The 71,339-nt window shown below is 43.5% G+C and overlaps 3 protein-coding genes across 6 annotated transcripts in view; all 3 read right to left on the reverse strand.

Annotated features, from left to right (window-relative positions):
* Positions 1-526: 526 nt before the first annotated feature.
* On the reverse strand, positions 527-9,836 carry LOC103904273 (kazal-type serine protease inhibitor domain-containing protein 1). Its single transcript, XM_009285686.1, has 4 exons — positions 9,059-9,836; positions 3,238-3,398; positions 1,867-2,011; positions 527-877 (listed from the first exon to the last, which is right to left on the reverse strand). The coding sequence occupies exons 1-4, from the start codon at positions 9,513-9,515 to the stop codon at positions 747-749; spliced, it is 894 nt and encodes a 297-aa protein (XP_009283961.1). The 5' UTR covers positions 9,516-9,836; the 3' UTR covers positions 527-746.
* Positions 9,837-23,972: 14,136 nt separating this feature from the next.
* GABRP (gamma-aminobutyric acid type A receptor pi subunit) lies at positions 23,973-36,983 on the reverse strand. Of its 3 annotated transcripts, none has more exons than XM_019473842.1 (9): positions 36,928-36,983; positions 35,430-35,539; positions 33,162-33,229; positions 30,919-31,136; positions 29,945-30,027; positions 27,481-27,618; positions 26,014-26,166; positions 25,272-25,465; positions 23,973-24,287 (listed from the first exon to the last, which is right to left on the reverse strand). In XM_019473842.1, the coding sequence occupies exons 1-9, from the start codon at positions 36,981-36,983 to the stop codon at positions 23,973-23,975; spliced, it is 1,335 nt and encodes a 444-aa protein (XP_019329387.1). The 3 variants fall into 3 exon arrangements, with proteins under 3 accessions (XP_019329387.1, XP_009283962.1, XP_009283964.1); XM_009285687.1 differs by having other exon boundaries at positions 35,430-35,542; XM_009285689.1 differs by lacking the exon at positions 36,928-36,983 and having other exon boundaries at positions 25,284-25,465; positions 35,430-35,487.
* Positions 36,984-67,762: 30,779 nt separating this feature from the next.
* KCNIP1 (potassium voltage-gated channel interacting protein 1) overlaps positions 67,763-71,339 on the reverse strand; it is a 27,773-nt gene continuing 24,196 nt past the window's right edge. Inside the window, exons 6-8 of one of the 2 annotated variants that reach the window (XM_009285690.2) lie at positions 71,009-71,113; positions 70,366-70,428; positions 67,763-68,049 (exon numbers count right to left, since the gene is read on the reverse strand). In XM_009285690.2, the coding sequence (XP_009283965.1) occupies positions 68,002-68,049; positions 70,366-70,428; positions 71,009-71,113 (216 nt within the window). In that variant the 3' untranslated portion in view covers positions 67,763-68,001. The remainder of the gene's footprint in view (positions 68,050-70,365; positions 70,429-71,008; positions 71,114-71,339) is intronic. The other variant, XM_009285691.1, reaches the window with a different exon arrangement.

A 71,339-nucleotide genomic window follows, 5' to 3' on the forward strand; every position in this document is an offset into this window, starting at 1 on the left:
GCTGGTGGGAAGAAGCCGACAGTTAGGATTAGCGCAAGAACTGTTACAAAAAGAAGTCAAAAGGTGAGCTCATCTGTTTGAATCCACAAGAAATCTTTCCTGGGTATTTCTGAGTATTGCTAGTAAAACAGCACTTACTTGCTTTAGACTGTGATTGCTTCATGTATCTATTAAAAGTAAACAAAATAACCCCCCCAAAGACAGATAATTCGCCCTTGATGAGACTAACCATGGAAAATTTCAAATGAGAAGGAAAATCTTGCTGAAACTTATGAGAAAACAGGAACTGAGGAGATTAAAGACTGTTTTGCAACCTTCATACTTAGGCTTGTTGCCATGTGAACAATCTCTTGAAATTTCTTCGTACATTATAGAAAAAAGGAAATTGATACAAGGTAAAAATTTTGTTTAACTATGGACATTTTTGCTAGACAAATTAGAATGTTTGAAAGAAATTATAATTTACATTTTAAAAATTAATATAAAATGCGATCCCTTCAGTATACTTAGTAGACAGGTGCATGTTTAAGAATTTTATTTAACAGTCTAAATGTATGGTTTTACAACTGTTCTTATTTCTGGTAAGTAGCATGATACACTTCAGCCAGAGTTGAATTTCAGGAAGGTGGATACACAAGTGAATGTGTTATCAGAGGAGCCATTTACAGCACAGAGACTACTAGTAAATGTAACAGAGTGTGAAAGGTATTGGACAACAAAAGTATAAAAATCATTATTCAGTTGTTTCAATTTTCATAGTCCCCAGATTCATATTCTTCCTCATCTTCATCATCAGAATGGTCATAATAGTCCCCATATTCAATGCTGTAGCTTGCACTTCGACTGCCAGCAGTAAATGCAAATTCAGGAGATGAGCCTGCAAGACGTAATTGAATCCAGATTAAATTAGTTGTAGATAGGAACAAAGAGGAAAGTATGGGTTTGGATCTGTACGGCAAGGCCAGTGTTTCTGAATCCTTGTTAAGTCATCTATTAAAAGGAGAGGGTTTTTGTCTGATGACTTGACCTCGTACCATCAAAGCTCATGGTATATGAGCAAATTTCTGTATCATTCACATTTTAAGATGTTGAAAATACATTTAATTCCCAATACTAGTAAACTATGAGTTCAGTCTTCTGCGGATCCTATGCACCTGATAATATGACCAGCACCAATAAAGCTTTGAAAACCACTTGCTGAAACAAGGTCAGTGACAAACTAGACAGTGACAAACTCCCCTAGACCAGGAGGCAAATACAAGACAATGCGTCTTTATCCTGCGTTTGCCAGGAAACCCAGTTCTCCCCAGAGGAAGAAGGATGTTATTCTGCAGGACTGGGCCCAATGCAAAACAATAGTAAAGCTATTTCTTAGATCTTTCCAAACACTCTCATTACGGGGCAACAACTGTTTCCTTCCTAACTTTTTGAAAAATAAACAGCTAAGCAGAACTGCCATGCTTCAAAGACTCCCTCAGCTACAGCAGCTGTTGTTCTGGGTGCAGAGCTCCTGCTAACATCAAAGGACTTCTGTAGGATAAAGATAGTGCAATAATACATCTCGGCTGTGTGGCTATAATCCACAGCTTTCTGTTTTCGGGAAGCTGGTATAATATGCAGTAAAATATTACAATATTAACATGAGTATTTTTTTTCCAGAATTCATAAGCACTTCCGACTGTTAAATACCTAGGACTGAAACTCCTGTTAGGGGATAAAGTAAAAGAAAAGCACGCAGAAAAGTTAAAATAAGGACATCTTTAGGTAATTTCTTATGTCCTTCATTTGCATGCTGACAAACCCGCCCTTTGCAGCCTGCTTGTATGCATTTTTATATTCTTCACATCCAAATAAAAAAAAAAATACCATCAATGACTTTCAATCTTGCAGAGGCGTATGTTGCACCATACTTATTTTTGGTATGGCAGATGTAAACGCCTTCATCTGATTTTTTGAGGCCTTGAATCTGCAGCCAGCCTGTCACACCATACTTCTGAGGCCCACCTCTTGCCTTTGAGAAGAGAAAGAGATGAAATTAAGTAGCTAGGAGACACCATGATATTTCTCAAAATAGTTGTGGCTGGATTAAACATCGTTCCAATCTTTGCTTTTTGTTTATTGCCATCATGCTTTGATTCTCTTTGATTCTGCTGCCTTATATTTTAACACCCTATTGTCTCTGTGCCTCCGAGTTCATGCTTTCCCTGCTCTGCTCTACTCTTTAAACCTCGCTGCCCTTCACAGTGCTCTGATTCCTAGTCCTTTTGATGCTTCTGCTTCCCAGCACTCCTCTTGTCTCTTGTCCCAGCACCACTTCTCACCACCTGTTCTCAAGCTCATAAATTTCTTCAGGATGAGAGTGGCAGGTGGGTCTGGGTGAGTTCAGGGCCAAGGGGCCCAACCACACTGGCACTCAGCATCCAGGTTTTAAGGGATTGGCATGAGATACCATGAGCTTTCACACTTTTGTGACAGTTGATTTCAACTTACTCCAGCTAAAGCCTCTTAAAGGGGTGAGCTTTCTTTTCCAAACAAACAGCACAATACTGTTAACAAATGTTAACAGGAATGCTGTTATGCTGACTTTATTAATGAAATAGGTTAACAGGGTTCAGTTTAGCCTCTGAGGTGACCAGCATTTGGATGTTGCTTCTCGCACCATTTTTTCTGAGCAACTTCAATTTCACTAATCATCCCACTTGTGTTTATGCTGTCTCTGGAAACGTTTCTAAATTACTTACACTCTTAGTACTTCAGTACTCTTAGTACTTTAATTAGCTTTTTCTGTGCTTTTTCTGTCTACCTTTTTGTTCAGGTTGTGCCCCATGGCCATTGGATTTTCTCACTTTTGGGTTGTGTATCAAGAAAGCTAGATTTTCCATGCATTTCCTTGCATAGTCTGTGTTCATATTCTTTGTCCATTGGAGAAGGCATGCGGATGCAAACGCTCCCATTTATATGTTCATTTAGTTTTTCCAGAATCATACCTACATAAGGAGAATCTTCCATCTTTTCTTTCCCTGAAGCGGGCTGGATGGTACCCTGCCTGTTATTTCTTCTGCTTGGACTGCCAAAGCAATGATCCTTTCACTGACTGAAATCAGAATTCTTTACGTAGTCAGAGGGCCCCTATTGGAAATCTTTTTATTGCAACAGTATTGTATCTTGTAGGAGGAATTCACTGATTAATCCCCCTACTCATCCCAAACCGTATGACGTGGAAAACTCAGGTTTTACCTGTACTGAGATGTGGGCGTCATCTCCTGGCAGAAACATTTTATTCCCCTTTTTTTTCCATTCCAGGTGTGGCACAGGATAGGCTGACACCTCACAGCCAAAAATGACATCATTGCCTGTGAAATTCTGGGCGTCCTGAGGTGGCACAGAAATAACAGGAGCTGCAAAGAACCGACAGAATGGTGCTTTAGGAGACAGTGAGCAAAAGACAATGCAAACACAAAAGCATATAACTTTAATTCCTATTTTACATGATAAAATCAGTTTGCCTTTTGCCATCTCACACATTATGAAGAGCCACATGATTCCAAGCAGCTTTTAAAGTTCAGGACACCTTGTGTCCCATTAGAGGGTGAACAGGCTTTTTAAAAACACTTATTTCAAGGACCCGTCTGTCCTTCCTCTTGCACATGGTCGTGAAACTTAAGCTGAAATTAAAAGTTTGTGTCTCATGAGCTGTCATCGTGGGCTAGACTCAAGGCCCACCAGTCTAGCAGCCAGTACTCGACTAGACCTTCAGAGGAAAGTACAAGAAATTCTGTAGCAGACAATCACAGAGTAACTTGATGGTACATGATAGTTCTTCTTAATTTCTGTTTCATTTTGGTTAGCTTAAAAGCTAAAATACTGAGATTGCTAGCTCGTCAAAATTTGTTTTCTGAGTACATCAATGCCTTGAACTTCCTAAAATCTCGTCTGCCTCTGTTACCCATGAAACTCAGTGCAGCAACTTACAGAATAACAGCATTAATATGTTTCACATTTATCCTCAATTGCTATCAATGTCGTCTGATGTTCTTGTTATGAGACAAGTAATAAAAGTGATTGAAATCCAATTATTTTTATAAGGTTTTATGTTATGTTTATTATAATTATTAGATTTCCACTTACTTGTTTCCTATTGTTCTCTTACCCTCATCCCCCTCCACTGTTTATTTATTGCTTCTGAATTATCCTCTCCCACTTTTTTCCAAAGAAAAAACTGATGTTAACCACGAGAGGGAGCCAGTCCAGGGATTTGAAGACACTGAAAAAATAAACTATCACCTGATGCATTCATACATGATTTAAATACATATCTCTCTATAACCATGTATGAACATACTAAATGTTAACAGGAGATGATGATATTCAGCAGCAGAGAGCAAAATAACATATTTACTGTTATCACAGCTTTCCTATTTTGGAGATCTCTGCTTTTTTTCCAGATCTATTTGTCCTCAGCAAGAAATGTTTTTCCTTCTAAAGTCTGTTTTCTTTCTATTTCCATACCAGTGTTTAAAAATGAATGCATTTTCTGGGCCATTAGACTTGTATTTAATTATTGCTTTTATTTTTGTGCAGGTCCCAGATGCTTGGAAATAGAAACTTATAGTAAATAATTAATATATTTTTGCTTGCACTATTTGAATCAATATGTAGGTACAGCATTTATGCTTCAGCATTTGAAATTGTAACAGCCTGTTCCAGGTTTTCAAGCAAAGTTTCTAATACATTTGTCAGTTTTTCAGGATTGCTATCTGTGCAGAAAATATGAAATGCATACTGACTAAAATTAATTGCAAACAAATTATACAGCAAAGTATCAATTTCCCCATTTATGAATGCCTCATTGAACAATCCTGGTACTCTTCAAAAGTAAGATTTTCAAACTAGGATACTGAAACCCTTAAATGCTTGTTCTTTCATGAGACCTGTACATTCAGAATCTGTATATTATTTAAAAAATCTTGTATTCAAATCAGCATTAACTGAATATCTTGGATGAGAAATTTTTTGCCTATGAACTTATCACATAGGGTCTGATGTTAAAACATACTTTGAAATATTAAAGCTCAGTGCAACCACACTCCTTTTAATGATCCATCCACTGTAGTTAAGCTTAAAGTGTAAAAAAGAAACCAAATGTCTATGTTGACTCACATGAGTTCTTTAAATTATTCCTGTACAAAGACAGCATGAAAAACTTTTTAAATAGGCAGATGTTGACTGGTGAGTACTTTTGTTCTGGTGCTAACACAGGTGTCCTATGGATACACTGACAACACTGAAGTATTGCCAAGAACTGAGTCCTGCTTATGTGACTGTCCACAACCGGGGCTCAGCCATGCGAGGCTGAGGTCTCCGGCTTTGCCACGCCGTGTAAACACATCCTTAGCCTAGAGGACATAAGGGTCTGAATTACAAATCTACGTTATAGCTGTTCACGTATGAGAAGTTTGTCTAGCACTGTCTACCATACACCAAGATGAATTCCACACTGGAAATACCCCTTCCTCCATTAACTAAGGAGAATCCAGATGATTGCTCAGATGGAAATGTCTGGATACGGTCTGAGTCCCACCCAGCTGAGTACTTTTACAGAGGTAGTTAAGGCTTTGCCGGACCAGGGCTGACCAGGACTGGCACCATGTGAGATCACACTCATAGCAAGTAGAAAGAACCACAGTTTTGATCTAACCAAACTGCCTTTTCTGAATCTGAACACACAATAAATACTTGCATTATCTACTCAAACTTGAAGTGCCTTCAGAAATAAAATAATACGCGTCTCACAACACCATTTTGCTGTATTTTACAGAAGAAAATTGAAGTAATGATGTAACATTTTAACAGAAATTTACAAACTTCATTTCTGAGTGTTTCAGATTTTGTGTTCAGCCAAATTCTCCCATGCCTATCTGTGTGTACTTTTTTTGCATAACTGTGTCTTTGGAAGCAGATCTTTACTGTTACGCTAACCTGTCATTTTGATTCCTGGAGTAGATAATTTTTTTCTTGATAGCTATAGAAAGCATTCTGCTGGCTCAATGTCTGGAGGTGAATGCGCAGTAGTTGCTCCTTTCCTTTTACAGTCCCAGTCGTTAATTATCCTCGTGTGTTACAGAAGACATAAACTAGAAGCCAGGAAAAGTCAAAATACTGCTTCACCTTTCACAATCAACATTAACCCAATATCACTCCAGACTAATGAATTAGATACATGATTTTTTGTCCCCCTTAGCTCCTATTAATTTTTGCTAACCTATGTCTGATTTGATAAAAATGGCAGAAAATTTTGTGGATTGTTTATTTGTTTTTTACTCCAAAATTTACATTTAAAATAAATTATGTGACAGAGCTAAATATACAGAGAATCACTGCTAGATTGTTCTGTTACTTTGTGAAATCATCAGCAAGAGAGGTTTGAATGTGAATGGGGATGGATTAAGTGTGGAGAATCTGTATATAATCAATGTACCTAGTAACCTTGGTAAATTATTAGATAAACTGATCAAAACTAGCTGTCAGGAAAAGAAGGGCTTTTTCAGTGTTTCTTTAGGGAGCTAGGCCTTTTTCTTCCCCTTTTTCTGGTGACAGACGAAAGATAAAAGGCTATACTCTTCTGATGAAAGGAGTTTATTGTTATTTATTTATTCATTGGTTGCTGTATACAATTAATCCATTTGGCATCAATAGGAAACAGCAGATGCTTTGAAGGAGAAATAACAAAACAAAGTACTTTGAGTTGAGTGAAGGTTGTATTTATAGCTTGGTACCAAAACCCCACAGTGTTCAGTGTTTGTTTCTCATGCAAATTGGAGTCAGCAGAAAGCAAGTGCCGCAGCAAGGTTGCTACTCTTAGAGCCAAATTCCCTGTTGCCTTTTGTCATCAGCTGCAGCCATGAAAATCCAGTCTAAATCACGGTGCACTTTCACATGCCCACTGTGTGGCTTCAGATAGCTGTTGCGGCAAAGAGGGGGCTTACTGGTAGACTCTTAAGGGGGACCGAGGCACGGTGCCCCCATGGTAGCACCTCTGTGCCCTGCTGCTTGCTGAAAGGCCCAGGCTCCTTCCAGGGTCTAAAACACAATCTGCAAACCCAGCTGCTTAGAGAGGTTGAGGAGAGGGGCACTTGTGCTCCCCCTCCCCGGCAAGCCCAGCACCCACCTCAGGCTCAAGTGCTCTGCTGCAGCTGGGCTCATACGCCAGCTGGGCACTTTCCTCTGCAAGAGCCAAGGAGACAGGCCCCCATTTTTCTTAACTAAACTCTGCACAGCACTGACATGGCTATGAACTTTCCTCCAGGCTTCTGTGCAATTCAGTAAGCTGAGCGATCCTAGGAAATTTCTCTGCATTCCTGGAGAGAGGGTCCAGGCTTTCCGGGGACCCAGGGAAGCAGTGGGAAAGCGCTGGGGGTGATGCCTGCATGCAGAGCAGCCGAGCTCATTCCTCCTGCTTGATGAGCGGCGTTATGTGCCTCAGGGGTGACTGCAAGGCCTGGTGGATGACAACACTAGCAATTAAAAGTGATAGTACTTCCAAATTAAAGCTTTTTGAATGTGGCCAGTTCTGTTTAATTAATTAGAGCAGCTAATTGCTTTAAGCCTGTACGCCTGAACAGCTGCCTCAGCTGCAAAGTTAACATCAGTTGCTACTTGAGTGGCACTTCTAACTGAAATCTTCCTGAAGGGGTTATGCCGCAAGAACTAGTGCTATTTTAATCCCAAACAAGAACACCTACCCAAGGGCTAACAGGCTTTCAATCATACCATGGACTGGTACATATTGAGCTTTCTGAATGCCTCTTTACTGACAAGCCTCATTTCCCAGCTTAATACCCTAATGGCAAATAAGGGATTCTTTAATGGATGTTTCTCTTGCAACTGGAGAAAGAGGAAAGAAGTCTGGTATTAGCTGTTCATCACTGTTCCTTTTAAGTATTCAATATCCAGTGTTCATTCAATATAAAAGCACAGCATAGAGTCTAAATTGGAGGCAACAAATTGCTAGCAAGGAGTGGGTAGAATGTACCCGAGTTACTCTCATATGTGGACCTTTGCCAGAGATGCAATTTTGGATTCCCAGAACTGTGACCCATTTGGGACCCAGAGACCTCTTCGACTTAGTTCATGTGAGAAAATATTTCATTAACTTTAACAACAAAAAAAAAATTTCTCGTTCAGAAAACAAAAGCCTGTTCATTTTTTCATTCATTTTTCCTTTTCATTTTATATTCATGTGACTGAGGTGAAAGGTGCCCAGGAATAAAGACTTGTCATAATGTGAAGAATGCGAACAGCATATGAGCAGGAGGCAGGATTCTCCCGTACAACCCGGCTAAGAATCCTTCCACTAACAATCATTGCAGAGAACTGTTCATGCACTGTAATGTTTTTAGGGAAATTATTTCAGTTTGTTTTTGTTCTAATTTTAGATTTCCATTTCATGGGTTACCTGGGTTTTATGATGATTCTGAAATTTGATTATTTTGGACTTTTTTGTGAAAAGAACAGACCTGTTAATTAAGCCCTATCTTCTTCAATTGCCTCTACTTCACTGATTACCATATATACACACAGGTGGATACATGCATGCATACACACATATATACATACATATATATGTGTGTGTCTGTATACATGAATGAGATCTGCCTTGCTATCACCACTTTAATATCAAGTCAGTCTTCAAATAATACTTGTCCAGTCCTCCCAGACTATCCTATCTGTTTACCCACTCCCAACTACACATACCATTTTTGTAGAAAATACCTCATACTCTGCTTATTCAGAGCAGAGCTAGTATGTAGATCTATGGCTTATTAGCCATCATGTGATTTAAATCCACTAGTCTTATATAGAGGCTTATAACATACAAGATTTAAGTACCAGCTGCTAAACCACATGTTTAACACAAAGTAGTATTATAACAAAATAATGATAATTATAACAACAATGCAGTATTAGTTCAATAAAGTTAGACTAGAGCACCTAGTAACACATCTAAAAATAAGAATCAGATCTTTTTTCAGTTTGAAAGTGCCTCTGTACATATTACCTGATTCACATGGTCCTTTATGTTTCATGCTGATATTTCTTTTCGTAGCATAAGCCTTGTTGAATTGACAGATGTTCTCGTAGGTTTTCCCTTCAGGTCCGCAGATGCTCTCCTGAGACTTGCACACACACTGGGGTTCAGGGACTTCCCCAAACCTTGCTTCATCAGCATCCAGCCTGCACTCAAGGTTGTCCCCACATTGCCCGTAAAAATGATTGCCCTGGTCCAAGTCGCAGATCTGACCTTCCACGTTTCCACATTCAGGACAGCAGCCGCAACGGTCCAATACAGTCCCGGCTGGACAGTCTTTAGGCTCAGAGCAAAGTGCCAAATCACATTTTCCACAACTACCTCCTTCCCTTAACAGCCTCCACCAACCTTGGTGGTACAAGGCAGGGAAACTCTGAGAAACCTGCACCAGTACTACCAGCACTGCTGTAACCATCGGGTGCTTCATCTTGAGAATGTAACGAACAAGCAGAAAAGGTCCTTGGAGTAAAGCCAGGGGCGGGGGAGAAAGGAGTGAGCTAGTGAGAGAAAAACATCACAATCCTTTTCTTGTTTTAGAATATAAATTCTACTGCAAACATAGGCTTTAAGAAGAAATTAGCATCAGATTCCTAATCTGGAACTGATAATAAAAATGCGTACAAACCCACCAGCTTTTCTCTAATGCAATTTGGAATGCGAGTATTGCTTGCACAGAAACCAAACTGCCCCTTCTGACAGCTGAGTTGAAGCTCTCTGAAAAGCTGTTTACTCAGTGTCTCCTTGAGCCAAATTTGCAAAGCGTTGCTCAACTGAAACAACATTATATTGCAGCTATTGTAGAAAGGGGAACAGGGTAAATTAATGTAAAATGAAGAAATTAACTGCTATGAGTTTTATCCCCCCCCCATTAGTTGAAAAAAGACAGTCACAAAAAGATAAATGTGGGTACAAAGTAGCACCCAAGATACCAGTACCCTAGAGCTGAGCCAGTGCTCTAGAGACTGGAGCAAGGTTTAACACCAAATTTTGTCCATTGATGATCACAGCTAGGGGATTCTGAATTAACAATTTACTTACAGGCTCTTTACAAGCAAGGGACAATCCAAGACAGCTGGAATTGATTTTGAACTCTTGGATTTAAGATGAGAGGTGCCTAGACCCATTAAAGAACCCATTGTTCTCTGTACATTTAGCTTCTTTTCAGTGTTTATGGGTGTCTGTGGTTTGCAACCCAAAATAATGTGGTCCACATTTGGCTCTAAGAACAAAGTGCAAAAGGTTTAGGACATAGACAAACATGAGCAGGCTGCCACAGCATCTTGAGACACGCCAGAAGGAGGTTTTGCTGAAGTATTAGATGCATCACTTAATCTTTTCATAGCACTTTTCTGTCTTCATTTCTTAAGATGTACTTGCACTGTGAGTTATGAAGGTGGATGAAAGAGGTAACTGACTTCTTTTCCCACTTTTTCTGTGCGTAAATTTCTGCCAGTTCAGGGAGATGGGTTTGCAGGGTAATTTCTTGCCAGGTGTTGCACTTTTCTTTGTACATCTCAGGATTTCAGCATGCTCGGTTTCATCCTACCTCACACCAGAAGACTCCTCTCCCTTGCAGTGCTGAGGAGATGTCTATAGACCATAGGCTGCTGTTACCACTGTCCAAACCACGTGCAGCTCGGCGGAGATGCATCTGTTGGAGGTAGAAGTGAAGCGTAAGGGACTTGCAGACCCTGCAAGTATGGCTCAATAGCATGGGTGAAGGATCACCACTCCCTACAAATGAAACATCTTTGTGTGTTTGTTAGCTTAAAATAACTCTACATGCATCACATTTTCAAGACATACATATAAGACACTGTTAACAAGATGAAATAAAAGAGAAATCATGCTGGTGCCTACTTGTCCTGAAATCATCCACAAGCAGTGCTTAGCTGCTTACATAAGCTCAGCGAAGGATGCATTTTGTTGTACCAGCCTTACGTCCTCTGGTCACATCCACAAAGGCAAATCTTTTGGGGACGCATGTTCACTTTCCATCCCAAACACCTCCATGGCTTTTCCCAAGTTCAGCTTCATAACTTCTGCACCAACTGAGATTCTCTCTTCCTTTGAGTGAAGTAGCAGGCTGCTTCAAAATCACTTCCTTCTCCCAAACCACATGTAGTGCAATTTCCCTCTGGCCTACATTGGTGGAGCACTTCTTAAAGCCAGCCTGGAGAGACCTACAGGGCACTGCTTATTTCTGTGTCATGGCTGGGCTAATTCATATTCTGTAATGCGTGTTTTTGCTTTGAACACAGAATGGGACTGTAAAGGAGTAAATTATGTGTGTAATTGATGCTTTTAACATTGAGAGTCAGGAAAAAAGTAACCACTGAATTTAATGGGAAATTGATTTCTTGTCCCACCTTCTTATTCTGTTTAATGTGTTTTATTTCACACTTCCTCATCAAATTCTAATTGGACATTTAGTTTTGCATTATAGGGTCTACTCATCACTGTCTATTTTATTATTTGCGCCTACAGCTGTAGGGGATGAGTATCTAGAGGACAAGGATTTGCTAGGCTCATATAAAGTCAAAAAATGTTTATAGTGGTGAAACCATAACATGCAAAATGGAGCCAAAGCAGGGAGGGGCTGCAGGCCAGCACTGCCCCTGTTAAGGCTGAGCTTTGCCTGTCATCTTCCGGGAAACGTGTGAATTGAGGGCTGTAAAACAGGAATATACAAGGAAGTACCTCCTGTGTCCTGGCACTGAGGAAACCCATCATAAATATCCTAGAAAAAAATTCTGGCATTTATCTGACTAATGTAATCTGAGTTCTTGGTGGGTTCAGCCTGTAAATTAAGAACTGGGTATGCCTGTGGTCTCGTTTGAACTGCTGCCACTTGGCAGGTGATCTACAGCTGAAGGTTATTTGGCCACTGATTCCTGAGCTCACCTGGAACAAATTGAGGCAGGAAGAGGTTAAAGCACTATGGTATGACATGGAGAAATGGCCTGGTAGCTGTCTAAAGTGTCTTTCATTAGCAAGCCAGCTGTGACAAGCTGAGAAGAGCGTTGCTGTAACTCTCCACACTGGGTGGATGTGTAGCAGGGTCAGAGCAAGGGGGATAAAGGGGGAGCAAGGAAAGAGAGCGGGATGTGCTTCTGGGTTTGAAGTGGCACATCTAAAGGCATAGTCCCATCTGGTTCAGTAATACAATATGCATTATTTCAGTATGTCTCTAATCCCTGAAGCTTGCTTCGGTGGGTTTGGCGGAAAAAAGTGTTAATTTTCATCACAAACCTTGAATTATCTTAAGCCTAAACACCTCCCAGAACAAAACACGAGCAGCAGTGGATTATGTCACTGGTGGAGCTGCAAGACAGGCTGCAAAGTACGCTGCTTTTCAGACACCATCCCCCAAATGCTGCCTGGAGAGCTGACAAGCACTGCAGACGAGGCCTCCATGACCTCTCCAATGAGGGAGGAGGTAAGCAGCTGCAGTGCATGAGGGGAGCTTTCTACCATCAGCTGTGAAATGATCTTTTGGTGAATGATTTCTTTAACAGTCAGGTTGAACAGCATTAGTGTACCCTGGGTCTCAGCAGGCAGGGTAGTGCTGACCATACAGCAATTTCCCTGGCTTCTTCTGGGTACTTCCATATGGTGTGATCAGCACAAGGAATTCTGTCACCATCTCGTGGAAGAGGCGGTACCCGAGTTGGATGATGGGCAGTGAGGAGACATGGCAAAATGGCCCAGTGCTTCCTGTACCCTCAGACTGCATCTTCTACCAGGACATGGGCAACATCTTGCAGAATAATTCCTGTAAGTGAATTAAGGAAATTGTATTCTTATTCATTTCCTGCCTTCTTCTTGGGGCCCTGTGTTACGCTAAGCTGCTGACTGGTTTTGCATTATTCTGCTTTGCATGGTAATAGGTAAGGTACATGGCTGATGCAATTTGAAATCCTATTGCTAGTGATTCCTGAGGTACTGCTCTTTCAGACAAAACGTGGTTCAGCTCTTTATTCTGTTTTTATTTGTGTTAATGTGAGTTTTACTTAAGTAAAGGTTTCTGAATCTGGCTCCTGCCAGACTTGCAGATCTGGTTCTTACACAGATGCGCACAGGAGCCCTGTGAGGAATAATGGCAAAACACAAAAAATCTTGAAGTGTCCCTTCTATCTCTTCTGTCCTGCAATGGTTCCTCTCCTTGAACAGGCAAAGTCAAGTTCAGAAACTATAGTGCTCTGTCTCCTAGGTTGTATTAAGTACCTAATCTTGAGGCTCATTTAGAGAGAGTAAACCTTGGCTGACTCAACATGTTTCCATCCAAGAAACTTTATACTTGTATTACAGGCACAAAAGAATCATTAAAGAAAATTAACGTTTAGTCTGTTATACTGGGTAATAGCAGACTACAGGTGGCTGTGACTATTTGGTATATGTATTACCTGATATTGTACCAATCTCCTAGGATAATTCCTGCCCCCCATATCCAGAATTGAGGTTCAGTTGAGGTGCTCAGCTCACCTGGAAACAGTATTTGGTTTTGTAGAAATAAGTGGCAAATGGTGGCAATTAATGATAGATGAGGCAAAAATCATAGCATCATAGAATAGTTTGGGTTGGAAGGGACCTCTAAAGGCCATCTAGTCCAACCCCCTGCCGTGGGCAGGGACATCTTCAATGAGATCGGGTTGCTCAGAGCCCCGTCCAACCTGACCTGGAATGTTTCCAGGGATGGGGCATCCACCACCTCTCTGGGCAACCTGTGCCAGTGCTTCACCACCCTCAGCGTAAAAAATTTCTTCCTTATATCTAGTCTAAATCTACCCCCCTTTAGTTTAAAGCCATGAAAAAAATGGTTGGATGCCATTTGTGGGTTCCTAACGGAACTGCTGACCGGTAGCGATACAGGCACAGGCAGTCCTGGGATCTCCAAACATCTCCTTTTTTGGTGCCAATCCTATTTGCTGACACATTGCTTTCATGAATCTCGTCATTAGTGCTGTAAGCACATGAAGTATAAGTTAATTCTACTGTAACATGATTATTAAATCCATTAATCAAAGGCAGGAGATCCGTAATTAACTTATTCTCCAGCATCAAGTAAATGATTCTGCTGTGAGCTTTAAGAAAGCAATTGTTCACTAATGTGCAAAATACAGTGGGGCTATTAGACTATAAGGCTGTGTAATTATATAATTAAATTATAAATTTGCATATTTTAATAACATTTTAATTATTTTCTTTGTAAAGTTAAAATGGAGGATCGTTATTTTGCCTTTTTTTTTTTTTTCATTTTTGCTAACTAAATTTAAAAGCTAAAAAAAAAGTTTGTCTCCTGCCTGAAAGCTGACTGTTTTCATGTAAGACTTAGGGCCAAGGTGGGTCACCAATCTCCAGCAGTGGCTGACTATAGATTTCTTCTATTTCACATTGCAGCGTCATCGTTGTTGGTGACTGTAGGTATTCAGATTTTAACTTGCAAAGATAAAAGAAGGGTCTGCTAGCACTGTTCTAGCACCAAATGCTTGGGTTTGCTTTAATATAGACTTACTGATTCCTTTTCACACAAACAAGCCTGGAAATCCCTTTTCACAAGCTAGTATTTCCTTCCAAGGGGCCAGATATTTCAAGGGTTCTTTTCAAGCCTGCTTCATGTCTCTGCTATCCTTTAAGTAGACCAAATTTCTGAAAGCTTTGTAGTTTTACCCGGAAACACCCGAGCCTCCTGTCCCATAACAGGAAGGTGGTACTGGAAACATTTAGGGAGTCAGCGGTAGGTAATCAAGCATTTCTCTGAAGCCATTCTTTCAAGAGGTGAGAGTTACAGTGAGGAAACTTGCACAGAAAGTATCATGAGGGCATTTCCCCCACGTGTCCTGCCCACATTTCCAGCCCAGCAAATCTTAGTTGCTCATCTTAACCTTTTTCTATGCACTTTAATCATAAGTGCAATATAGAAGCAATAGTCAGCATCATTCTCCTTCCTCTTGAGCGAGGGGGACATGAAGGTTTGACCACCTTCTGCCTTAATTTTAGAGCAAGCTAATGGAAAAGCATCCCTGTGTTTTGTGCAGACCACAGTATTTTCAGGCGTCATGTTCTACTGCAGCAGATGCTGGAGTTTAATGCAGAGTGAAACAATTTGTGTGTCAAGGCAGTTGCTGTCTACATCAACAGTGACACAGTAGTGCTATCGGGTACAGCAGGGCTTCAAAGACGCTGGAGCTTGGGGAAAACATATCAAACCTTGCCACATAAAAACAGACAAAAAATGAAGAGCACAAGAAAGCGTGTCTTGCACATGCTGCCAGCTACAAGCAGCAGGGCAGAAATGGGGCAGTGGGCTGGGGGGCCTGGAGGCAGCAAGCAGGAAGGGGTGGGAGATATAGGTAAGGCCATGGGGTCCCCAGCCTGTCCCAGGGTTGTGGGTGGCACCCACTTACCCATGTCACCAAGGGATGGATGGTATGAGCGTGAGAGTGGCTAGCAATGTCTGTGTGCGCCCCTTGCTGTTCTCAACCCCTCCTGGGTGCAACTTTCAGCACTATGTTTGAAGACTGGCCTGGTCCTTATTGTGGACCTGCAACAAACATGCTCTAAGCATTTGGAGAGGGGCTGGAAGGGGAAAAAAAAAAAAAAAAGAAAAAAGCCCCAAACAAATGTGGTTCTTGCTCTGGCAATGTTTAGAGGTTCTTCCACCTAACAAAGACTGAAAAGTAACATTAGCTCAGGCCAGTGGCTGCTGAGAGCCAGGTGTGTTTGTGTGTATCTGTCCATCCATTTCCAACCAGAGAGAGAGTGAGAGGAGGTTTAAGCCCGAAGGTGACACTGGTGGTGCTACTAGTTGCCTGTACCAGCAAAGTTCTTAAAAAGAGCAAAACGCAGTGTTTCCTGGGAAAGCCTAACAGAGAGAGGGAAATCTCTGAAACTTGCAGACAACGAATATAGAGTCATTTTTCTTGGCAGCCTTAATGTTGATGGATAGGACAGTTTGCCTTGTCCAGTTTATATAAGAGCAGCTGATATAAAATGACTTCATAGCTGGATATTTATGAGAAGTTTCATTTCAAATAATATAGTTTTTGCCTCTGGCGGTGCTGTGGTTTAGCCCTGTTATTACTGGGAACTAAATCTTTAGGATATTCTAACTATAACTGCAGGGCCTGTTTGATCTATCCAGCAAAGTTAATATTTTCCAAAGCAATGGAAAGTTTATAATGGAAAGTCTCATTAGCAAAAACTATCTGTCCCTAAAAGCAGCCAGGAAATCAGGCACAGAGAGGAAACTTGCGGGATTTTCCTTCCGTTTCACCTCCTTTCTCTCTCACAGCAATACTGAAGAAAGTCATGTTTTCCATTACAGCGAACGTACAGATAGACTGTAACGATCCTTCTCTAGAAAAGCAACTAGAAACCAATTTCTGATACAAAGCAAAATTCTTGTCTCTTGCAGCAGCTTGTCTCTGCTGCACATGGATCTTGCATAAAATACTCATCTCTTGAGGGAAATAGGATTTGCCCCTGGTGCCAGACCCTCCACCCAGGCCAGCATTGCTCTGAGATCTATGCAGGAGAAGGGCTAAGGAGGAGGTACTAGTATGCCCACTGAAGCTTCCAAGGTTGTTTTTTAAAGTGCGAGTCTTTCCTGTTTTGTGCTAGAGCAGTGGTATAAATGGGATATTCTCAAATGATTCACTCGCCCCTATGGAGCGTGCAGAGCTAAGGGCTGCAGTAAGTGAGGCCCACAGCCCGCGTGGTGTTGGTAGGGCCCCTGTAGTCCCACAACAGCCTGGAAAGGCAGAGTAGGACCTCCTGGAGCTACCAGCTGGGCTGAAGCCTCCCTTTCCTCAGGCTAAACCATAAATCAGACTCCAACCCTTCTTCCCATATCTTCTTCAAAGACATAATTAGCTCTGACCGTTGTTACAAAGGGAAGTAAGTCTGCAACACACATAGGTTCAGGCTGTGAGCTCTGGTAATACAGCTTCCAAATAAGTCTTGCAAAAAGCCTATTGCCTGGACAATGGTGGTCAGATCAAAATGACCCAGCTAAGAAGCTGGAGAAGAGAGCAGGAATCTGCCACCCACCACTGTGCTTCAGTTGGAATTGTTCTAGGATTTAACACTTCTGACAAACGTTGATGTTCATCTGTGACCAGAGAGCTTGAAAAGAGATGCACTGTGGTGTCCAGGGGAGGGGACGTGCAGGTTGTGTGTGGGGAGGGGAGGCTTTGCTGGCTTTAGTCTGGAGTGGTTTGGGCACCTGTGAGTTATGCAGCAGGAGGAAGCTTCAGTGTGAATAAGGACAGAAAGCAATGCTTGAGACAAGCCCAGCGGGGCAGCGCTTACCACTGAACGAAGGGCTGAGTGCACAGGCATTGCCTCTTGCTGTTAGATTTTCTGCTGTTCTCAGGACTTTGCGTGTTGTCTGCAGACAAACAGGACTGCATCAAAGAATCCTGCAGACTGGCACCCCTGGACTTTCGGGCTCATGCCTCTGGTCAGAAGGATTAATCTCCAGACAAGATCGAGATCATTCCTCTAAATACTTAGAGGTTAAAAAACAAAAAATCACTGGTGGATCTCTATCACAAATGCTGAAGACCACATTGTGCCTCTGGAAAGATGAGGCTTGTCTAGGGATATTTGCTACTCCTACCTTTCATTAATGCTTGTGCTCTTGGGGTCAGGATGGGGCAGGGCTCTGGGTTGGATTTGCCAATTTCTAGAAGCCCAGTGCTAGTCCTGGCCCCTTTACTATGCTGCTGTTTCTGAGGGTCACAGTAACGTGGGTAGTTAATGTGTGATAGCTCTTAGCTTTGCATGTTTGTTCCTAATAAAAGGCATGGAAGCTGGAAACAGCATTAAGTGAGGGAATATGAATGAAAACTGTGCGTGAGCATGAGTTAAGAAGTAAAGGCCTGAGTGCATTTAAATCAATAGCCAGGCTCCCATTTAACTTAAATGGGCTCAGGATTCCACCCAGCGCTTTTAGCTTGGCTGGTTTCCTGTTTGAGTTGGCAGGGCAAATGTCTTTGTCCCTGTCCAGCAGGGCGTACTTCGGGTTGCTTTTCTGTCCAGGCTGATGGGACGCTCTTAGAAGTCTCAGTCTATTCTAGCTGCAGCCTGGCTAGAGGTACCAAACACAAACATCGTGCGTGCACTGAAAGTCGTAATGTTTTTGCATTAAATAGTGACCTACTTGTCCTAAAGTAGATGTCTGAAAGCACAAGCTGTCTTGAAGAACTGGTCTGGTCTTGTATTTGTCAGTACGTTTCATGATAACTGACACAAATCTAAATGTGCACTAAGGAGGCTTTCCATTAAGTGACTACCTCAGCTTATAGAAAATACCAGTAAAGTGGTATCCATTGATGCTGCAGGAGTGGATTGCTTTTATTATATCAGTAGAGTGACAAGGATACTGCTGTCTTGCTGCTCTCCTGTACCACAGCACGTTGCAAAGGTAGACCCACTTGTGTTTGTGCTTTAGAGCGGGGGGGTTGTGGACTCCAGGAAAAGAAAATGGCAGGACATCTCTGGGAAAATCTGAACTGATAGTATAAAGCCAAAACTTACTGTCTCCTTGGGGGGGCAGGGAAATAATCTCTATATTTAAAACAAGGCACTGCAGGTGGGCATATGTCTCAAACTGGATAAACTTAAAATTCTGGACTGGTGAGAGGACTTGGTCCCACAGCAGTGATGAGAGCCACCTGCATGGTCTGACCCTACCTGTGGAGCTTTAATTCCATGTTCTCTGAAGTTTGAGGATTTGTTTTCTGGGGGTCTCAATCCAATAAAAACATAATAGAGTACCAAATTAATAAAAATCTACATGTTTTGTAATTTAGTGGAACTAAAAAAACATTGAAACAAATACAGGCCATTTCCCTCCAAATACCTCTTCTGGTAGAGGTTTGGGTAAATGGAGGAACTCTGCAGTGTGACTGAAAATAAAACCCCTACAAGATACTGGAAAAAACAAAACCAGATGCCTTCTGGATTCACAGGCTTCCAGAGGGGCAAGTTCTCAGGTCATGCCTCCAGACAGTTCAGTGCTAAGCAGATGCCCAGCAGACCTAGCTGAAGCCCTGTCCCTGTGAAAGCAGGAGTCAGGATCTCATCGTGCTGGTACGCCCGGAATCTGAAAATCTCTTCTGTTTCAAAACTGTGCCAGTATACACACATCTCTGCTTAGGATCTGGGATCTCCCTGTAGAGTACACTGACATTATACAAAAGCCTTTCCTTTTGGAGGAGAAAAAAACAACTCCGTTTCTAGAATTAAATTCGCTTCCTCTTCTCAGTTTGCAACTCATAACTCTTCTGTTCATTTAGCTTACCAGTAGGAATGATCACCCAAATGTTAGCTCACAAAATATGGATTTCTTGTTTGCAGTCATAAGTACCTGCACTAATCTGATGAAGAAAGTAAGACATAACACGGATTTTTGTGCCCAACCAAAGCAGCTTGCAGTTCAATATTGAATTCTCCTGGTGAACTGCTAAGCAAGTAAAACACAATTAAAGAGTTTCAAACCACAGGAACTTTGAGGAAAACTACAGTCTGTTCAAGACACAGATCTCGAAAGGGTAAGGAGGAAGAAAGAAAATGCATCAAATTATTCATTACAGACTTAACACTCACTTGAGATTAACAAGAAGCCCATTGTCTGATCCCAAGTGAAACAACAGGCTGTAATTTAAAACAGCTTTTATTCATTAATGAATAGAAAACTTATTTCAGTGAGAATTTGGAGAAAGCCTATGCCAATTACCAGCACTAAACAGTCTTTCCTTGTAAAGACATGGCTTGCTGGCTGGCTGCATGTTGTGACACTAAATACAGTAAGCAAATGAGAGTGGTTTCTGCTACCAATTCAATCAGTAGGTTTGAAATGAAATTAACCTTTTAAAAATGCAAAGTATTCCTTACAGCAGATGGTAGTGTTTGCATATACAAATACCTCTTGGAAATCGTAATGTAAACCACAGGATTCCTGAGCTGAACCCTTCATCCTCCTGAAAATGAAAAATAACACTCTCCAAGCTCAGACTGGTGGCTGCTGCAGCAGGACCAGCTCCTGCTTATGCTGGGGTGAAGTGGGCACAAGAGGAGTTTGGGAAAAACAAGGGTGGGGGCATAGAAGGAAGCAGGGGGATGTTGGGATGTACTAAAAGGTGGTATTTCTCTATCACTCACTGCTACGCCCTTAGACATATATGTATTAGCTCTAGAGGAGGGCTGCAAATAGGCTGTGTTAGCCTGTTTTAGCTCTCCCCTATAGTGTAGCTCCTTCGTATTTTAAACTGGATAAATTAATCCCCAGAATGCTTTATGCTGCTGTGGCTAGACTGCTTTTGGTCCCTCTGCTAGCTAGGGTGACTCTCCATAGCCTATTATGAGGCTTTATATTCCTCTGGGTTGCACCAGATACAAGCATTTGCATCTCTTGAAAGCTCCTCAAGTTACCTGCGTTGCCTGTCTGCTGTTCACTCTCCATCATGCTTTCCTATGCTAACACACATTCACAAGCACTTGTCCACAAAGGCTTAAAGTAAGTGCAAATGTTCTTAAAAAGAGACAAAGATTCCAGAAGCTGCAGCTTTAGGAAGTACATGGAAGGAAAGGTTACAGCAGACCAGAGCATCACTGCAAAGCAGAACTATCTCAAAAAGCAAGTCAGTCTTTTCCTCCATACATTCATGTTCTGCCAAGAGCACAAACAAACTGGCACTGTGGTGGAATAGTAAACATTAGGGGTAGCTCTGTCCTGTGGCTTGTCTGGATTCATGATGCCATGTTCCCTCAGAGCTATAGGGCAGATGCGGTTGGTGGGAGGTGAAACAGCTCCCAGCTCAGGAACCATCAGCTTAGAGGCTCTTTCAGAGTAGGCTGCTGCTCAAAACCCCTCCTGTTCCCTGTAGAGCCTATGCAAGGCTGAACCCTTAAGCAAACCAGAGCTGTGTGCAGTGCTTACCTGTGGCTTTGTTCTCACCTGCAGCTTATGTGTTACATACCAGTCCTTTGTGAGAAAGGCTGATTGTCAGTTGGTGTCTGTCAAGACATCGGGGCTTATCTTTGCACACCAGTAACACGGAAGCTGCTCTGTGCTCCACACCTATCAGGATATGAAAGTCTCATCTTGAATTCAGTGGTGCTTCTAGCTTGTGTTAGACAACACCTGAAAGAGACAGGAAGGACTTGGGATTGTGCAGTGCGTTGTCCTGACTGCTCTGAAGAACATATCTGGGCTCACAATGCTCATCTGTTACTGCCCTCTGCCCAGCGTCACGTGTGGGACGACAGCAACACCAGTAATAACACCAGGCTGCTCCAGGACATCAGTGCAGCTAAGCTGACTTGCTTCGCTGTAGGATGTATTAGCAAAAATTAATTTTGGTCCCTCTGACATGCCTGACGTACCTGCAGTAGGATAGAGGCTAGGTGGCTTGCTTACTTTGTCTCTTACTTTCCATGTCTGGTCCTTGCTGAGCATCAGTTTGACCACTGAAATGGCCTTAGGACCACTCTGTATGCACCCCACTGAGGCCAGAGTTAATATGTTGTGTTACAGCAGGGCTACAGGGAGACAATCATGTGTGAGGTGTATTAAAGTGGCAAAGTCCATCAGTGAGAGAGAAAATTATATGTAGGAGCAAATAAAGCAGGAGTCCATACTTTCTAGATTTTAAGAGTTTCTGAAGTAAGATGTTTCCCCTGGCCAAGCCAACAGCTCTTTAAGAATATTCTCATAAGGTATCTGAAGAGAAAAAAAAACCCTCCTTCCCCTACTACCTTCTGTCCCTCCCTTCCTTCTTGAAGTTACTAAAATCAGCAATAACTGAGAATAGACAGAGCTGACACTTTTCAAGACAACATGCTGTTCGCTAGGCTGGGTCAATAAAAAACATTTCACTGCACAGAGGTATAACTTAGAACAAGTCCCGAGCAACTTTAAAGCAGCAAAGTTGTAATGAAAGCTGCATCTAATGACAGCAAGCCTTGAGAGTGGCAGTCTACTATAATGTACAAAGAAATTCCTTTTGTTAACATTAATATTTGGCGGCTGGTGTAGAACACATTAGGGCATTTTAGCTGGGTTTTAAAGAAAGAAATTGACACAGAAAGAAGGTAATGATTTTTTTAATAGAGGATCTCTCTGGGGGTTTGTGTTCATATCACAAACATTCACTTTATTACATTTTATGGAATGGACTTTAAATGCCAGTATATACAAGCCAACATTTCATTATTGGAGTTTGTGTTTATTCACTTGCCATTGTCAGTCTGTTCCCCTTTGTCTTCCTGTGCTGCTCTTTGTAAAAGCTATGATTTATGAATATGTGGTTTAGATCCCTCACAATATAGTATGGTAAAGTGGTTCAATAAAAAGTTATTAAAGTAAAAAAATCTATAGTTTCGCATGCTTTGCCCACCTTCTGTAGGAACCCCCAGTAAGAGACTCTTACACCAAGCAAACACTGCGTGCGTGAAACTGTAATATAAGCTACATGCTGAGAGGCCTCACTCAGCCAAAACTCCTGCTGAATGGTAGCCACTGCAGGCAATTGCAGTTTTGCCTACATAACTGCAGGATTACGCACGCCCTCAAAGTTATGAAAGTTGCATAGACCAAAAAGGGGGGGGGAGGGAATCTGCCATAAAACGTTCATTTTAAAATCAGGAAATAAAGACTTCCAGTAGCCTTAAGCCACATAGTACCAAATGGCATTTGGTCCCCAAATGTAAGTGTGTGCGTGCCACATATTTAATTTATTTTTAAAACAAAGCTCTCAGTCCGGGTGATTGCAGGATAAACAAAGCTGACTGGCAGTTTCCAGAGCCCACTTAGAATCTGAATTTCTGCAGAAACATAACACTGTTTCAGCCTAAAATAGAGAGTGGAAGGCTGATTTAGATCATTGTACCTCAGCCCATGCATGGGTTTTTCACCCAGCAGTACTGCTGCACAGCCACGTAAAAAGAGAGGATGACAAATTGGCCACTCTTGCATATGGCTGGCAAGAAACAAGAGCTTCTTACAGCAGTGAAAGCTGAAGGAGGCATTCTCCAGGATGAAAAATAATTTGTGAGGAAGACATGGAAGGTGGTAGAATCTGTTCAACTGCAGCACAACAGGAAGAGTATAAGAGATGGGTTACAAAACAATTTTGCTGCTTATATTTCATGTTCCCAAATCTCTGAAAAAATGCAGCTCTACAAAGAAAAAGCCCTCCGTCTGTCTCAGGGATGGGTAACTTCAGCAAGTGAGGATTACCTCAGTGAGTCTGACAGGTATTAAAAGCAATGAGGCATACCACTGTGCCAGTGCCAGCAGCACCAAAATCACTGGTCTGGCACCGCATCACCCCCGGGACAAGGAAGCACCGTGCATGGGAGCTGTTCCTCTGCGCATGGCACACTCCTGCCTTCGGGTGCTCCTACTTGAACAGAGGAGCTATTGAGACAGCAATCACAGTCGCTCTGTTACTGTTATCTCTGGCAGACAAAGAATAACAGCTATAATCTTATATCCTCTTGGAGATCTAAACTAGAAGGTTCCGACCTGCTTTAGACTACCAAGATAACTTTGTCACCTGTAATGCTCTGTGGCCTGCCATGTGCAGTCCTACACACCCATCTCCGGCCAGGTGAGAGGCTGGATGCTGGAATGAAAAGCAGGTACGAGCACAAGAGCCCAGCACAGCCACTCTGCTGAACAAGCAGTTGTCCAGAGTCAATGCTGCTAATGCTGAAGCACCAAGGCTTTGCATCTTGCATACCTCACACACTCTTCTGCTCTGTACCTCAGGAACATTTTGTCCACGTTGGATTCACTGAGGTTAGATACCTAGATGCCCATTGGCAAGGTTCCTCTCCTGCTGAAGTAGGAGAATGAAGCAGCTCATTTCTACTAAAAATATAGGTAATAAGCCCAATAAAACACATTGACCAGCATGAAAAACAAAGGGAAAAGCAATTTAGAATAGTGGTCTACATTGCTGGGGTTCTGAATTGTGAAATAACCAATAATCCTGTGCATTTTGTTTCTCAAGACACATTTGATTTTCTCATGAGTTTTCATGGTCAAGTCACTGCAGTTAATGTTATCGCTGGAAATCTCAATGCTTGTAAAGCTGATTTTCCGTTCATAGCTGGTGTTTGAGCTGTTGAGGATGTTAGTGATGTTGACTTCTTCCATTTCTTTAGTGAGTTCATTTGCAGGCCCCTAGGAAACAAGAGTGTACAGTTAGTTTTAGGGTTTGTCTTCTCCTGCAGAGGAAAAGTGCTTTAATCAATAAGGAGACCATAAGGATAAAGATAAAAGAACACAGCTTTATATGTGTTCATCCCAATGTTCAAACATGCCTTTCAGCTGCTGCCTATTTTTCGGAGTGCCTGAAGTCCCAGAGATGCCTGTGTTTCCCCCACTGTATTTCTAGAGGTATTTTGAGATCTTTGAGCAAGTCTCACTGTTGTGTCACTGAGCAACCCAACATCCATCTCTGACAAGACATCCATCTCTTCACGTCTACACAGTAACTTAATGGCTGGAGAACTCAGCATTGAGGTGGGAAACCTCTTTTCCCTCTGACAGGATTTGGACCCCTGATGACCACTGGACTATAATCATACTTGACTATTTAATTTCTCGCACTAAAGCAGAGCGCTTTCAACAATTCACTCTCTTGCAACCCCCACAGAACGTTATGGGACTGATGTTTGGTACTGTCTTCTGGGAAGGGAGGAAGAAGGGTTCAGCTTTCCTCTGGTAGAGGAAATTACCTTCCAGATCAGTGTCCTAATCAGAGTTATTCCATAGAAGAGTGAAGAGGTTATACTGGCTCTTCTTTGGCTACATTTTGAAATGAACAGAGGTGCTTCGTGCTCTCACATGAGCTCAGCTCAGGGCTACAGACCCGATTCTAGTGGTAGGCCAAAGTGCTTTCCTGAATGTGGTCTTATGAATCTAACATGACTGTCAGCTAAGGCTGCTGCTCTTTCGGCTGGCGTGCAGAAGTCTGTCAGAGACACAGCGGTCTGGTGCTATCCATGTGTTTGTTGCACACAAAAATTTAGATTTAGTGACAACTAGGAGAAGCAATTGTTACTGAATCCATAACAGGCAGACCATTTGTCGTATTCAGTTAATGGAGGACTAATTATTGTTGATCCAAGATAACTAAGCTTATCAAGGTAGATCAGGCTTTACCTCTTGAGGTGCTTTAGCTGCATACTTTTGTGATGAGCTGTAGTGAGCCACTGCATATTCCACAAGGGCACCAAAGATGAAGCTGAAGCAGATGCCGAGGTAAACATCAATGGCCTTAATGAAACAGTTGGTTTTCGAAAGTGAACTTCGTGAGCCGATCATCAGAGTTGTCATGGAAAGCACCGTTGTTACTCCTTGGAAAGCAGAAAAGGAAAGACCTTCTCTTGTGGACACTTTGGAAAAGGCTTGGCCTCTCCTGCACATGTTGTCACTCTCTGTTGCTAGCCAGGTAGAGCACATCACTTCTTACCAAATCCAAATCATCCATCAACTGAAATGCTTTTGTAGTGTTAGCTACTAGCTTCACACAGGCTCTCCCTGCCTTCGACAGCTTGGCTCCAATAGGCACTTGGCTCTTTTATTTTTCTTACTTTCAGTAAAAAAATCCCACCCTCCCTGCCCCCTCCAAAACACATCACAAAGAACGCGTGCTCTGTCTTCTACTCTGCTGTGAATCTACTGGGAGCCTTGGCCATACTCAGCTCTGCAGGTGGGCAAGTGTGCCAGCCACAGCATATCTTCCACGCTTCATACTGCTAACCCAGTTCTGCCACAAGTGAAAGCAGAACGTGAGCAGACCGTTTATCACTGAGCAGAGCGCTCAAGAAAACTGCTGTCTACCCAGCCCTTGGAGGCTCCCCTGTGTGCTTAAATCTTCTCCCTTCCTCAGGCAATAACTCACCAATGCAGGTTCTTGCAGGCACTGAATCCAGTGTGATCCAGAAAGAAACCCAGGACAACATGACGAGCAGAGTGGAGGGCACATAGGTCTCCAAAATGAAGTAAAGGACATTTCTCCTCAGCTCAAACTGCAGTATCAGTTGTGGGTAACTGCCTGTTCACGAAAGGAAGAAACACAGTGAACCAGAGATTCCCAAGGACACTTGAACTGAAATTGGGAGAGCCCAGCACCAGCCCTTCAGCTGATGTACATCAGCAGAGCTGCACTGAAATCGTGGGAGATGCATTACTTACACAAGCTTGACTTCTTGCCTCAGAGGTCTTACTTATCTAACATATCCTAGACGAGAGGACATGTGCACACAGCACTGCTGGACAAGAGACATCTAAAACAACGTGTGGCTTGCAAAGGGGCTCCTGAACTTAATCCACGGCGGAAACATTTTATACCAGTGTCTTAACTCAGAGTAGAGAAGGGCTGATGCTTTCATCTATTCTCTCATACTCAGCACACCACATTTTTCCCAATAATGGCTTTGAAGGGGCATTGCCAAGTTCAGTCTTGTCTGATGGCTGAGAAATAAACACAAGATTTTTCTCTGGATTTCAGCAGGCTCTGGCTCATGTCCCAAAGCATCCCAATATCTTATCATCACAGGGAATTAGACCCCCTGTATTCATTAGTAATTAGTGATCTTTGATAACTGTGTCTTTTTGTGCTCAAAAAAATTCAGTCAATTTTTTAAAATCAATTTGTCGTAACACTGGCGTAAGGGTTCTGGGGCTGGATTGCTAGTATTTTCAGGAGATATTTCTGCTGTTTAAACAATAGTTGCCTTTGAAACGTAGAAACAAACCCCATGTTGTTCATGGGCTGTGTACACTACAGTAAACAACAAAACATTGTTACTTTTAAAACCTGGTCATTCTAAGGAAGTTTTGCCTCCTTTCATAGTGTCTGTGATTGGAGAGAAGAGTATTTACACTGATAATGAAAAAGACATTGAATTCTGATGTACAAAGAGATCTTATTCCATCATGATAGAATTTTAATTTACAAACAAAAGTGTATTTTAAAAGTTAATTTTACTCCCAGTTACTGTAAACGTGGTGCTCTGCAGTATTTATAGTCTGCGCACCTGGGAGGAAGGGAGAGAGTTTCTTCAGGTATGTGTGGAGAAGGAAAGAAGTGGAGAATTTAAAAACAAAAATAAAATTGAAAATCTATCGAGTGAATGTAGTGTATTAAAACCCCCATCTTCCCGTGGATTTCCATCTTACAGAATATCCTGATTGCAACTAATTGGATTTCACCATCTTTCTGTCTATCTCTTTTTGTGAGATGAAGATTTGCTAAAGACTTCGCTGGTTCAGGCTTGAGTCAAAAGATACTGGCCCATAGAAGGGAAGGGAGGTGGGAGGGGAAATACTTGAGAGCTTTTCTTGCTTTTCTCTTTCACTGATTTACCTGTTTCCTGCTGTGACTTCGAGACCAGGGTATAGTAACGTTCCACTGTGTACTGAGAAAGCCGCAACTTTTCTATCCCATGGACAGAGTCATTTCCTCTCAACCACGTGAAGATGACATCGTTTTCATCATATCCCCCTAAGGAGAACATAAAGACCCATATTACTGTGGTTTAGCCAGTAAAAAGCCCAGCTATTGCCCTGCCTCCTGGGTGGGAACAGAAACACGATCCAGGCATTGTAGGCTAGACAAAGACCCTCTCAACGGTGTCAGGCTATGGCTGGACGTTGGCTGTTCTTTCACTGCTGTACTTTCAGTCTGCTGGTTCAGATTTCAACAGGAACACAGGCCACTGTGGATGATGCATAACATGCAAGGCTGCCGAGAACTTATTTCAATCATTTACATTGGGTATTTCTATATATTCCTGTCATCCGCAGTTTGGTTACGTGCAGCAGGATAAAACCACTGCAGCGATCAACCCTCGAACATAGTCTCTTCAGTCACGAGAGGAGAGCAGGAGAAATGCAGTGGTTAAAAAAAGAGAATACAGACCCCATTTGAGCCCCTTACCAGGTAGCAGAAGCACATTTCACTGAATCATCTACTCAAGTCCTTAAAAACACCAGAAAAGGCGTTTTCAGTTAGTCAAGAGCTTGGAGCTGAGACTGCTATGTGGTTATGAGCCAGGCTCTTCTGACTGGGTATGCATTGTCCAGAAAACTTGCTCATAAAACAGCTTTTTCTACAAATTGTTCCTCCTATCCCCAAAGGCTTTAAGTTACTGAGGACAAATGCATCCGACATTTAGGTTATCAGTAAACTCCATGTATGCCGGCTGAGTAATTGCCTCCAGGAATGTAAATGACGGCATAACATGACCTCGGGTTGGACTGAGGGATACCTCAGTCTGAGCGATAAAGCTTGTACCGAGTCACCAGCCTGCCATTTGCTTCAAAAATTTCACTTAATTTAGGAAGCAAGCCCATCAGTCTCATTAATTTGATTCTTTTATTAAGTGCCCTTCTTTGAGAAAATGAGTAGGGATGCTTTGATTCTGATAATAACCTGTTCGTCTTGGTAGAAGGAATAAGATGCAGTTGCAGCTCTATTTTTATCTAATTGTGTTTTCTTATTAGACACAAATTACCAGAGTTTGAGTGTGATGAACTAAATTAGGTGTCCAGGGTATGAATCCCTGCGTAGAATCCTAAGCATGTGACTTTTCAAAGTTTCTAAGCAGTTTTATAAATTGTGGTTATTCAGGAAAATTTTATAATAAATGATAGATTGTTGTTAATTCATCTGGCGTATATTTAAATAGCGTTATTTCTGGGCACTTATCCTAATGAAATCTCCAGTGGGCAATGTGCGTGTAATTTCATTGGAATTATACAGCAACTGAGCATGATGTAGGACCCAATCACTTTTAAAACAGGCCCAAACAAGCTATGCTTTAGCAGAAGAGGCGAATCATTATTATTTCAGGAGCTATTCTTTGTAATAAAGTTAACCATGGTGAACTAATACGATTTTAATGTGAAAATAATATGTGCTTCCCTAGGTGCTTCATGCTGCAACCCCAGAAGTTAAAATCTGGTCTTTTCAGTATTGAGATTTTAGATGTTTCTTTTTGTGACATGAAGTGGGAGATGGTTGCTTGCCTCTTGTGGAGCTTCACAGGTACAGAACAGCGGCACTGCTCTTGCTGAGCTCCTGGGTAAAAGCCCTGTAGTGTCCTAAATTTTCCTGGAGTCTTTCCCAGCCAGCTCTGCTATGGACAAGCTTTTCGTTTAATTGAGAGCAGAACTGACTGATTGTTCCTTTTCTTGAGACTTCCAAGGCTGAGACTCCTCCTGTTGATGAGGTTCCCATCATCTGCATCACTGTAACAGACAGCCCTCATGGAGAAGCATATACCACAAAGTTGGGTTTGGCCTTAGTTTCAGTTCATGAGTTTGAGAAGCACGTTCAACTCGTATTCTAGTAAGAACCACCCTTCACACTGTCTTGTTACAGTGGAGGTTTGGAAGGTGCAACGGGTGGTAGATACCTAAAAATGTGAACAGTTGTTCCTTGCTGTACTCCATCCCATGCACTTACCCCACAAGTTAGTTTTGAAGAAGCTGCATGTGCAAAAGGGACTGAATTTGGAAAACCAGCTGTTATTACTTCATCCTTTCTGTGCAAAATTGAACTATCTACACTTTAATAAAAATTTTATTTATTACCACTCTTCTTATATAAATTGCACAGTGACAGGAATCCTCTAAACTGTGGATTACAACACAAGCATTTGAAGAATGATGAAACAAAGTTATTTTCTTTTGGACATTAGTATTTGCAGGAATAAAAGTCTACTCCAGAAAGCCACTGTGATGAATCCAAATATTCAAGATGCGTCATTACATATGAATAAACAAACTTAAAGTAAAATCACTTTTTTCTAGAATGTTCTACTTACAGCTTTCTAGCTGCAGTCTGCATGTTTGTGTGTCCATGGGATATTTTGACAGGTCCATGTTACAAGCAACAGTAGTAGTGATTCTGTAGGAAGAGAAAGAACTCCGAAAGCTGCGATAAAAGCACGCAATTAAATACCTGTTTTTCATAGCAAACTAGACCGCAAAGACCCTGCTCTGTCATTTAGATAATTTTGACCTATGAAATGAATGGACTGATATAATCAGAGAGAACCCTCCTTAAGAAGATACGCTCTTTGCAGCCACACTGACGAAAACGTAACCGAAGGAGGAATTTTGCTTTGCTGTGGTGGGAGATTTAGTGTAGGTTCACACGTTTTCCAGTGCTACAGTTTGCACATCTGAGGAAGTCACCACTTGTCACCTGAGGCACAGTAACTAACTGCACACATACTCTGGCTTGCTCTGATGTGGAGGGTAAATGAGTTTTACTTTGCAGCTTCACTCTGCAGTTAAAGTAACTGGGACACAGTTACTGTGAGCTGCGAAGAGATAACGCTGTATGAACTGCTAACACAATTACAGTGCACGTTTCTGCAGTACACGTACAAATACGCTTCTTGCTAAAAAGCAGAAATCACGGCTACATGGCACTGGATAAGCAAATAGTTTCCCACTGTCTGTTAAACTTTTACTGTTATGATGCCCTCCCGCCATTCCTCCCCTGCCTCCATCTGACTCGACTCGACTTGTCCTGGGTAACACCTAAACTCGAGAGCTTTCTGAGCAGGCGCTGTGCTCAGGACACAGCACATACCATGATGGGGAATCCTGATCCTTGACTGGCATTTCCAGGTGGCCAGAACAGGGGGTAATGGATCAGAAGAGTATGGTCACAGTTGGCTTGTTGACCCCAGACTCATTACCCGTGGCAGTTGGTATCTGCTCCTGTCCAGAATAATTCTGGAAACCTATTCTGAAGCAGCAGCAGCAGCAAAGCCAAAGGTTGATTTACCTTAAGGCATACAAGATAGTGCCATTAGAGAACAATCTTATGAGGCGGTTCCCCACAGTGACGTCATGCAAGAAGGACCTTTTCGACTCCACAATGTACGTGTCTGGTACCCAGAGCAATTCCACTAGACGAGCATCTAATGTGAAGCTCTTGTTGCCATGAAAGACCAACCGGGGATCTGTCCAGCGCTGCCGCAAATATATAGTAGCTGTGTAATCCTGGGAAAGAGAGGAAAACCCGTGAGGATGCGTGTCCAGAAACCCACAGCTGTGCTGTGTAGGTGATGCCATGTGTGACAAGAGGCAGAACACACATTTGTTCAACCTATCAAAGCTCAGCTTCAGATGCATGCAGTAAATCTGATAGATTTTCATCATAGTTTTATTTACTGTATTTCATTTCTCATATACTTACACTCTACGGTGTAGTGTTTGAGGACTAAAGATTATATTCATAGTACTTTTTTTTTTTAAATGAGCAATTATTGTAATTGATATTTTTGTGTCCATTTTGCAGGTAGGAAAACAGATGGGAAGTGCACACTTGAGGCCACTCAGCAAGTCACTGACATTAAAAATCAGTCATTGTCTAGAGTTGGAAAATTACACATGTACTATAAACGTGATTGTGAAAGAGACATCGGCACTTCGGAGAAAAAAGGTAAGCAAATCCAACCTGTTATTTCACGGAGGTCTTAAAAAAAACCCCACACAAATGAAAAAACACAACTTGTAGCATCTTTTTTAATAGGAGTTTTGAATCTAAGGACACTAGGATTACCTTGAGCTTAGCCTGCCAAAATCGACCTGCAGTGACTGGAGTATTTTCACAGTGCCCCATCATAAAAGAATAAGCAGTACTCAGCTCTAAAGAGAATTCTTTACTGAGCCTTCTGGACAGACACAGGGCACTGTTGTACTATTTCACTTCCTTCCTTATAGACGACGTAAATGCAACCAGTAATGCCTTTTATTTTCAAAACATCTCTCTCTCAGACAGACTGATACTGGCGATTGTGTTAACAGCGTGAAGTCGCTATGTTTTAGCACAGATACGCTGCCTGTCTGTGGAGGATGAAGCAGTTCTGTTTCATTCGATCTATAATTTGTAAAATGCTTTAAGAGAAAAGGTCTAAGTAAGTATCAGGTATCAGCGTTAGCTTTTGCAACTTCTAAAATTTTACTCTCAGCCTGGGACAGAGGAAAAAACATGTCAAATAATGCACTGATACGGCTCTCAATACAGGGAATTATAATAGTGAAGTGAAGAATCCTAGCTGATTTCCAGCTTTTATGGAGGCACAGAGTAAGCCTCTGCAATGTTTTCCTTGTGGTCAGAGCAATTTAGATGGACCATGAAGAAGAAAAACTCCAGAACAGGAGCTATTTTACAAGGCCCTTTAATTAAGTTAGAGGTATGTGAATAATTGATTTTGTTGGTTCTGCCCCTTCCCCAAAATGAATAGCTTTATCAAAGTTACAAAATTTTATTTAGTGAACTCGTTTAATCTGTTGGGGGGAGAGAAAAAAAAAGTCAGTGGTGTTCTTGAAAATGCTGAAATTAAGTGTTGAAATTGTTCCTGACTGAACTTCTGACTGTTTGGACTGAAACTATTTGCTGAATTTACCCAAGCTGCGCATAGTTTTGGTCAACCTGAAACAGGAGTTTTCAGCGATCGGTGTTTGAAATCCAGCTGCTATCAGAAGTGGAAGGAACCAGACTCATCAGTGGTGGGAAGATGTTCTCTGTATATTTGAAAAGTGTTTTTTTTTTTTTTTTCCTTGGGATGACCAGTCCTTTGAGCCTCAGACTGTGTCACAGCTCAAAACCTCATTTTTCCTCCTTGAGAAGAAACCCTGTCTGTGTCTTCAGTCAGCACCAGCACATCCAACAGAGGCCACCCCTAACCTACGCAGAGGAAAGGTAAGGGAGGGAAAACGCCACACAAGATGGATTTTTTCCATTTCAAAGGGGCCTGATTTCCAGGAGGAGCCGAGTTTTTGACCAGTAGGACCTTTGGAGCCATCTCTATTTACTTACAAGCCCACATGACTGTGGCACCTACATAGTCTGCAGTCATAAATGAGCCCTGTTCTCATCACACCTCTGAAAGCGGTCAACAGACACAGAAAAGCAAAGCAGCTTGAATATGACAAGTTGGTTTCTGTGCTGAACACACAGGAATATATGACAGGTCTCTCAGGCAGATCCTACTCTTATAAAATAAAAATTCTTTCACTTACCATGTCGCTCTCAGATATACTAGAAATACTTGCAATGTCCAGACTCATTGCAATTTGAACAGGTTCTCCTGTGGAGGGAAAGAAAAGCTTAAGCAGAGAGAAAGGAAGAGTGAAAGGCACAATAAAACCGCTCAGGATGCTGTGCAGCGTGGGCACTGCTCGCAGCGCCCCGTGCACACAACGCTATCTCTAAGACCGCAGAAGCCTAAAGGGTTAGACGGAGCATTAGACTCACAAATGACATCATGATCCAAAATAAAGTTTTCACTGTTAGGGAGCTGGAGTTCTGTGTTTGGTCATTGTAGCAGAGAGCAAATACCCATCAGCACTAGCTATGAAGATCAGCAGTTCAGATAAGCAGCATTTCAGTGGCATTTGCCGACGGGCAGGCAGCCAGGGCCAGTTTATCCCTTGTTACCCAGTCGACAACACCCGCACAGTGGCAAGAACGGTAAGCTTTGTACAAAGTAGTTCTCACACACAGCTCTTGGAGGACTCCCCGCAAGCAGGTAGCAGTCGGCATCCCTGTTTCTCAGAGAGGAGAAACTAAGAGAGAAATTCAGTGATTCCTGAGTCCGTGCGCTGGGTTACAAACCAGAAGTGCAGCAGCCTTTGCCTCTTTTTATTTAGTCTATTACTGTTCTATTTACAAGCAGATTTTCAGCATTCAAGTCCTGAATCTCGGAAGTCCCCCATGTTCTAACGCTAACTCTGAAAATCCACCGCAAGAGGGCAGCTCCCCCCCAGAAATGCCAGAGCGGGGGGCTGGCGAGGGCTCGCCAGGCCCGGCTCGGAGGAGGGTCCTTGGTACGCGAGCAGAAAGGCACCAGCTTTCCCTTAGGCTGTACCTGGTTCGTCTAATCCCCAGTATGAATGTGGGGCTCTGAGCAGGGCTGGGCGCTTTCCGAGACAGCGCTGTCTGCCTAGGTGACAGCACAGCAATGCCTTTCCTCGTGGGACTTGCTGAAACTCATTTTCATCATCTAAATCACATTTAGGAAAGTCCAAGGGACACAGTTTCTAAATCTCCTTCCAGGTGGTTTTGGGTTTTTTGTTTGTTTACTTGTTTTAAACTGTTCCAAAATATATTTCAAAGATGTGTATTTTTTGACATTAGCTGTCATGCACATCCTCCATCTTGTTTTTAGATATGTAGACACTTGAAGCCCACTCAAATTAACGACCAGAGGGTAGGTCTGTGAGGCCTCAGGGCCTCTGGAGGAGGTCAAACCAGAGCCCTGACCATTTTTGTTTAACATTTATGGCTCCGGTAGGCGTAGGCTGGTGTAGATGCAGTTAATCTCCGTTACGTAATTCAGAAGCATCTGTTCACTGATACGGCAGGATCTAGAGGAGCTTTTCTATTCCTGCAAGAGAGCAGACATTCTAGGCATAACAAGCTGGTAAATTCTGCATTGTCCCAGAAATTTATCACCATGGTCAGAAAAAGGAAGAAGCTCAAAGCTGCCAGTAGCAGGTGGTCAGTCTGCAGGAGCTACAATGGGAAACGTCCAAGTCCTGGTGAAAGCTGATGGGGAATTTTTCTGTTGAGCGTAGTTTCATTAATGGGTTCTGGCAGAAAAGCAAAACTGATAAAAATTTTCATAGCTGTTTTTTTAAACTTTCATCAATATTTTTCAGGTGCTGAATGTCATTTCGAGAAACCCTTTTCCTCTGAGTGGTTACAGCACTCGCCTGAAGGTGGGAGACCTGACACCCAAATTGGACAATAGCCTCAGGTAGGTTCCTAAGTACCTGACTGTCCTTCAGGTGCTCCCTACTGCCTAGAGTTTCACAAGGGTTTAAAGCAGCTTTAGTTTGTGTCTCAGTGTGAAGTGAAAGCATGTGTCAAAAGTCAGCATTTCTGGCAAGGAGAATGGCTTTATTCCTCTGTAGCTGCAATCTACTAAATACGTGAACAAAAATAAAGCAGAAAATCGCAAGGGTCAGATTCTAAACAAAAGCACATACAATTAGAGCAGAATTTAGTTACTCTGTCAGGTCTTTCACAGAGGTATTGAAGTGTATAAATTCCCTATTCTTAACCTCATAGATGGACATGCTCTCATGCCCCACATGTGCACGCACAATCTATTCAAGACAACAGTGGATGCACAGAAAGGAGGGCAGCCTTGGCTACTAGCTAATTTCAAAGGAACACAACTTTTTAAATCGGGGCATCCTAAAGAAAGCTTAAAGCATGCTCTCCCCTCCCCACAAGGCTTACAGACTGTTCTTCAAACTGTCAAATGCATGGAGCCAACATACCACCAAAGTAGGGCCTGAGGTATTTGTTGTATCCCATGGTGAGGTTCTCAAATCCAGGGAGGGATGTTGCGTCGCTGCCATGCAAGTCGGATATGTGACCCAGGGAGCACCTCCTGGGGACACAAATACATACTGTTACGTGTGGCCGGGTGTGCTGGGCACATCTGGTGTGCAGCTGCAGCTGTGTTTCCAGCTTGTGCTTAAACAAGCAAACAAACTGCATAAAATGCTTATTAAAAATAAGTAGATCATTGAAATCACGAGCACTTGCTCACATTGCTTATCGTGGATGAATAATTGGCATCTTGAAGAGGTGGGAAAACGGCAAATTACCTCAGCTGATAGCTACAGGTTTGCACACATGGTAGCTTAAGGACGTTCTTAAAATGACCCAGACAAATCAAGCAAGGTCTATATATCACAGGTCTTAGTAATAACCCGCAGTCTCCCCCTTCCCACTTCTCCTCATACAGTCTATATAAAGAACACGCATTTCTTTTTCCTCCTGCTTATGACAGGCTGAGACAAACCTTACTGACCAACAGCTCCTCCTCCCCAGTCACCAGTCCCCTAAAGAAGCTTTCATCCTCATATGTTAGCGTCAGGCTGCGTCCCTACAGCTACTGTCGGGAGTAAAACCTCGAGTACGTGGGAAAGGGAAAGGTAAAGCACTGAGCATTTCACAGACACCAACAAAGCTTTGCGGGCTGAACCGCTCCTAGCTGCTGTGCATACAGAGGGTTCAACTCTGATTTACAACATCAAGATTAATGTTTTGTGGATGGACAATAAAGCTAGTACCTGATGTTATGAGGCTCGCAGATCTGTGCCATCGTATAGACAGCTAGAGAGACAGGGGTTTTGGACTGTAAAAGGTAAGTGTTATGGTGCAGTGTCCCTGTGTGGTCATGTGCTCACTTGATGAAAATGTAAATGAGTGCATCGTTGAGAGTTTGTCATTGCTTTGTGAAGGGCTGAAGGAGGTGGAAGGCAGTACCTCTGCCCCTCCCCAGAGTCTCGGGACCACTGGTCTATGCAGTAAGAAACTTAGCAATGTAGTTACTCAAAGCTCTGACGAATTTTTTTCTTCTGTTCCCCTTAAAGCTGGGTTAGTAGTCCTTGGAGCTTTGCTGCAGGTTTTAGACCAAAAAGGACCTTGCAGCAGAACTGAACCAGTTATTGCACAGCATAAACACAAACCATTCAAGAAATTTAGGACTTGTCGTTCCAGGGATGGTGATAACACAGCTGGGAGTCCTGTGGGGGACTGCAAACTATTCTGGTCCTGAACAGGAAATAAGGGGTTGTGCTGTTAATGTACATACTGTGTTTTGGGGACCTGTGCAGGTTGCTCTCTTCTATGCCACATCCCTTACTGCACCCAGCTTTCTTTGGATGGGCTGGATGATTGGGAAGCATAGTTTCCTTTTGACCCACATTATTTATATGAAACAGAATTCAGATGTTCCCTGTAAAACAAAACCAACGCTCCGCTTACCTTTGGGTTGGAAGGAAAAGACACAAACTGAAGAAGCAAAAATATCTGCAGAACATCTCTGGAGATTATTTCTGTATTTGCTCTGCTTGTCTGTGAGGCAGAAAAGAAAGGCAAAGTTTTGTGGTTTAAGAAAAACTATTTTAAGGGAAGGGGACAGGGAAAAGAAATCCTGCACCGTCAGAACCACACACTGCGATGTTTAACATTCCCAACACATAGTGCCTCCTGCCCATTTTTCTAGCTTGTGTCATTTTTCAGCACCGTGCTATCTTAACACTTCCCACATAAAAGACACTAGTGACAACTCAGGTCCTGAAGTCCTTGACAAGGTCACCAAATTTTAGCTGCCACTTTGTTTTAGACAGGGCTTTTCTTCTTTCAGCGTGGGATGGTGATTAGCTGATGTTGAGAATGGCACCATGGGACGGGATTTATTAAATAGAAAAACGTTTATGCAGTTCCTAAAGGCAGTCAGACTCTGAAGCCAAGTGAGATCCTGCCCACATATGACAGATTCAGCATCTTTTAGTCCAGGGCTCCACTAAGCAGCTATGCAGAAATGCTGTAGCTCTGCGCTCCATTAGCTTGTACCTGGGATAAACCCATGCTATTAATAGTAATGTTGGCAAGTCACTCAGCATGCAGTACAGGACGAAATCGTTCCACTTCAAATGGGTTTCGTTGACTTTTCTGGGAGTGGAACCAAATCTTGGCTTCTGGCCTGAGACTCCCACGGGCTCATGCTGGCCTTGGAGCAGGCGCCACGATGGGCAGCTCTGAACTGTGCACTGCTCCGCTCTGCATTTCTGCTCCCTGCCTGAAATGCTGCATCAGTTGCACACCTTTTCTTGAGCATATGGATGGCGCTCCGCCACACACCTACTGTGTGTTGCCACAGCAAGCTGCTGCAGGATGGGCTGGTGAGTACGACTGCCGCGGCTGCCAAGGGGAGGTCGTTACTCAGCCATCATTAGTTTGAGCCGGAAACACGATACTGCTCGACCTGCTCCGCTACACTATTTGAAGTGTACCCTGTGTGCCAGAGTTTTCCTGCAGATACTGGCAAGGCAACATCATTCTTGGATGGATACGAGTCTTCCTCTTTAGTATACTGTTACAAATTGGGAATGACTATGCAAATCCTTGGTCCCCGTGCCTTGGCACCAGTGAGAGGAAGATCCCAGCTTGAGATTCAGTGCCTTTCTCATCGTGCACGGCAGTTAGGGCCTCAACTTCAAACCCGGCTATTCCGTAGTAACCCAAATATTAGGAATTTCCTGCTTGGGTTAGATTCTGCCTGCGGTAGTTCACCACAGCCCAGAGGACACTCTGCCTTCTCAGCCAGTTGTACAGCTCTGGTACTGTGCCACGGGACGGTAGGGTTCCAGGCAAGGAGAACATCTTGGCCCATACAGAGCCAGTAAAAACACCTGAACGTTCAAGCACCACAAGTGCAGGGCATCCCACTGGAGAAAGGATGTCTTTCAAAATAAAATATGCTCTAATATCTGTCCCAAATCTGAATTCCTAACAAGGCTTTGCACTGCTAGCCCTTTCTCTGAATGTGGTGTTCAGATGTTTCCAGATGTTACCGAGTGCTCCTCACTATAATGTGATCATGCAGGGCTAGAGAGAGAATCATTTACCCGCTTCACAGCCACGTTAGACCACAATTTGATGGGAAAGAAGAAGGATTAGTCCAGTTGGTTTAAAGAAGAACTTCTGGGAAGAAAGGATAATTCTATGAATTAGCATTTAGTTAAAGTATGAAAATTCATGAACTTCAGCTGAGGAACTCCTCATGAGCATCCTTCATGAGCATCTGTTCCGCACAGGGGCTGTGGTTGCTAGCATTTTGGTGCATCGGAATAAGTTTCTAAACAGTTTTATTCTATCTGAACCTAGTTACTAAGACCTTATTTTGAAAAAGCAAGCCAAATTCTATTTATTTTGATGACTGACTAATGGATGGAGACCTCTAATGTAGTAAAAAGCCTTCTTGGGATCCTGTTGTGTCTTCAGTTAATAGAAGTGAAGTGTGTGCTGCGATGTGTGCTACCATTATCTAGCAAAGACAGTTGAAACAAACCAACTCAGATAAATTTATAGCTGCTGCTGACACAGACTGGCGTGAACTACACAGTCTAAATTTCTCTGTGACTCTGCTAATTCTTTGCAAAACAAGGAAAATCTTGTTTTCCTCCTATCAGAGGATGGCTGTGAAGATAGTAAATACATCAAAGACTGCGGGGCAGTGAAAGGGGGATCTGTAAGTACCTAACAGAGCTAGAAACTAGGCATACCAAAGTACTCATGGGCAAGAAAAAGGTGACACCAGTGCCCAGAGCTGAGTATAACCAAAGCATTTCTTTACTATTCAGTGTATCAGTTAATGCCATTGCAATTCTGGTTTTATAGTGCAGGAGCTTTCATCAGAGGTTACCAGCTTCATTAGTACAGTACACTGGGAAGAAATTATTGCAAGATTGTGTATTTATGTTTCTCTGTCCAGTAAAGGATTTCAGTTTAATAGAAAAAAAAAAACCACCAAAACCTTAAACACTGTTTAATCTGGACATTTTTCTACGGTCAGTGAAAGCACGGCACAGGCAATACCAGAACGGCAGTCGTCATGAAGGCAGTACTAGTACAACTGGTGGAGAGATTGCTTCCAATGCCAAAGTTCCATAAAAATAATTCATTATGTAGGCTCAGAGATAATGACAACCTTGAGACTATAATAGCTCACTCACTCAGCTCTGCGTTCTTCCTAATGGCTGTGAAAATCATACAAAGATGCAAGTATTATAGTAAAATAGATCCAGCTAGAGTCCTCTGTGGAAGCCCATGTCCACTTCCAGAGAATTTCATGAAATAATGCTTCTTTACACCAACCAATAACCGCAGTATGCGTCTCCACTACACCTCAGTCTGTGCTTCCTTAATTCTGCTTTATTCCTCTATCTTTGAAGGGGTGGTAAGAGTGAAAACACAAAAGGGGGAAAAATCACTGTCAGCTTCAATAATTCTTTTATAGGGAACGGGGCATGAGGTGACAGAGATGTACTCTGTCACCTGGTGGGGCCTGAAATGGTACCCAGGCTCCTTTGCACCCCTGCCAGCGTAACCCATAGTGACAGGCTCCTTCATCTCGAGCAGTGATGAACTGTGGGGGAAGCCGGCAGGAACCGCTGCAGTCCTGCGTTACCTCCCACTTCACATCTGAAAGCACCGTCTGTGTCTCACTGCACAGAGCAGAAGATCAGCATATTCTCCGATTTTCTACTGGCTGATGACATCCCAATGCCAGGCACTAGGAGCATTTATGAGAATCTAAAAAGCCACCCAGAGGACCAAACCCACATGACCAGTTTACTAAGCTTAAGGTAATAACTCACAAGGTCAGATTTTACTAGAGCGAAATTGCTATGACTGCAGAACATGCCACGCAGGCACGCACGCTTCTCAGAATAAAACCCGGCTAGGGAAGATAGAAAAAACAAATGCTGAAATAAAAACAGACTGCATTTAATTTGCCCATTTAGGCGTTGCCTCTATTTATTACACAAAGTTAAGATTTTCATGATGAACTCGGGCATAATTTGTCTGTTCCATTTCCCTTGCACTGTAAGTGAAAGCTCTGCAGGAAGCACCATGGGCTGCTTGTGCTGTGGGCAGGGGTGGCTCACGAGCACCGCTGGGCACAAGCGGTCCAAGGGCAGGCTGCGTCCCACATGCCAGGTCCTCACGCAGACCCCGCAGCACCCACGACACCCTCGCACCTGGAAACCTCAGCCTGCCTGAACCAAACACAAGTGAGACCGTATCGGAAAATTTTAGGCAACCATTTTTGCTGGGGTGTTTTCACAAGTGCTTTGATTCCCAGGACAAGGTTTGAGGGACGTCACATGAGGACGCTTATTTTCATCTCAGAGGTGGAGAGACGTGGATCGTTTGGCTTTGCCGTGGCTTGGCTCTGCTGGAGGACCAGCGCAGCCCTGGCAGCAGTTTCACCACCTCTCCTCTGCCCAGGCCCAGGCGTGTTGCTCACTCATGGTCAACACGACCGGCACACAGGAATGGTGCTACGGAAAGAGGGGGGACAGAGTCAGAGACTCCCCTTTTGCTCCCTGTATTCACTCCTGAGGAATAACTTTCCAGGAGAAGGCGTCACTACACCATCACCAGGAGTTTCCAGCTTCACGACTGACTTGTGGCTGCACCATTCTGTGCTGAACTTTCTTTGGCCACTGACATGACTGCAGTAGTTGCCAAATACAATTACAAAATTATGAGAGGCAAAAAGCATCATACACCCTGGGATCAGACTTCGCTGGCTTTGCCAAAATGTCACTTCAAGGTCAACATATTTGTTTATCTAGAAGAGGTTTTGAGTGATTTAAGACAGATATAATCTGTCTTCCCTTTTTTAATGTTTCTTTTTCCCCCCTGCCCAGGCAGCACTGTGAGATGTCTGATCTTGAAAGACGACTACTTTGGGGATGTGCGTGCAGCCAGCACTGTGAGATGTTGTCTGATCTTGAAAGACGACTACTTTGGGGATGTGCGTGGGCAGGGGATTTTGTAAGGAAAGGTTCATGGCATGACAGCTGCTGTGAAAGAGTCAGGTATTCTGATGATTTATTATGAGAGCTGTTCAAATTTTAACTTACTGACCAAACAAATCATTAAAGGCTTTCATTTTCCGTTGATCTAAAATGATTTGCTTCTCAATTTCCTCAACTTTAAACTTTAACTTCAAATATTTTTTTTTAAACTTTAAAGCTTGTTCTTCCCAGAAAAAAAAAATTAATTGCTATCTTTTTAATTTTTGGATGTTGAAAATCTATTTTGGCAGGGGAGGAGAAAATCTGAAGCAAGTGCAAGGAAGAGAATGAAGTTAACAACAGGAAAACATTTTTGTGCAACATTTTTATGCAAGCCACTCTTACTGAAAACCTTAGTTATTTGACACTAAAATCAATTTATACAGAACGAATCCCATTATTACAGAACTAAAGAGCTGGTGGGATCCTGTCACGTGTCAACAGATACACGAGCTCACTGCTCGGCTGGTCAGGACAGAAAGGGACCTTAGAGGTTGATGGAGGAAAATGGGATGGGAGAACCTGGAAGCAGTGCCTGTACCAGTGGGGGGTAATACTGAAATTAATTGTTTCTGATCTTTTAGCTTCAAAAATCTCTTTTCTTGCTTATAATTTCTGACTAAAACAAGAAATTGAGAAAAGACTTCAAGTGTGTTAAATAAGAGAAGGTAAAACAAAGCACATAATTTTGGGTTGAAAGGAATGTCTCATATTGACTTAAGTCTTTCATGTTTTTGTATTCTGTCGAAACCTCAGAAAGTTTCTGTTTTGGTTGGAACTGAACCTTTTTCTGTCCTGCTGGTTTCCCTGTTTGACAAAATCTCAATTCAGCCAGGTTGTTTAACAACTTGACCAAGTCTAGAAGGTCATTATTGGCCCAGCGTTTGCCTGGAAGGGCAGGAGGTGCGTTTCAAAGCAGACGCTGGGGGAGCCCAGGCCAAGGCACGTGCTGGCTGTGGCGGGGTGTGACCCCAGTGCCGAGAGCTGGCTGCTCAGTGACGGACACCAACTGCTCTGTTCTGCTTTTTGGTTTTTTCAGTTGCCTTGAGTGGTTATCTGGAATCGTGGACAGTTAAACACGTGACTTCATGGTACTTGTAGAAATCCTTCAAGAGCTTCTATGAACTCCTGCTCTTGGTAAAAAACCAGATTCTTTCCATCCATGTCACTGTCATTACTTTACATGAAAAATTACCTCTCAATTCCAGAGACAGCAGGCACTGCCCAGGTGACTTGCTGAGGCTATAGCACACGCCTAACGCTTGCTCGAGGCAACCCTCGCTGTGTTTCAGTGCACGGCTGACCCTCAGCGCTGCGTAGGGACCAGCCCCCACGTACGGGCTGGTCTCCCACGGGGGGCGAGAGGGAGCAGCGCCTGCACCCACAGGCCATCGGCAAGCGCCCAGAGTCCCAGGCTGCGTGGGACAAACCAACACCGGGTAACTTAAAAATACAGAGCCCACTCCTAATTTCATATGCACTGGTACCGTGAGTGGCACATACATTTATATACATAGACTTTATAGTATGCATACATAGTATGAGAGAGGGCAACCCGGCCTGTTATTTATATGACGCCCCATAAACTTCAGTCCTGATTCCTGTCTTATTTATTCCAGTGAAAGTCCGAAGCAACTCAAGATACAAGAAGGGTTTACATAAAATTAGATTCAGTCCTTATGTAAGAATGTCCAAACCATGCCTGAGTAATGCATTTATGTTTTCAAGATGTAAACTCTCATCCTTCAAGCTACTTGTGGGAAGTGGCAGCTTTATGCTCACATCTGCCCACCCAACATGGTACACCGGTCTGCCTGCAGCTTGCAGGACTGAGTTCTTTAAATACATACAGAAAGTCTTAAATTATATGAAAATGAAGGTTTCTGAGATTTACTTACGTGAAATAAACTCTTCCTCCAAAATGTCAAGTTTGGCTTCTGTTTGGTCAATTCGTTTGCTCTGTTTGAGCAAATACAATGTACATAAAATTTATAAATAATTACAGTTTTATACAGAAATTTGGCATGCTCCAGGCAGCTCTTTTTCTCCTGCACTAGATACCTTAACTCTAGCCCTAATCTAAACTTGCCTGCAATTGTCAATCTCCTGCGGCTGCAGATCTGTGAGCTCACAGCTGTCTGTGCCCAGTCATGTTGGGCAATTATTTCAGGTTTCATTCACTCGGCAAACCTGTCCCTCACCGCAGGCAGGGATCCAGGGCTGGGTGCAAATAGTTCATCTTCCCTCCTCTAACAGGCAGACAGCTCCAAGCCCAGCAACGCTGCTTTCTATCATTTTGCTCTCTACTTGCCAACCCTGTAATTGCAACCCTATATATATGGTCCCTCCCACCTCAGCTCGCTGAGTCTCCTCTATTGTGTGTGTGCCGGTATTTTATGTGGGACATAATTATTCTTGTTCCTATCAGCTGAGACAAGCATGCGCCAGATTAACTCCCTCGCGGGACACAAAATGGTGTACCCCAAGCACCTTCCGAACTGTACACGTAAAGAGGAGGACAATGACTGTAGGTACTTGTTACATTAACGGTAAATAAAGCAAAGGTGGTTTACTGAGGAGCCTTACACTGAGTGCTCTGCTCAGTTCTGGGTGTGCTAGAGGAGGAAATGGGCAATAAAAGGTAATTATTATGGAAAGAGTCTCATGTGAGCAGAATTTGGAAAGAATGAGAGTGTGTCATTTAGACAGAAAGGAATTGGGGGGCACAAAGCTAAAATAAAGGAAAACACAGAGAAAATACATCAGACATTTTGCTTCTGATTATTCTCACATTCTATCAGACCAAGGGCATGGTCGATACACCAAAAGGCTACAGCAGACACACAGCCACAAAGTCCACAGCAAACATGGAAATTTTTCTTCCAAGCTTCCAGGTAACAGGTAAATGTAGAATACGAAGCCTGCAGATGCGCTGGGTAATTTTGGATTGCTTTCCTCGGTCATCTTTGATGGCCACAACAAAGGGAAACAGTTTCCCTTGTAGCACTGTGCTGGCTAGTCTCCATCGCAGTTTTCTGTACCATCTCCCGAAGCGTGTGTTGCAGGCGGACCCGTAGGGCTGTTAAGCAACGAATGTGATTTAGTTGAGCACTTGCTACGTGCCCTGGCCCACTCCTCCAGGAGGAAAAGCAGGAGGGACTCACTGACTTCTCAGAGGAGGAAAGGAGTGATGGACAGAATCACTTTATTTTGTCTTCTCACTGAGCATCTGCCTCCTTGGAGCAGATGGGTGTCGTGGCGTGCCAACCGCGGCAGCACCTTGCCGAGGAGGGGAAAGGACCCAGCGTGGCTGAAGGGAGGGAGTAAGGATGAATAGAGCTGCCAGTAACTCATTAATTGAAGGCTTGACAACGCGCTGACAAATGAGCGTGTAAGACAAAAATATCAGATGGGGCCCCAAGGAGCACTGTTCAGACGCAATCATTCATCTTACACATATATTAGTCTGAATTTCTGTAGGGCAGTGAAACACTCCTCACCGCAGTAAGTTTTAGGGGAAAACCAGCCACGTAATGGCTTGAATGCCTTCACAGCCCACCTCTTCCCAACACATTTATTTTGTTCTTGCAGGCAGCACCGTCAAAGCTGCGCTGCAGCTGCATGTCCTGCCACGCCAACATTCATTTTTCCTCAATAAATACTCAATATCCACAATAAAGCCATGCACATAGAAACACAAAGTGCCAGCATTTGACTGGGAGCAGAATTTAGCTTTTAGTAGATAAATGCTTTTACCTATTGCATTAAGAGGAATAATTTATACATGAGTAAATGAAACCTTAAAGCCAGCAGACACCCACAACAGGTCACTGCAGCTTAGTATGAACGATTTAGCTTTCTTTATAACACTTTAAAAGCTGTCACAATGCTTTGGCATGGCAGGATTACCTGGCTGCAATGGACCGGCAGGCCAGTCCCCGCGTGCCTGTTAACTGTGTGACCTTGCAGCCGCAAAGAGCTGATTACATGGAAAGAGTCACCTCTGGACAAGAATTAGAAGCAGACACGGTACTGAAAAAGTGTGACTGACTTGCCCACAGTAGCTGCCACTGAGAAAATTGGATTTGAAACCAAGTGCCCCACGTGCTGTTTGTCTTCGGCTTGCTCCACGCAGCAAAGGAGACGTGTGCCGGTGTCCCGGGAGCAGAGCTGTGGCCCAGCACAGAGCCGCGTTCAGACACTGTAAGTTTTACTCAAGTTCCTGCATTTAATGCTTCCAACCAACTAGGTGCCTCTGTGGGTTATAAGAAAACTTAAAAGCTGGTCCACCCAAAATACCAGACATGAGGTGACAGACTTTGAAGGCGCCTCAGTATCCTTTCAGGTTTGTCAACTCTTGCCAACAGTTTGGTGGCAGCTTTGCACCACTTTGTCCCCCTTCCCAGGCCACTGCATTGCCACCCTCAGCCTGGGCTGGGAGGGTTTGAACACGCCCTGTCAAACTCTGCCCGGGCCTCAGTGGTCCTGTCATCCCTTCCCTGAGACAGGCTTTACCTAAAGGTATTTAATGTGGATTCGTTTTTATGTCACCTTCTTTTTAAAGGCCATTCAGCACCATGTTTCGTAGCACAACATGCCATTTAATATAGCAGTAAAACAAACAAGAATGGTTTTTTATTTGGATTTTTCCTCTTCTTTTTAAATCACTTGAGAAATAGCATAATGTTCCCCATTTCTAAGAACAGAGAAATTAAGGTAGTAAGAGGTCAAGTTATTTGTCTCTTAACTATTATCAATAACAGACTATCTGCCAAGATGAACAAGCCTCCTGCAGAACATGTGCCAACACCTCCTCGCTCAGATCAGTACCCAGTTTCACATCTCTTCAGGAAACCCTGATCGGCAGCAAGACTGCCGTACACACGAAGGCATCGCGGGCTTTCCCCACGCTGCTCTCCGAGCCCGGGGTTGCGGGAGCAGCAGCCACCCTGCAGATTTGCACTGTGTTATTTTTCCTCCTCGTTTCATTCGTACCCATTTACCTAGACCCCGGACCCCCCTCCCAGCCGGCGTGGCGATGCGGCCCTGTGGCAGGCATTCGTCTGCGGAGCACCAGCTTTATTTAAGATAATCCTTCATATGAGCAATCATCAATAACTGCTAACCTACTCCCTAAAAGACACAGATCAATTGACAGATTATTATAACCCCTTAAAATATTAATGCCCTATCAGGGAGACAATTTCACTGGGCCTAGAGACTCTTCCATTATTAGAAATTATGCCCCAGCCTTAAATAAATTAACTCAATAAATGTCTTACCATGAATACAAATTCCTGCTTAGGGCTTGCAAATAAAATGATTTAGAGCTGTTCTCTGAGGAAAGATGAGGTGTTTAAACTTGCAAAAGAGGAAGGGCTATCATATTCATTAGTCTTTTGTTTTAAATGGACTTCTTTTTTTAAACTGAAGGCATCCCTTTCGGAAGGGAGGGAGAAATCTTTGGAAAATCAAGTTGTTACATTTTCTTACGCTGGGCTGCACAGTTTCAGTTCTGCAAATACACAGATCTCTGCTCAACTCCAAAGGCAGCTCTGGAGCCGAGACCACACCAGCCGCGGGCAGGGGCTGCCCAGCGCCATCAGCACCACACCCCTGTGGGGCACAACGGGACACAAGGAGGAGTGGGCTGGTGTCCCCAGCCAGCAGCACTGCATTGCTGCCGGCTCGCATCGGTGCTGGCAGGAGGCAGAGCGTGCTGGAGCCTGGACACAGGCCACCACCTCTGAGAAACTTAATCTGGATGCCCGAGGCTGGAGGGAGCCATTCTGCCATCACCCCGAGGTTGAATTTTGGCAAAAAGGAGCTCTCTTACTCGCTTCCTGCAGCCGTGACCGCGTCCTGCCGGCATTGGGAGGGCACCTGGACTCCCGAGCAGTGGAAGCTGAGCCAGAACTGCCCACCAGCAGCGCAGCAGCTGCTAACCTGGAGTGCAAAACTTGCTTTGCAAAGAAATGCAACACAGTGCTGCCTGCACTGGGGAGAAGCCGTGAGCTGCTCTCAGGGCACAGAGTGCGGCAGCAGCCTTTCAAACCTGATAAACTGCTTTCATGCTGTAGCTAGCTCAGTTGGCCATTACTGATTCAGGGTTAGATAACAGGAGCAACGTTTAGCGTAACTTTTTCTGTAATATGCCCTTAATGCTGAGAATAGATGCCAGGCTGGACCACTGTGCTACTGTGTTCTCACCTGGCCTCAGGTCACCTAAGCTTCAGCCAAGACCATACCACATAAAAACCATGAGGCTTGACATGGCACTGGTTCATTCAGTAGCAGTCATTCAGCCTGCAACCCGCCATCTTCTACTTACGTATGCCCAAAAGACCCCACAGTTCATAGGGTGTCTGTTAATAAAGCTTCAGCCTTAGCAGGCGTTTGTAATTTCAACAAGACATAAAGCATGCACAAGCCCATTAATCGTCCCAAGCCTCCTGTCAAAGCATTTGCCCTCTTCATATCGATGAATTGACTGTAGCAACGTGAAAGCCACACCGTCACATTTAATTAGAGCTGTATTTCACACCAAAGGCCCCTGATGTTTCAAGAAGAGTATTACAGCTCTGCATTCTTTTACGAACCTCTGAGCTGGCAAGATGAATCTGGAGCATCAGCAGAGTAATACCTTGGCTGTCCGTTGTGCGTACTCCCAACCACGTGCATTTTTGGCCACAGTGTTTTGGAGAAGTTACACACACACACACACACACACACACACACACACACACACACACACACACACACACACACACACACACACACACACACACACACTCCCTTTTCTGTGCACTATTGCTTTTCTGTGCACTATTGTACTGCTATCAATGCATCACTTGAGACAGGTGAGCACAGCCTGTTTTGCTCTGTCTGTACTGTCTTTAAGGACAGGACAGCCCCGGACAGGTAGTCTGCAATGTCAGGAGATGTGTAGGTAGCACCCCGTGGCTTGGTTATCTGCCTGGTAGCAGCTGCCAGATGTCACTGCCTGCCTATGGGATGTCCAGAGCCATGTCCATACAGCAAAAAGAGGCATATCTAGATCTGTGCTGCAGCAAAAGACAAGCACGACAACATCTCCCCAAAGGGTATGCCTTAGCTCAAAATACAGTGTAAAGACACACGCGTTCCTAAGACAGTGCAGGTAAACGGATGCCTTCTGCAGATAATAATCAACAGCAATATCATGGGGAAGATAGATTCTCTGTCTTTTCTTTGTGCTTAGGTATCAATTTGGTGAGATTTTGGGTTTTGATAGCCAAAGCACTGTTGTTTCCTGGTTAAGAGTTCACATGACTTTCTAGGTCCTGGCTTAAGAAGATCAGAGCGTGCCTCGAAAATGGATGCAATGTTTCCAGTTCTTACTTTTCAATTTTTACATACATGAGCAGTTCAGTCCTGAACTGCAAGATACGCATAAAAGACACAAGTCAGGATGAAAAAATAGCCACACTGATTCCACTGGACTGAATCAGAAAGGTTTGTAAAAGAGACCGTAGATTCAACTTACTTGTTTTGCCTTAGAGAGAAATTCCATCACAAGCCATCCACAGAGACACTTAAACACGGGGAATTCTACAAGCAGATCAGGGAGATTGCCTTGGCAGCAGCCTGCTCCTCGGTGTCTCCTCTTTGTTGCATGGACTTTGCACTCGTACCTGTTGCATTCCCAACTGATGCATCAGTGAGCTCTTGGGCTGGTGACATGAAACGCTCCCCAGCAGGAATGCTTGCTTATGTGCTGAAGCTTTTAACTGCAGCATCTGAATTCGCTGCTTAGCACCCTTGAGGGCTGGGATAAATATAACCCCAGCTTACACAAGTGAGAAATTGAGAGAAAGGGAGTGTGCAGGCAGGGAGAGGGGGTGCAGCCTGCTTGGGGGTGAGGGGGGAGAGGCAAGCAGAGGAAAGAGCAGCTCCCCCTCTCCCCTCCTCCCACCCTCACCGAGCCCCCACATCCCCAGGACTGGGAGCCCGCTGCTGTGCCTGTGCTACCATGGGGCCTTCGGGCACCCACCGGCACCTGTGGGCACCACTTCCCAACCCCCGCTCCCAGGTCAGAAACATCCCACCTGCCTCAATTTCCCCACAGACCTCACATTTAAGCAGTCGTATGCAGCCACCAGCTGCAGCTGCCCCCAACACGAGATGCCCATGTGCTGGCCCCACTGCCCAGCGGCCAACCCTCATCCATGGACAACCCATGCAGACACCATCAACAACCAGCACAGGGCTATACTACGTTTAGGGCCACACAGGAAAAGTGTATCTGTGCAGTAATAGTAAGTTTCAAAGCAATTTGGCAAAAGGTAAGGTTAGAGCAGTGACTTCCCAGCTCTGTGCAGCAGGTTGCAGCCTCGTGGCTTCTTGGGAGTGTGGCAAGTAGGTGGCCACCCCCTCCGAGCCCCTGCTGCCACCTCCCTCCCGTCCCCGGCACCTGTGGCTTCCTGCTCTGTCTCCAGCTGCTGGCCAGGCTCTGCTCTGCCGCGGAGCAGCCGACGATGATCCTTGCTGAGGCCGGCTGATGCTTTGGGAGATTATTCCTTAATAGGCTGATCTCTGTGCTAGCGAAGGACCAAGGAAGGGAGGAATACATTATCAGCTCTGATCTGGCATTACAGCATGCTTGCTGCTTTGGTTCTGCCTCCCAAAAGCAGAATTAATTGCTGGGCTAGAAAATGCAGATAAATCAATCAGCTCATACCACATTTATTTTCTGTAGCTATGCATTGGGCTCCTGGCAGCTTAAAACAGCAGTGACACCCACTCTTGCTACAAAGAGAGGTAAAGGTCAGGCTCTTGCCAAAGACTACCTGCAGAAAGGAGTGGTTGCCCAGTGTGCAGACAGGGCAAGGTGGTGGCACAGCTACAGCAGACACCTGGAGCCGGACACCATCACACCAGCAGTATTTCTGCCCCATTTCAGCATTTAAGGCGACTGTGAAAACAGACCCACTGCATAACTTGTCTTTCTAGCTTTTCTAAAACAAATGCCTGAATGACAGGATAGAAAGAGGAGGCAGAAAGCTGATAATGAGAGAAAAGAAATGTCATTTTATACTGTAGACTTATTTACAGCAAACTCTGTGACTTGACGACGGTGTCTACAGCAACAAAGAAAATAAAACACTTAGTTGTTACCAGTATGCTCTTTTTGAGTGAAATGATAAAGCAAACACAAACCTCAAACCAGACTCCTCAGTCTGCACAGGAGCCACTTTCTGGTCTGTGCTTTCCCACCCAGGGTTCTGGTCCCTGGCTGTGCTCCCCAGCCCTGGCTGCAATGCAGGTCAGCCATGACCATCGGCTGAGGCCTTTTGCCAGGGAACGTGTAAATCCAGGTAGTGACCCTTTCTTCCCGCTTTCCTTCACTTCACCGTGTGTCTGATGTGAGCAGAGCAGGACACACCAACACCCTCAGCGCCCCGCTCCTGTCCCTGCATCACCTCTGCTCTGCAGTTTCCTCCTGCGCTAGGAAAGGGACTTTAATGTAGAAGGTACAGCTCAGAAAACCAAAGGTCTGAGAGATGTAATTAGTGTGGCTATATTTTTTCCTATTAATTACATGGCAGATCCAACACAGCAATTTTTTTCTCCCCACCTTTTAATGTGTTCTTAATTGACTAACTGGAAAACAAGCAAACAGCCAGCCCTTTTCTCCCTGTGCCTCAAATGCAGTTCTCATTGTTAATGGGAACGTCAGGAGGAGCAGCCAGCCAGGCTGACCTAACCCAGCTGTCTGCCACAGGGTCTGCCCTCCCAGGGCACCCGTTCCCCTGTCCTGGGCCTCGCAGCATCGTGTCCCCACACCTCCCATCCCATCCCATCCCATCCCATCGCAAACAGCCAGCCCTTTTCTCCCTGTGCCTCAAATGCAGTTCTCATTGTTAATGGGAACGTCAGGAGGAGCAGCCAGCCAGGCTGACCTAACCCAGCTGTCTGCCACAGGGTCTGCCCTCCCAGGGCACCCGTTCCCCTGTCCTGGGCCTCGCAGCATCGTGTCCCCACACCTCCCATCCCATCCCATCCCATCCCATCCCCCTGCTGAGAGGTGCCTGCGCACACTGCACCCCAACACACCACGGGACAAAGACATCCTCCAGAAAAAGAACGGGCTAAAAGAGGGACGTGAGCTGCCGAGCAATGGCACAGGTTAGAGCAAGCCTCTGTGTTACTTTGAAAAATTCCGTCATTGCTCCATGCCTTAGCTACCCACGTGAAAAATGGAAATAATAGCTGTTCACACTGTCTCCTAGGGACCTCTAAAGACAAAGATTCATGGAAACATGCTTTTCTGTTGATCTTCTCTTATTTTGACTCTCAGTCACCAGGATTTTTTGTTCTTTTTTCTGGCAAACTGAAGGGTCAGGTAAGCCAGGTGCCCCATCCAGCCTTGGTGTGAGCCCAGGCTGCCTGCGGACACTGCCCCCAGCAGCATGGCATCCTACTCCAGAACAGAATTCATGCGTCACAGAAGTAATAGCTGACATCTTACCTTTTATCCAGTATTTAAAACGCTTGTAATGTGTGAATGCTTTATGAACTGCCAATGAATGGCGACACAGGGCACAGGGGAACCGGGCTGCGGGACAGCTGCCCGTCAGCGTGGTTTCCTCAGCCGACGTGTCTGCAAGAGCAGCCGAACACACTCGGGCAGCCCTGAGCCAACCTCACAGCAGCTTGGTGTCCAGCACTCTGCAAAACCTTACCCAATGCTGTAAATTATTCATGGCGAGGCAGCTATTTGCTGTAAAACACATTTCAGGTTCCAGCTGCTCTTTGAAAAACAAGCAATGCTAAGAACAAATTCTCTGTCACCAATAGTGTTTTGTTCTTAACAGGTCTAACGTGCCAATACTGCTGATACTTGAATCAAAAAAATCTTTCAAGTAGGGACAAAAGTTCTGGACTGGTACTAGGCATGTTTTTTTCCAATCCGAAAACCCATTTAATTATTTCCATTATGACGTTGCCCATTGCAACCTGAAAATGTTATTTTATCTGTGTGCACATCAGCACCCAATGTTCAGGCCTAGATTCTTGTACAGCTTTCTAACTTCACTGTAAAGAATACACTTTAAAAGTGAAAAAAGGTCAGTCTAACCTCTTGTCAGACACGAGAATGAGTTTGGGAACAGACAATTAATTGGACACTCAGTTTCAGGTGCACAACATTTTGTTATTATCTCAGATTAATGCACAATCGTGGTTTAATCTTTGGCCAAAACTCTTACCTGATATGATGTCATTCCTTTCTGCTCCCTAACTTACTAAATATATATTTCATATTTTAGCTGTCAAAAGCTGGGCAGATATTTTAACTGGCACTAGACTAGGAACTATTGGAAAGTATTGCTTCTTTTTTTATTAATAGGATGAAATACACTCTGAGACAGCAGATCAGATCAAGATGTACCTACCAGGCAAGCTGTAGTTAGTACTAGTTTCTGGTTTGCATGTTCATGAGAAGGAAAGTTCTCTCTATTGGTAGCGCATGTTTTTTTGGAACTGTTCCGAACACCATAAACACAGAAGAAACTTAATTAAAAGATTTTTTTTTTTTAAATTAAGACCTTCCCCCCCCAAAGGGAGACAGCAGATCAGATCAAGATGTACCTACCAGGCAAGCTGTAGTTAGTACTAGTTTCTGGTTTGCATGTTCATGAGAAGGAAAGTTCTCTCTATTGGTAGCGCATGTTTTTTTGGAACTGTTCCGAACACCATAAACACAGAAGAAACTTAATTAAAAGATTTTTTTTTTTTAAATTAAGACCTTCCCCCCCCAAAGGACCTAGGCCTATATTGTTATATTGTTTTCTTTCGGGGTGTGTGTGTGTATATTTTTAAGAAAAAAAATTAAATGCCAAAATACTTGGATGAACACTTTAAATTATGACATGAATGCTTTATGCTTCTCTCCAAATGAGATGGCACTTACCGGTGGGATTCATCCCCTCTGCGGCACAGCAGTGTCTCCACTGGAGCAGCTGTAATGCCTCAGGGAGGTGACGATGCAGCAGACACCCCCCAGCACCTCTCCGCCTCTCGTGAAGCACTGCAGCAATGTACCCAAGTCAAAATCTTGCGGTTTTCAGTTTTGTCCCAGACAGTCACGGAGAGCCAATATAAACACACTCCAGTGTTTTGCTTCTGAAGTGGCTGGATGTTGGTTATAAGAAGACACTTCATATTATTATTTTCAGTATTCAAGAATAATAATTCTCGCTTTATGTTATTTTTGAGCTGAGGAGTCCTGGATAGTGGAAGACATTAGATTCACGTTGTCCATGTGGGATATGAAAGTAGCAGTGTGTGCGCAACCAGCAGGCGAGTGAAAGAGAGCAGATAAATGTCTTACCTGAAGCTCCTGCCCTCCGTTACATGCCGAGTCCCAGTCCCACAGCCGCTCACCCGAGAGGAGCTGCGGCGCAGCGGGCACAGGAACTGCTCCTTGGTGAAAAGTCGTCCAGGTACACACTTGTCAGCTGCATCGGGCCCAGGTGCGTGCACGTTCCGTATCTCCATTGGAAAGGACATCTCCGAAAAGCTTACTCCTAGAGCACTTGAGTAATTTCCAAGATTAATTTCCAAGGAACAAGCATTTTCTGCTTTTGGATGAAACAAAGTGAGGTGGAAAAATCACCTTGAGATTCGCATGGGTTTATCTTTATATTTAGCTTATAGAATAGTAGTGGTAGGTTTGCCACCGGAAAGACAGCTCTCATTACCTAGAATAGGTTGAGGCTTAGCAGTCTTAAAAATGCCTCAGCAATAGGCAGTGCGGTACAGAAACGTATTTTGTGTTTAAAAATAGTCTCAACTGTTGTTAGAAGGGATTAAGCAATGTTTTTTTCCTTTATCAGCACAACATAGCAGTGCGGACAAAGTAAAAGGGTAACTGTCGCTACTCTGTGAATGAGGAAATACTGTTTTATCTAATTTACTGCAGCCCGAGGTGAAACATTAACTTAGCTTTGAATTATGATGGCATGTAAAATAGCCTGAACAAAAACATAGCTGGGCTTTCTTTTGAGGGCATGAACTTAGAGGTCTTCAAAACTGAGTTTGAATGGTATCACACCACACACCTTCCATTTTATTGAAGTATTCACTGAAATGTTTACCTTTGGAGTAGATTATTTTGAGCACTGTGGAAATAAGAAAAAGGAGAGAAATTTTATATGATGGAGGTTTCCCAAAGGACTATGAAAATATTTTAAAGGGATAAAAGAAGTAATTGCAGACTTACCTTCAGTTTTGCATTTCAAAAGATAAAGAAAAGGTCTTAACAGTATTTACATAGTTCAGGACATGTTACCTGCAGAGTTCCCTGCCCCTTCTGCGTGTGATGGAGCTGGTGTCGGCCTCCCACTTGCTCTGGGTCGGAGCCAGATCGATGCTCCTTGTGCGTCTGGGAGAAAGTAGGTTTCAGGCCACTCTTTCTCAGGGTCATTCTTGATCTTTAAAATGTGTCAGGGACATATACCTGTCCCCCAGGGAATGCACACACCAAACCAAAAGGGAAATCGCAAAAAGGAGGAAGAAATCTGACATTTTTGCTCATGTGATTATTTACAGTTTACGTTTGTTACAGCATAAAGTACCTCCACAGCCCTGGCACAAATAAAATAACAAGTTCCCGTTACCAAAAATCATTGAAACACTTGTGAGCTGATGGAGAACATGACCTTTGGTACGACACTGATAACTATCTCACAGAGAGAAAATGTCTGGTGTCCTTAAAGGCCCCTGCTACATCTACGGTCACGTCAGATCATCACACACCCCTGAAGAAGTTATGTGGCATCTGGAAAAGTACTGACCAGTATGTCCCCACGGGACCGTTGGTACCCAGGTGTCCTGGCAGAGCCCCAGTACAATTATCAGAGGGAATTTGCTTATGTTAGGGCCATGTCTCTGCCTGCCAGTGAATGCACGCACTGTACCAAAAGGGAGATCGCTAAGAGGAGAAATAAAATTGACATTGTCACTCACGCAATTATTTACAATTTATTTCTGTTGCCACATTAATGTAGTCACCAATCAAATAAAAGCGGCTAATGAGAGAAGCTACACCACCATCCCAAAATACGCAGTTTTTGTTTCAGCCTGGCAACCCTGGTGAATTGTACCCATCGTTCAGAGCTGCTGGATTGCATTACGTGGTATGAACGACAGAGTGACAGCAGTGTCCCCAGCCGCTGCCGCCAGTGACTCAGGTGCCACTCTGGCTCTGGTTAGCTGGCTCTCTGCAAGCCTCGTCTGCTAAAAGCGCTTTGGGGAAATTAATAGCTACTTTGGGAACACTGCGCGCTCTTCCCTGTAACGTCCCACAAAGCACGCTCTTGAGACAGAAACCTGATGGCATGTCACATTTGGAAGGGAAAATTTAACTCTAATAAAGATTAATACATGGGGACTCACCACCACATTTTTTCTAATTGTCTTTCATTAACATTCTCGGCAACCTTGAACAAACGACACGGCCCTTTGTTTTCCTGTTTGCCAGACAGGGACTGTATGAGGCATAGCCAGCTCTTGCTCTACAGAAGCAAAACATTTTCACTATAGACTCCCGTACTGAGGTACTCCAAACTCTTTGATCCCCAAACGTCCCGTGACAGCCTCTGCCTAGAGGAAAAATCTGCTTTGCAAAGTTGGAGCAATGCAGTGTGAACTATTTGTGGGTGAAACAAGAAGAAAAATCATCCTTTCTCCCCTGTGAACACCCTCCTGCTCTGGGGCCATCCACACAGCAGTCCAGGAGCTGCTGCCTGGGACTCGGCACCGGGGTCGGCCTCGTGCTCTGCAAGCACAGCATCTTGCCTGGCTCCTCCCTGGCCAACTCAGCTCACCGCAGTTTCACTGAGGCCCCTTGAAGATATTTTTCGGGACGCGGGACTTCCTCAGGGAACAGGCAGAGGGTATAGTGCATTTGTGACAAAGAAAATACTAGTATGTAGAAAGGAAGGAACTTGTGAAAGACCAGATGGACTTATGGTCCGATTCTCATATTGTTAAATCAGTCCCCTAGTACTTTCCAGCAAAAGCCTTTTCATTTCTTCTTATACTGGTCTGCTTACGCTCTTCAGATCCTCCCTCATCCATTGCTCAAAAAGCTAAAATACATTTTCATAACTGCCTGAGAGCCCCCGTTCATGGCCAAAGACACCACTGCACTGGCATGCCTGTTCCCTCACCTGACTATCAAACACTGACAATACCCCAAAATATCATTTCTTCATACTGGTCTGCTTACGCTCTTCAGATCCTCCCTCATCCATTGCTCAAAAAGCTAAAATACATTTTCATAACTGCCTGAGAGCCCCCGTTCATGGCCAAAGACACCACTGCACTGGCATGCCTGTTCCCTCACCTGACTATCAAACACTGACAATACCCCAAAATATCCCTGCATGTTGGGCAGCTCAGCTGCAGATACCAGATGGCTGTTCCTGTAAACTCACCATGAGCAGTGCAACATTGCTCAAAAAGCTAAAATACATTTTCATAACTGCCTGAGAGCCCCCGTTCATGGCCAAAGACACCACTGCACTGGCATGCCTGTTCCCTCACCTGACTATCAAACACTGACAATACCCCAAAATATCCCTGCATGTTGGGCAGCTCAGCTGCAGATACCAGATGGCTGTTCCTGTAAACTCACCATGAGCAGTGCAAGTAAAAGCGCCTTTGAAGGCTGTTTTATTTTAATGAATGACATTTTGGTGTTAAGAAAAAAACATCGTACTGGGAAATTCAGACTATAGTGACATGTGCGGTTATATTTTCTGGACAATGTTGGTGACTATAAAATCTATTACTTCATCACAGTAATGATAACACTCAATATTTTGCTCAGCTGCAGGCAGGGAGTGGGGAGCACTCAGAGGTGCCTCGAGCCATGGGACGGGTACAGCCTATTCCCCATGGAGGTCTCAGACCATTTGCTTGTTTCTGTGCCAGTACCCCAATATCTGAATGCCGGCTGCCTTCTGGGTTAATTCCTGACTCTGCACGTGCTGTGGGTGGAAGCTGAGGGTTCGAGAGACCTGCAGTGCTGCCTCTCATTGAAAACAAGGAAGAAACCCGCACAGCCAGGGCCCAGGTGCCCATATATCAGTGCACTAAAAATACCTCCAGAGCGAAACCATAGAAGACCAGCCAAACAACATCTATTTCTCCCCTTTTTGCCAAGTGCTAAAAAAAGCCAAAGGAGAAAAATCCCAGCACGGGGAACAGGTTTGACCAGCTTTGTCACATTTTTGTGCTCTCTCTGCTCACTAACACAGACCCAGGCAGGGTTTTGTCTATCCCTTCCAGACTTTGGCAGTACCATGAGGTACCGTGGCCCCTTCCCGGAGGGAGCTCTAGCCCGCTGTCCTTAACTTTCTTCAAATCCCCACAACAAAGCATCTTCTTACTCCATGGAACTGTCCTTGGAGGGAAGGAATAAGCTAATGCACAAGGACTCATCTAGTATGTGAAAGATTGGCTTCGTTCCCGGCTCGGTCAAAATTATCTCCACAATCCCATGGCTTTCTTCAGCTCCTCCCGAAACGCAGGCCCAAGGCAGCACCTCCCAGCCTCACTGGGGGCTCTGGAGATACACATAGGAGATGGCAAGGTGTTCAGATACTGTCAACACAGAGGTCATGCAAGTATTATAAATACCGTACCAAACCCATACTAAAGCTACAGTACGTCTCTCCTTGTCTATTAAATTTTTGAACGTGGCTTTTACTGTATCTAAAATTACCTACAGGTCTCTGCAATGTCACACCGATTTCTGCGATGATCTTTTTTTGCCCTGCTGGGCGGGGCTGCTCGAGCCCTGGAATATCCTCTTCACAGGCTGTAATGAGATTTCTGTTCCAAATGGGGATTAAATGTGCTCTCAGAAATGTGAATTTTCAAGTTCTGAAATTCTGCTTTTGGACTTTGAAGCTGCTAAAATCTAGACCATATTTTCCTGGGTTTGTATTCTTACACAGTACTTTAATGGCATGCATTGAATATTCACTGCTACAGGAAGACATAAACTAAAAGCTTAAATATTCTGTTAGTTTATTGCTAAAATCACTGCAAGGCATTGCTCTGATTGAAATCTCTTACCTTCTTTTCATTTCAAAGTGTCTCTTGTTTTCTTGTGTCCAGCTGTTTCATTTGAATACAAAAGGAGACTGATATAGAAAACAGTTCAATAACTTGTTTGTAGCAGATGTCCTTAAAGATTTTAGCAGTACGATATCACAGCTTGGTACAAAATAAAACAAATATAAGGCAAATTAACTACTTTAAGATAAATTTTAAAAAATCTCAAACAAAAATTGAGAACTTAGAAGTATTTTTGCAGCTCAGTTTGTGATAGAAACACATAGGTTTTTCCAGAGAGTTTTACTAATTATCAAATACAGCACAGATAGGTCTTCTCTCCCACCAGTGCAATGCTCACCCACTAAAATTCATATTATTTTTCTTACATACAACTGGTTGGTAACATAATGGCAAGGGGTTTTCCACAATATCTCATGCCGTATGAAGGAAACGTAAGCCTCTTGTAGTTCTTCACGTTCCGAGTTCTCTAGAATTTAGAATATGTGTTCAGACAGAAAACATTGTGTTGACTTCTATCTCCTTGTATACTTACATTGTTACATATTTTCAATTTATATTGATTTATAAGTAAATCAATAAAGTAATTAGAACAAAAAGGTTGGATAATTTTCTGTGAAAATGTCAACAAAGTCAATCTAACCCTGGGATTGAAAAATCAATCTTTGATTTTTTTAAATCAACGCTTTCCAATAACTTACTATCCTTCTGGAAAGTTCTGGGTCAGCACTAACTTTTCACAGACATTTTAACAAAAGAGTTGACTGTACATTACTAGCAGTGGTCCTTTCACCTCCATCCTTTACAACATCAGCGTACACGCTCCTTGGCTTTCCCTGCAAATATAAAGGCTAAATACATACTCTAAAAAAACAGGAAAGTGGCAACGTGGCTTTATCATTCTTATGCCCCCTTCAGTCACGGGCAGAGGAACCCGAGACGTGACTTGGGTTTTGGCGACAGTGTGGACATGGTCACAAGAAAGCCTGTGGCGTAGGGAAGGATGGTCACAGGGTTTTGTGAGGAGTGTTCAGGCTGACCAGAATGGCCTCATTCTTACTTTTTTTAAATCCGGATTCCTGGCCCTGGGTGAGGGTAATGACCATCCGGGCTGACTTTCTTCTGCAGCTGGACTTCAGATCAGAACTGATTCCTATGAGTGAAACATTGCTTTGTTGGGCTGCAACCCTGTCCCCGTTCTCCATTTCGTGGCAGCTGGCTGTGGTTGCAAATCCCAACAAGAAGTAACTTTAAAACTGTCCCAGGTTTTTAAAGGAAATACTCCCCTCTCCCCGCTACCAGAAGCACTGCCAGCCTCTTGCAGAAGCCCTTGTCCTGAATTAGGAGCGCAGATTACCCTGGTACCACCTTGGCTCTTTCACGGGCCTCTGCGTGCAGCATGGGGAGCTGCCTACGCTGGCCAAATGCAACCGCAGGGACAGGACAGCAGATGAGTTCCCAGGGGGGTTTCACCATCAAATATGGCAACTTATTCTGTGCTGCCAGGAGGCACCTTCCCCCCCGCGGGGGCTTCCAGCCAGAGCCCCACAGTGATTCTGAGTCCCTACAATAACAGATGGAGAAAGACACACTTTCCTATTACAAGACAAAAGGGAAAGTTTAAACAAAACAGGCTGGAAATAACCACATCCATTGAGGATCTGGAGCTCCTCAGTTCATTTTCCACCTCCTGGAGGGTGAGTGGGGCAGGTCTGCTGTTTGCAAAGGACCAGCTTTTCTCTTGGCAAAGCAGTAGGGGTAGGTCCAACACCAGCTCTCCAATCAATTAGAACATGCGGGATTTCTGCTTGTGCAGCTCCCATGCCTTATCCCATACAGTACACACCTGATGTGATGAAAGGACACAAAATTTTGCTTCAGTTCCTTTTCTGTGAATTAGAAATAACTAATTTCCCCTAGATCATGTTCTTCAAAGTTCACCTTCCCTACTCTTAGATATATCTGCATTTTAGACATATCTTTAATGACCGCGTTTATAAAAAAGTATTACATGCCCCTGTTACTTTAATTAGTTCTCAAAGCCAGCTGTTGAAGATGTTTATGTATGCAAGTGGTTAAGTTAGCACTATGTGACACCTGACATCTCCTGCCCCTCGGATAATTACATGTGATCCAGGCTGGAATCTGCCTGCTCCGTTGGCTGGCCCTGGCCGCGCGCGCCGGGAGGGATCTCAGTGACATCTAGCGTTCCTCGCAAGAGCCCAGCAGGCAGCAGACGCCACCGCACACACGGCCTCCTTGCTGCCCGGCCAGACCCCATCTCCTGAAGTCCAGACATCTATTTATTGGCTGCATAAACACAAGTTATTTAAGCAGGAGCTGTAAATTATGATGAGGGCAATGAATTTTTACAGAAACCAAACCTATTCTCCCAGCTGAAAGACAGCGCATGGGATAAGTGCCGCTGACAGGGCACCTAAAATGTTAATTCTGAGAAGAGCAAGAATCATTGTTGGGACAGCTCCTGTTAGCCAACCTGACACCACCGGGGTCTGTGCTATGATGAGATATAAGCAGTATTAAAAATTATCACGGTAATATTGAAAAAAAAAGGCAGTGTAATTTAGAGCAAACAAGAGGCTGCTCAGTCCCATTTGATTTTTATTCTTTTTTTCCAAATCTAAAATCAGAGTAGTACACATATATACAGATATGATATACCTGGATTTGTTAAAGGTAAATGCAGGTGAAGGATCTAGACCTCTTATGTACATACATACTTATCTTAACCTCCCTTTTTTCTTTTTTAAAATATTTGAGAGCTATGCCACGGCTGGGTTATTTCAGGGGCTGAAAATGTGGCTGACGCTTCTTAGAGAGCAATTGATATATAGGAACAGGAGAGCCCCAAGGGGGAGGTGACAGTACCTGACCCCCTCCATCTAAACCACCCTAACTCTAACTCCTGACTTGCAAGATGCACGCTTTTGGGACAGAATTCAAAAAGAGAAACTGCCACTGGGAACCTCTATGTGCTTACCTGTGCTGTGCAGACTGGGGTGACCGTCACCTGGACACATAAGGATGCGTCACCTCAGCTGGCCTCAACGCTGTCAGCTGGAGACGAGCAAATATCGGGCTTCAGCTGACACCTGATTTCAATGTACTTACTACTTGGGTGGTTTATAAAGGGATGTCTATCCTTGACTGGCCTGTTGTGGTTGATAACCTCCCATGTTAACTTGATGATTTAAATACACTGAGGATTTAATATCACTATTACCGATACCTTGCCATTTTGTTTTTACTTTAACTGCGTTTTTGTTATTCTTTAACATTTAATTAGTGCCACACAGACAATTAGCAGCTGTGTCTTCAAATTTGCCTGGTCATTTCTGTTTATTTTTAATAACATTTATTTATAAAGACTTTCTTACATATTCCTTTCATTTGGCCTAAACGACTGAAGATCATGCCAGTCAGGAGTCGCTTTGTCCCATGGCCTCATTCATCTCCTCTGTGCTTGTCTGCTGTCACTCTATTGCCTGTCACCAGTTGGAATTTGCTTCACGAAGGCAAAGGAGTTTAAATAATCCTGAGCGCTGAATTGAGGGGCACATACTGTGTTTTCAGACAGACTGCAGCTAAGGAAATAATTAAGGATGGAAAGCAGAAAGTTAACAAGCTGCCCTCTTTCCAGCAGGAGCGCTCAGCTCCATTTAGGCTTGGACCTCTCAGAATTAATCCCAGATATTTGGCTTTACAGATGATGATAATCTGGGATTTCTTCCCTTAAAGCAATTTGTTAAATTAAAGCTAGGTTGCAGACCAATAGATACCTGTTATCCCACAGTGCTCCCAGTCACATCCCACTCTAGCAGGATAGAAGCCTCACTTTCCCCAGCACGCTGCACGGTTTCTCCATATTTCTCCATCTCAGATGCATCTTCTGGCCCCAAATGCAAGAGAACCGGGTAGCTTTACTGGTTAATAACTTCTACTTGTGCGGAGAAGTAGATCTTCATGCGCCAACTTATCCAAGCCTCTTCTGTTTCCAGCTTTGCTGGACCTGCGTGGATAAGCAAAGATTACAGAATTAATCTCAGAGCAAGAAAAAGCTATTATTGCATTCAAAAGTAGCCTTTTTCACCTGCTGAGTTGCGGCACGTGCCTCAGTTTCACCCTACCGTGCTCTGGAGGACTTTGCCAGGGATGCTGTGGGGACAGCCCTTGTTGCCAGTGCATACCTGCCCTCTTCCCTGTTGTCCCTTTAAACCACCAGATGCAACGCACCAGATCACGCAGGCAGCAGGATGAGATGCTCAGCCTGCAATGGTGATGGGCTGAGAATAAAATCAGAGGTGTCTAATACCTCGCAGCAGGAACTAAGATTTTGGACAGCCACTCGAGCAAACCTGATGCTGAAAAGTGAATAAAAAGCATACGCACGTGCTGGTGAGCCAGAGTCTACTTTGCCTGGCAGCAGCTGGGTGCACTTCGGAGCTAGTGAGAGGCGCTGAACAGGCAGCTTCAACACCTTTTCCTCGCAGGGACAGCAAGAAGTCAGGTTTGGCATTTTGCACAGGGAACTGTCGCCTCTTCTGAGCAGGCTGGTGCCTCGGTGGCAGAGGCGGCTGTCCCCAGGCCGCTCGCTCCCTGTCTGGTGCTCAGCTGGGCAACGCGACCTGTTTAGGCACTGGAGTGAGACCAATACCACGATTCACACAGACATCTTTATTTTCATATTTCTGCATGTATGCAAGAGAATGTTCTTTTTCCTGGGATGTGCTGGTAGACATATTATACCCTACAGAATGGAGTTTAGCAAATTTTCTTTTTTTTTTATATATATATATATATGTACACACATATATATAGTCTGGCAAAATTTCTTCTGCATTTCTCCCTGTGTCAGAATTGATGTTTACAACAAACCAGAGCTAAAGGGACACTGTGAGGTCGTCTTGTTTTTTTCTTATCTCTAAAATAAAATAGTGCTTGCATTTTTCTTCAACTTGATTGCCTGTTCTCCTGGTTATACTTAAGCAAAAATGCTGAGGAGAAAAGACATGCCCATAAGCTTTCAATTTTTACTACTCTGAGATACTATCAGTGATGCAGGTAGAACATTTTTGAACTCTTATTTACACAAAGGCCAGACTATCAGTTAGGTGTATGTCACTGCACCAAATATAAGAGCACCCCTGAATCAGTGATGCACATAAATCATTACCGTGTAAATGTTAGGCTCGCAGCTCAGTTCAGCAGTTTAACAGCCTCTGTGCAGATAGGTATGTGTTTGTAAGAGTCCTGCTTTTAAATGTTTCCCTGTAAATTTTTAACCTGACAGTGTCCCTTAAGAAAAAAGTACATGCTGGGCTTAAGAAAGGACACCCCCCTACAGATTTTTTCTTTTAATTATTAAAACCAACATTTTTAAAACCATTCAACAAAATTTAATACAAATTTCCGTTGGAGAATAGCATTTGTGAAGCTATGCATTGCTGCTCCATTAACATGGCTTTAGTTATCACAATTTATATTATTTGCACATTTCCTTAGGTCTTTCATGGCACTTCCATGAAGAAGAAGAAAAGGTTGTTACACTGCTGCTACCATCTTATCAGAGGTCACACACAAAGATGCTTGTTCTCAACGTGTGTCACAGTCAGGCAATGCCAAAGTTCTGCCCACAATGCTTGAACCTTAGGCTATCCATGCCTCAGGTTTATAGCTTGACTCGTGATTACTCACGATATTGCAATGCATTCAAAGTAACAGGAAAACAAACATCGACGGTAACAGGCACGTTACATATTTTTTTTTGCATTATCATTAATCACATTCCTATTTTTCAACAGATTGTTGCCTAAAACGCATGTGAGAAAGGCTTTTTTTAGAAAATGCTGGCATGAAGATGCAGACTAATGTTTGTAACTAACGAAACAGTCAGACTAATGATTCAGACGTTATTTAAACATTCACAACTTTGAGAAAATTTGCACAGCTGATAGCACTGACAGATAGTCTAACTGGAACTTAGAAGCCAGCATAGTAACTACCTTCCACATACTGGCAGTAGGATTTATGATGGTATGAGATTAGAATAGCACACAATGTTTTATTTAGAAAGCCGTAGTAGTATTTGCCATAAATATTGCAAGCCCCACTTATGAGCGACGGGAGGCTTTGCAAGTTTACAAAGTAACATTCACGGAAAACATAAAAAACAAACCCAAAGACATTTCCATGCAGAGTATGATTCTCTCACAGTCACTGGATCTCTGTCATCTGCTGGCTGGAGCACACATGCCGTATACACATATGCTGCTCACGGAAAACCTAGAGGCCTTCTATGTACTGACGCATACCAGCCTCTGGCTGGTATCAGTGGGACCAGAGACAAACACAGGATAATAAATGGTTTCACAAAGGCAATGACTCTGCCACAGACAGAATTTACAATTAGAGCTATGTAAAAATCCAACTGTTGTGCGTCACTTTGCCAATCCTCCTATCTCGGCTGCAATGGACTTAAGTGGGGCAGAGAGGTAGCAACCCAGGGCTGAACATCAGGTATGCGCAGGTGGGGTCTGGACTCCTGCGAGACCGAAATCAAAGCTAGTTATGCCTCAAGAGCAGAATCAGGACCAGTGCAGCTTTCAGCATCTCCCTTCTCTGCCTAACGCACCCCCATCGCTACTGGGAGCTGAAAACTGACGCTGTGGAGCAGAGAAGGAGACGCCAAAACTGCAGGGTCACTAATGGTAGCCTGATTTCAGCAATGCACTTAAGCACGCACTGAGAGTAACATCCAAATGTTTGAAGTATGTTGCCAAACCGGGGCCACGCTCAACAGAAAGCAGTTATAGCCCCTATGACACAGGCACCCCCACGCCATCCGTATAGCACTTCTGCTAGTAGAGACAGAGAAAACATAGCTGAGGCCAAATTCATCACAGTAACTCCAGAAATTAATTTAGCTTTAGGGACCATGGTATCATGCAACTAAAAATGTTTTCTTTTGAAAAGGGCAAGTTCAAAACTTTTCAGGCTGTATGTGCCATCTCATGAGCACATTTGGAGCAACACTGTTAGAGGAGAAAGGCACTGTGCGAGCCCAATGCAAATGCTTGTTTTCCATTCTCTTGACCACTTTTCCCTCTTTTAACTGAAGTTAACTACTTCAACTGATAATAGACAGATGCTCTTTTGGTGTGGGGAAAAAAGCAGGTTATTAATTATACTAAATTCTGTCATTTGCTAAAGCGATTGCAAACAGAATCAAGAAGGAACAGTGTAAACATTGTGCCTTATTTCAGCTACAACTGATGTCTTTACCAAGTGCCCATTAAATAAAAACTAAACAGACATTACCGGACAACTAGAGGACAAGACTACTCTCACAGCATCGCATCACTTCTGCGAATCACAGCACATTGTTGGAGTTGCTCTGCTCTGTGCCATTGCTAGGGAGGAATTAATTAATGGTATTTGTATGAAAGGCAATAAACAGGATAGACTAGGATGTCATTCCTGCGTACATGTAACTGCACTCACATGAATAGCACTTTTGATGACAAGTGAGCAACGGAAAGGAATAAAGTTAAGACTACATAAAAGTGTATGGAGGAGCACAGTAAAAGGGGAAAGTGTCCCATCTTGGGGAATTAGCATAGCATTACACTAGTACTGATCAGACCTACTTCTAGAGCCAGGAATACCTCAGTAGATTAAATTTTTATAAAATATAGGGCTGCAGAAATGAGGCATTCTATATATTTTGTATTATAAAAAGCTTCCACTTACTTAATTTTTAAAATATATCTTCACTGCTAACAGTATATTTGTAATATAGTATCTGATATAATAAAAAAATATGCTTACTGGATGGGAGCGATGTAGCACTACGGCAGGGACTCTCCTTTATGTGTGGTCTGAGCAGCTGGAAAAGTTGGCTGTTCCCTCCTTCCCTTGGTTTCTCAGCCATCGGCTGCCTGGAGACTGCAACGGCACTCTGGTGTGTTAACTTTCTTAAGAGTCCTCTGCAAAGCGGGCTCTGACACGTTCCTCAGCTGACAAATAGTCTACTGGGCAAAACCCAACCTTGGTGTAAATTCACTACATGATTCTTTCTGTTTTACTAATTAAAAAACCCAAGCCCCCAAACCAATGCTCTATTTGGCATTACTAAGGAAATGGGACTTATACGAGTCACGCAACTGCCTTGTAGGAAAAAAGATTCTGCTATAGAAAATGTTAAATTACCCAAAGGGATGTATAGGCCTGGCAGCTAACTAAGTAGCTCCCAATTAAACTTACAGGGTACTTTGTGGGTGCCAAGGTCTGTATGTGGAAACACAGCTGCATCATCTGGGCCCTTTTCTGCACTAAGTAAAACTGGAAAGCTTAAATAAATCCTTTAAGTGGGCAACACTTTACTGTAACTTCCAATGGAAAAATACAAACATTCTAATGAGGAATCTAGGAAGTGTGTGCCAAACTACACCGAAAGGACCGTAGCACATGACCACAGTGCTACTGAGACGCACACTGGAGAACCACTTGGTGTCCTACCACGTGCTGGGACTGCGGAAGGTGGCTGGGACCAGAGCAGGTATTCATCTTCCTGTACCAGCCCTTATAAACCTGCCCGGTCTTGCAAGAACTTACTATTGTTGAACAGGATTTGTTCTGTAGTTTGAAATTTATATGTGCAGCACATGTTTTGCTCCTTTCTGGCTCACCCTGGCGTGAAGATTCTCTAGTTAATATGTTCAGGAAAAGCTCCACCAAACTCAGCGTGGTGGCACCAGTGCATGTGAGAGGAAAAGCAGGATCTCTGCAGAAATGGGGATATTGGCTACACAGGCTGTCTGCTTAATGTCGAAGGTACATTTACTGTTCATTTTTTACAGACTGCCCTGGCAGATTCGACTTTTGTCAAAGCAGATTAACGGCAAGGCATTCATAAAACATTTTGCCGTATGGTAGTATGGACTGAGCTTTTCACTTGCAATAGATGGCTGAGTAAGCTATTGACATGTGCTATCATATGTAATCAAGCTTGCTAGATTAAAAGCAGGACTTGTGCCTAGCAAACAATGCTGTATATTACTCATTGAACTTCGAGCAGCAGCTCTCTCTTGTCGGGTTTTATTAAAATATTCACATGCTTCCAAAATGAAACAAAGGTCCACCGGCGTCTCTTGGGGAGAAGAGGTGGGATCGGTTGCATTCGGTTGCCATTTGGTTGGAGATGTCATACAAAATCCTCACACACTGAACATGGCTGAATTGTAAAAAGCTTTCACCCAGAAAGGAGGTCTTTGTTACACAGAAGGTCTCTGACTCCTCCAGCGCTCGCCAGACACGGCTACATCACGTTCTCAAAGAGCTGTAAGGATCGCATGATATTGTCATCCTGAAAGCAATGAGAAGACATTTTCATAAAACCAGCACTGACAAGCACAACTCGTAACTTTGCATGGCACAGAAGGGGCTCTGCACCTGCTACTGCAGGCAACAGCCTTGCTTTCATAATGCTTTTCCATCCTCGATGAGCTGGAATTGATTCACTGATCAGGTCCTGATACAGCAAAGCAGTCATCTCTTACTTTGGCACCTTAGTTGGTTTGAGGCATGCAAGCACAGGATCTTCTCATAAGCTTGACATTCAGCATGGGCTGTGCTTTACTGAAGAAAACCAGACATCAGCATTGAGCTGGTGACTGTACTGAACCCTCAGACTTCAGTGCCCAACTGCATTTCATTGATCCTGAATATATAAATATGCGCTTAGCTAATATGCTTCAAAAGTCCAAATAAAATTGCAGGTTTTGAACTGATAAGCAAGCTGCCTTGAAGGACCACTTCATCCCAGAAATACAACCAGCTCAAACCCAAAATACATGCAATCTCAGCCTCTCCGAGGTTCCTAGATCCAAATGAGAAAGTTGGAGACACACAAGGGAAATCCCGGATTGTTTCTCATGAGGTCCTGAAATTGTACTTCAAGGTAATAACCAGAGTAATATTCAAAAACATAATGATGATTTGTTCCTCCCCAGGAATTCAGTTATTCCAAAAGTTAGAATAACTGTTTGCCTGTAACATGAAAATAATTTTCCACATTGAGCAACTTAAAAGATCTATTGTATCTCTTTCCTCTATCTTATTTTGAGGCTGCATCCATCTATCTCACTTCTAACGCAGTTTGGTGAGTACTAACACAAGGCATAGCCTTGCATGGGAAACCAATCATCCTCTCCAAAGCAATGCTGGGAGTTCACTGCCCATGAGCCATATCCTCAGAAATGGCAGAGGTAAGCGCTACAGTGCACTGCGGTTGGTTTTTCATAAAGAAAGAAAAAAAAAAATCATCCTAGTGTTGCAGGGCTCGCTCCTATCTGGCAGGAAACCACACACGACTGCATCAGACTGCACAGCTCCTCGTGCAAGTATGTCAACAGAAGGAACCAAACCCAAACTAGGGCAGAGCATTAAACAAACTCTAACAGTTAAAAGTAAAGTAAAGCTGCTTCAAAACTGAGACCACTAATCACACACAGGCATCCAGCCTGAAAGCAAATTATGAATGTGAAGAATAATACACAACACAAATGATCAAATTAAAGATGAGGCCAAAAATAAGCTAAACAATCAAGAGGGACCAAGAATGAAGTAACTGAAAAAAGTTAGCCTTGTAGTATGCATCTGCTAACAAGGATTTTGCCGCCTGAAGTCCCTGACTGAGAAGTAATCTGGATGTTGCCAGAGCCAGACTTAACACAGAAACAGCGGGAAGCCAGCCTAGCCCTCCACAGAGAGCGCCTTCCCATTGCTCAGGTACAGAAGAGCTGTCTGACTGCAGAACAGGAAAGATTTTTCCAGGGAAAGTAAAGTACACAGGAGGGCTGGTATGCAATTATTTGCACCAATGTAAACTTTCTAAAACGCAGAGGCCATTATTGTACTGATCAAATACTAGAGATATCTCGGAGCAAACATTCACACAGTTAACTACAGTCTAAGACAACAGACACTTGGCCAATTGCATGTTAATGCAGATACTTTGTGCCAGTGCTAAAAATACCAGCAAGTATTTATTACAGGCAACCTACCGTATGGAATTTGCAAGAGGGAGCTTATTTCCAAAACAGAAAAAAAAAAAAAAAATCGTTGCTATGATGACAGCATTTGCTTTTAATATTTGACCATGAAAACATCAACTGGTTTTATACGTCAGTGCTGTAACTACAAGATTTTTAGAGACCTTCAGCTCTGGGTAGTTCCAGCAATGTGGTACCTGTTAACGACATCCAGGGGCAGCACACAGAGACAATATCAGCCTCTTAGAAAAACAAAAAAACTGCCCACAAAAGAAATTACTAAAAAAAACCACCTAAGGAAGGTTAAGGGCATTATGAGCTTTCTCTAGAGTTATCTGCTTGTCTACAGAATCAGGTGCTGCAGTTCACTCAGGAAAATAAAAGCACTGGCCACCAACACTGGAAATGAAGACGCTCTCTCCTGTGATTCGCATGACCCTACTTCTCTATTCAGTCACAGACTTCACAAGGCACCACCAGAAACTCAGTCTTGAAGCTGGCTTTTTCACAGAGCAAAGGAAACCGGGGGTCCTGAGCAGCATCTTCTTTAAAATGGAGTTTGTCCAAAGGGGAAGCAAATGCTGTGGCATGAGCTAGACCTTTCATTACAGTTATAATTTTGTCCTTACCTCCTGACACGATTCAATAAACTCATCTAAAGTTACAACACCATCTTTGTTTTTATCCATTTTCTGCAAAATAAAATAAAAAAAATATTTTTGTTTCCATAGCTAACACTGCAGTTACAGTATAATATCTTATTTGATGCAACCTGAATAAACCTAGGGCACTTTACAAGCTTAGATTAGAGACTCAGTGTCACTGGATAAATTTGCCGACTGCTAAGGACTTGTTTACTCCGTTATTTGGAGCACTTTTGAGGTCATCTCCAACTATTCCTTTCTTGACATACACAGCAACCTCTGCCCTTATTACATCGTTTATTTATCCACTGCCTCACCAACCAGCACCCATATTCCTGTCTCTCTTTATGGGCAGTTGAGAGAAGAAGCACAGAAGGGCTGCAACACATGCAGGGGCTTCAGACTTGCTGGATGTGGCACATCCCAATGCAGAGGGTCAGGCTAAGAGACAAATGGGATACCTTGGAGTCAGGAAATCAGCAGACACTGTAGTGTTAGGCTGACTGGCTGCTAGGGTTTATTTTGGAATATATAGTGGGGCATAGGATTGAACTTGGGGCTAACCTTGCAGTGAAGTATATCAGTGCATAGCTCAAGCGTTACGAAAAACACATCAAAAATCAAGTACCTGGAAGAATACTTCTACATGCTGCCTTGGAGCATCTTCCTTGAGCACTGGGTACGTGTACTTTCCCATCATATCATAAATTGCCTTTACGATATCCATCATTTCCTGCAGTAGTGGCACAAACACAAAAGGGAAATTAATAGAAATGATAGCATATTTCTTTCTTTTACTACCCTTTCCTTCACCATCCTTCTCCTATTACAAAACAGCGCAGAATGCCTATGCATGAAGACAGATGTATCATCATATACAAGTTCAGCTATAAAAACCAAGTGCTTCTTTCTGCCTGTGCCATGACTTTGCCACAGCTGCGTTGGAGGTGCCTGCAGTG

The sequence above is a fragment of the Aptenodytes forsteri genome, unplaced genomic scaffold (genome assembly GCF_000699145.1).
Source record: "Aptenodytes forsteri isolate BGI_AS27 unplaced genomic scaffold, ASM69914v1 Scaffold54, whole genome shotgun sequence".
NCBI classification, from domain to species: domain Eukaryota; kingdom Metazoa; phylum Chordata; class Aves; order Sphenisciformes; family Spheniscidae; genus Aptenodytes; species Aptenodytes forsteri.

What these genes read in the sequence shown, in the direction of transcription:
- LOC103904273 (XM_009285686.1), bottom strand. Translation starts at nt 9,515, where the DNA reads ATGAAGCACCCGATGGTTACAGCAGTGCTGGTAGTACTGGTGCAGGTT. An exon ending in ACGCCCACATCTCAGTACAG is followed by an intron (nt 2,012 to 3,237) that starts GTAAAACCTGAG and finishes CTCTTCTCAAAG; the next exon opens with GCAAGAGGTGGGCCTCAGAA. An exon ending in AAGATTGAAAGTCATTGATG is followed by an intron (nt 878 to 1,866) that starts GTATTTTTTTTT and finishes TACGTCTTGCAG; the next exon opens with GCTCATCTCCTGAATTTGCA.
- GABRP (XM_009285687.1), bottom strand. Translation starts at nt 36,983, where the DNA reads ATGTTCTGCAGATATTTTTGCTTCTTCAGTTTGTGTCTTTTCCTTCCA. An exon ending in GTATATCTGAGAGCGACATG is followed by an intron (nt 31,137 to 33,161) that starts GTAAGTGAAAGA and finishes TCTCTTTCCCAG; the next exon opens with GATTACACAGCTACTATATA. An exon ending in GAAGTCACAGCAGGAAACAG is followed by an intron (nt 26,167 to 27,480) that starts GTAAATCAGTGA and finishes TTTCGTGAACAG; the next exon opens with GCAGTTACCCACAACTGATA.